Source organism: Callospermophilus lateralis, chromosome 19 (genome assembly GCF_048772815.1).
Source record: "Callospermophilus lateralis isolate mCalLat2 chromosome 19, mCalLat2.hap1, whole genome shotgun sequence".
Lineage (NCBI taxonomy): Eukaryota > Metazoa > Chordata > Mammalia > Rodentia > Sciuridae > Callospermophilus > Callospermophilus lateralis.
In genome coordinates, this window is record NC_135323.1 from 29984145 (window position 1) to 30056233 (window position 72089).

General features: G+C 39.8%; 1 protein-coding gene across 1 annotated transcript; it reads left to right on the top strand.

Annotated features, from left to right (window-relative positions):
• The first annotated feature begins 13657 nt into the window (after positions 1 to 13657).
• LOC143384931 (NXPE family member 3-like) lies at positions 13658 to 35604 on the top strand. The gene is made up of 5 exons (XM_076840096.1): positions 13658 to 13714; positions 20832 to 21583; positions 26733 to 26812; positions 29247 to 29459; positions 35072 to 35604. Exons 1-5 carry the CDS (start codon positions 13658 to 13660, stop codon positions 35602 to 35604), a joined length of 1635 nt encoding a protein of 544 aa, XP_076696211.1.
• Positions 35605 to 72089: the final 36485 nt, after the last annotated feature.

A 72089-nucleotide genomic window follows, 5' to 3' on the forward strand; every position in this document is an offset into this window, starting at 1 on the left:
TTTCCAAAGTAGACATACAGATGGACAACAGGCACATGAACGCAACATCACTAATTATCAAGAAAATGCGTATGGAAACCACAATGAGATATCACCTATAACCTGCTGTTACAGAAAAGACAAGAGCTAAGCGTTGATGAGGGTGTGAAGAAAGGGGAACCCTTATGTACTGTTGGTAGGAATGTAAATTAGCACTGCTTTTATGGAAAACAGGAGGAAGGTTCCTTGAAAAACTAAAAATAGAACCCCCCTGTGATCCAGCAATCCCACTACTGGGTATATAACAGAAGGAAACAAAATGAATATATTGAAGCAATATCTGCCTTACTGTTACTAAAAGCTCATTCCTAGTCCTGATGCCAATCTAATAATAAGGACACAGTTTTGAGAAAAGGGAAAAAGAAGCTGTATTGCTTTGCTAGAAAAGGAGAATCACAGGGGACTCCTGTCCCAGAGGCTGTGATTCTCCCTATTAGAGCGAACAGGGGGTTTTTAAAGAGGTGATTCAAAGGCCACATTCCACATGTTCTCTGTTGGAGCTGCAATTCACTTGTTAATTTGGGAGACAGTCATTTCTGAGATCTTCTGGTGCCATCCCCAAAGTATGAATTACTTCATTCCTGTGGTGGATGTGTGCTCAAGGACAGATAATTCTACCTAGGATGGAGAAGAAAGGCAATCCTGTTTCCCCTGGGATTAGGGAGGGGGAAATTAGGGAGAAAAGAAACATGTCCTTTTAAAAATAAGTCACAGTGGCAGAGCAGCAAGGTCTATAAATGAACCATTGTTACATTGCCATGTTCATGGCAATATTACTCATATTAGTCAAGGCATAGAATCAACATAAATATCCATTGACAGATGAGTGGATTAAAAATGTATTATATATGTAGATTATTATTTGTTTTTTAAAAGGGAGATCTTGCCATTTGCCACAACATGGATGAATCTGGAGGGCATTATGCTAGTGAAACAAGCCAGACACTGAAAGTAAAATGCTGTGTGATCTCATTAGTATGTAGAATCTAAAAAGTAAAAGTCAAATTTACATTGATGGAGAATGTAACAATGTTTATCAGTTGCCGCAGTCTCTGGCTGGGCACAAATCACGAGCCTCCACACAGCTTGTAGATTCAAATAGCAATTCTTTATTCCCGAACTCACACCGGCCGTCTACAAACACGTTCTGGGGAAATCCACGTTCTCTGCCCAAATCCACCACTCCACCGGGCTTCTGTTTCCCAAATATATTGTCTGACCCTAAGAACTCAAGAGGAACTCAGGCAGCAGGATATGCCCTATTCTAAAGGGGGAACACCCTAATCTCCTATTATGCTAAACCGCCCTATTCTAAAGGGGGAACACCGTAATCTCCTATTATGCTAAACCGGGGACACCCTAAACACGGATCCGCCCTGGTCCTTGAGCAAGGTCACCTTTCAGGAGTCCTTCCACTAGACAGCATGGGAGTAGCTGGCAAGGAAATTGTCATACCTACTTGGCTGATGGCTCCCAGCAATCAGTGAGGCAGGAAGAGGGAAGGAAATGGGAAGTTAGAAGTCAGAGAATACAAAGTAGCCTATATGTAAGATGTTCATGTCTAGAGATCAATGTTCAACCTGAGGATTGCAGTTAATTAAATGGCATTGGATTTGCAATATTCTGTGAAATGAGTATTTTCACTGCACCACACCAAAACAAAAGAATAGCAAAAAGGGTAACGAGGTGAGATGATGGTTATGTCAATGTAAAATTAACCATTTTACTACTTAAATGTATTTCATAAAGTCAGGGGATATCCAATAACATTTATTTGTTTATTTAATATTTTCAGTTGTAGATGCACACAATACCTTTATTTTATTTATTTATCTTTATGTGGTGCTGAGGATTGAACCCAGTGCCTCACACATGCAAGGCAAGTGCTCTAAAACTGAGCCACAACCCCAGCCCACATTTATTTACTTTTAAAGTAGGAAATGCTACCATTTCCAACCTGGGTGGACTGGGAAGGCTTTATGACTGTATGGTTTCCCTTATATATGGAATCTAAAATAGTCAAACTCATAGAAGCATTTTAACAAACATATTTTAAAATAAATCTCTAATTCAGACTTTTGGGATGGCACCAGAAGATCTCAGAAACGACCATCTCTCAAATTAACATCACTAATCATCAAGAAAATGCATATCAAACTCACAATGAGATATCACCTGAGACCTGCTTAGGAGGTTACAGAAAAGACAAGAGCTAAACATTAATGAGGGTGTAAAGAAAGGGGAACCCTGTGTACTATTGGTAGGAATGTAAATTAGCATTTCCATTATGGAAAACAGGAGGAAGGTTCCTTTTTCATTTTGCGCTGGGGATGTGGCTCAGTGGTAGCACGCTTGCCTAGCATGCATGAGTCACTGGATTCAGTTCTCAGCAGCACATACAAATAAATAAAAATAAAGGTCTATTAACAACTAAAAAACATTTTAAAAGTTTTCATTTCATTTTTAACAAGCGTATTTTAACAAGAATCAATAAAATAAAATAAAACATGTATTCTGCAAAAGAAAAAGTTAGACAAATTTATGGAAATATGAATAAAGTATGAGCTTTAATTTTTTAAAAAAGGTTTCATTTCACAAAATATTGCTTTTACATCTACTTGAATAACCCTTACTCCTATTTATCCAATAAGCTAGATTAATAGATTTCCTAATATTTCACTAATTATGGTCTCCTCTAAAAAATTCAAATTGACTACAGGATAACTGTGATCCTTTAAATTGAATTTCATTTGCTTATATATTTTTTTATTAAAATTTTTTTTTAGTTGTAGATGGACACAGTGCCCTTATTTTTAAATTTATTTTTATGTGGTGTTGAGAATTGAACCCAGTGCCTCACACATGCTAGGCATATTTGCTTATATTTTATTTATTATTATTATATTAAGATTTTTTAAAAATATATTTTTAGTTGTCAATGGACCTTTATTTTGTTTATTTATTTTTATGTGGTGCTGAGAATTGAACCCAGTGCCTCACACCTGTTAGGCAGGCACTCTGCCACTAAGACACAACCCAGCTCCTATATTAAGATTTTTAAATGAGATTGACATTTTATTTTTTTCTATGTTGTTTAACTTAGCTAGGAGTTGGTGGCCAGCTTTTTGCTAGTTTCATAAAATGAATTGGGAAATAATTCTCTTTTCTAGTGTTCTGTAGCAATGAATGTGACATAGGAATTGTTTGTTTTTAAAACATATGAGATAATGTACCCTCAAAACCCATTAAGGGGGCGGTCTTTGTTGTTTAGTGGTAGAGCCCTTGCTTAACCCAGGTAAGGTACTGAGTTCAATACTTAGCACCATGTAAAAATAAATAAATAATGTTACTCTGAATATTCATACATTTCTTTTGTGCATGATATGTTAAAAATCATTTTGTGTGTAAAAGGGCTGGGGATGTAACTCAGTGGTAGAGTGCTTGCCTAGCAGCAGAGAAGTAAATATGGAGTCTTTAAACTCAATTTTAGCTCTTTTAATTTTTATTCTTTTGCTTTTCTTTTTCATTAAAAGGCTTGAAAACTAAGACCTTCAAAAGAAAAAGTATTGCAAAAATTAAGTAACTAGATCTTTACCACCTAAACTATTATGTACAGAATACAATTGATATAGGCTGGGGTTTTGGTTCAGTGGCAGATCTGCCTGCCTAGCATGTGTGAGGGACAGGGTTCAATCCCCGGCACTATATTAAAAAACAAAACAAAACAACAACAACAACAACAAAAAAAAACAAACAAGTAAAATAAAGGTATTGTGTTCATCTACAATTAAAAATATTTTTAAAATTTTTTAAGAGAGAGAGAGAGAAGAGAGAGAGAGAAAATTTTAATATTTATTTTTCAGTTTTCGGTGCACACATCTTTAGTTTATTTTTATGCGGTGCCGAGGATTGAAACTAGCTCTCCGTGCATGCCAGGTGAGCGCGTTACCGCTTGAGCCACATCCCCAGCCCCTAAAATATTTTTTAAAAAGATGACAAATGATGTTGTTGTTACCTGTTTTCAGAATAACTTCTGGTAATTAACTCTGACATTTAAAAAAATATTTATTTTTTAGTTGTACATAATATCATCTTTATTTTATTTATTTTTATGTGGTGCTGAGGATCGAACCCAGGCCTTGCACATGCTAGGTGAGTGCTCCACCACTGAGCCACAACCCCAGCCCAACTCTGACATTTTTAAAGGAGAGTTTTCATTGTGAGATTCAGGTTAACAACACATGAGGTCATATGCACATAAATCTATTCCATTTTTTTCTTTTCTTCTTTTTTTAAAAAAATAAATGACAGTGAAATGCATTATAATTCTTATTACACATATAGAGCACAGTTTTTTATATCTTTGGTTGTATATAAAGTATGTTGACACTAACTCGTGTCTTCATACATGTACTTTGGATAATGATGTCTATCACATTCCACCATCCTTACTAATCCCCTGCCCCCTCTCCTTCCCTCCCATCTCTCTGCCCTATCTAGAATTCATCTATTCCTCACATGCTCCCCCTCCTTACCCTACTATGTGTCAGCCTCCTTATATCAGAGAAAACATTCAGCATTTGCTTTTTTGGGATTGACTAACTTCACTTAGCATTATCTTCTCCAAAGCCATCCATTTACCTGTAAATGCCATGATTTTGTTCTCTTTTATTGCTGAGTTAAATACCATTGTATATTTATGCCACATTTCCTTAATAAAACTCCTGTAGTGCAAGAATTAAAACCAAGAATCAATAAATGGGATGGAATCAAACTAAAAAGTTTCTTCTCAGCAAAAGAAACAATCTGGGAGATGAACAGAAGAGCCTACATTCTTGGAGCAAATTTTTACCCCTCACACATCAGATAGAGCACTAATCTCTAGGGTATATAAAGAACTCAAAAAGTTAAGCACTGAAAAAACAAATAACCCAATCAACAAATGGGCCAAGGACCTGAACAAACACTTCTCAGAAGAGGATATACAATCAATCAATAAATATATGAAAAAATGTTCATCATCTCTAGCAATTAGAGAAATGCAAAGCAAAACTACTCTAAGATATCATCTCACTCCAGTCAGAATGGCAGCTATTATGAAGACAAACAAAAATAAGTGTTGGTGAGGATGTGGGGGAAAAGGTACACTCATATATCGCTGGTGGGACTCTACAAATTGGTGCAACCAATATGGAAAGCAGTATGGAGATTCCTTGGAAATTTGGGAATGGAACCACCATTTGACCCAGTTATCCCTCTCCTCGGTCTATACCCAAAAGACTTAAAAACAGCATACTGGCACACAGCCACCTCAGTGTTTATAGCAGCACAATTCACAATAGCTAAACTGTGGAGCCAACCTAGATGCCCTTCAGTGGATGAATGGATAAAAAAAATGTGGCATATATACACAATAGAATCTATTCCATTTAAAGCAATACCCACTCCAGTTTCCAATTAGAGGTAGACAGGAGGACATTTGCCAGGGGAAGTCATAGAAAAGAATTAAAAAGGGATTACAAAAATTAACTGGACATTTTCTTTTAACTAGTTAGGCTACTTGTCAAAACCAATTACAAGTATAGATAAATTTCCTTTCAAATTCTTCAACAGGAAGCTTAAATCTAAGCCAGGCACAGTGGCACACAGCTGCAGTTGCAGCAACTCAGGGGGCTGAGGTAGGAGAATCATGAGTTCAAGTCCCATTTGGGCAACTTAGTGACACCCTGTCTCAAAATAAATTAGTAAAAACAGGCAGGGATATAACTCAGTGGTAGAGTGCTTTGGGGTTCAATCCTCAATACTGCACAAAAAGAATCTCAAATCTTTGTTCTAACAAGTATTTAAGGATTCTGGTTTTCCGTTGAAGAAGCTGTAATTTTTTAAAAAAATATTTTAGTTGTAGATGAACACAATATTTTATTTATTTATTTTTATGTGGTGCTGAGGATTGAACCCAGTGCCTCACATGTGCAGGGCAAGTGCTCTGCCACTGAGCCTCAGCCCCAGCTCCAAGAAGCTGTAATTTTGGAAAGTGTATCTTCAGTTTAGGAAATTTGGAGTATTGGTGCATGCCTATAATTCCAGCAGCATGGGAGGCTGAGACGGGAGGATCGCAAGTTCAAAGCCAGCTTCAGCCTCCATGAGGCACTAAGCAACTCAGTGAGACCCTGTCTCTAAATAAAATACAAAATAGGGCTGGGGATGGAATCAGTGGTTGAGTATCCCTGAGTTCAAACCCCAGTTTTCCCCACCAAAAAAATGATTTTGAACATCTCTATTGAAGAATGCTTCCAATTCTTGTCTAACACATTCTTTTAGATATATCACAAACTTAACATGTGGGCCAGTATTTAGTGGGCTTCTTCCCCAGATTTTTGAACATATTGATCCATGATTATAATGTTAGTTTTTTTTTTTTTGAGCTGAGACAAAAACTTAGACATTTTCATCTTTTTCTTGTTTGATATATTTTGATTGTCTACTCTTCAAAAACTTCAAATATAAATTGTATCTTCAAATTACTGAATGTTTCAGCCATCCCAGTGTGTGAAGCATTCTCTTGTAAATACACATCTATTGGTATAGACTGAGCTGTGCAGCTTGAAATGCTTTCAGAGAAAAACTATTTGAAAACTAAAGTAGAAAGAGTTCTACTTTAGTTTCCTCTCTTTCTTTTCTTTCTCCCTTTTTATTTCTTTTCCTTGTCTCAAATATTTATTTGCAGGTGGTTGCTCAGATGAAAGAATGTTGGCTTTTTTTTTTTTGGCACTGGGGATTGAACCCAGGGGTGCTTAACCATTGAGCCACATGCCCAGCCCTTTTTTGTATTTTTTTTTTTAAACACAGGGTCTCACTGAGTTGCTTAGTCCCTTGCTAAAGTTGCTGAGGTTGGCTTTGACTCTGTCCTCCTGCCTCAGCCTTCAGAGCTGCTGGGACTAAGACCTGTGCCATAGAACCCAGCCAAAATGTTGGCATTTTATGTTGAAAATTTTACCTTATATAGTTTGTTTGGTTTTGGTACCAGGAATTGAACCCAGGAGAGCTTAACTACTGCTACATCCCTAGCCCTCTACATTTTTGTTTTTAAGACAGAGATTTGCTAAATTGCTCAGAGGCTTGCTAAATTGACAAGGCTTTTTTTTTTTTTTTTTTTTTCCCACTGAGATTATGCACCACCATGCCCAACCTCTGATGAACATTTTACTTTATATAGTTTTTTGGGAGTTTTTGCCAACAACTGATTTTCTTAAGAGACAGATGCAACCACCACTACCCCAAATGTGCTTCCACTCCACCACCCTTTTAATGAGGGGAGACAGCCCCCAACCCTAAAACCTGATCTCTTGATTCTTTAATAGGATCTGGGGTAAAGGCACTTTGTGGAAACTTAAGTTCATATAGAAAAGCATAATGATTATTATATAAGAAAGCTCTCTCTCTCTCTGTTATTATCTTATTTTTTATATCAAGATACTAACTCTCATGAAATGTTTAAACTAGTGAGAAAGAGTTCATGTGACTAACTTTATCTCCTTGCATCTCTTAAGTTTTTAAACAGTATGTTGACTTTTGATTCCCATGCCCTTTCTGACGGCTCTGGTTTGTACTGAGGTTTGGTACACTGCAGTGCAGGCCAACTATTTCCTGAAATGTGAAGCTCTGGCGTTGTCAGGGAGAGTGGGCAGCTAAAGCTCCAAACCTGGGTTCTTTTTTTTTTTTTTTAAAGAGAGAGAAATTTTTTAATATTTATTTTTTAGTTTTCGGCAGACACAACATCTTTGTACGTGGTGCTGAGGATCGAACCCTGGCCGTACGCATGCCAGGTGAGCACGCTACCTCTTGAGCCACATCCCCAGCCCAAACCTGGGTTCTTGTGTTCCCACAAAAGAAGATGGAACTTCAGACACCCAAAGCTATGCAAGAGAACTTTATTACAAGTGCAAGAAAAGTGAGGCTCAAGCAGCGAGCACTCTAGAGATAGTGGGTTATCTCTGTGTACCCACCACTGAATTTGCACTCTTTTTAAGCAAAGGACACAATGCCACTTCTAAATTTATTACTGTTTGATGTTTATCTTGAGAACTGCACTTTTTTTTTTTTTTTTTGCCAAGCAGGTGTTCAACTCCTCCTTCATCTCTGGTGGTGGAGTTTTTGTCCCTAATTGTTCCTTCCAAAACTGTCATGATGGCCATCTTATTGGGGAGGGGGCTCGTGTACAAGTCAAACCCATGTTAATGTGGGTATTGGGGTCAGTGGTCAGTCAGAATTGACCTTGGTGCACCTGTACTGAAAAACCTTTCTTTCAAAATATATGGAGGCCCCAATAGCCATAATTCTTCACTTGACCCTGATCTTGGTGAACTCTGAGGTCCTTTTAATGAGAGTTAGTGCCAAGAATCCTTCTTTCTCAATGCATTTCCCCAATTAACTGCCACCCACTCTCCATTAGCTCCTTTCCTTTCCATTTGCTTATTTGCAAGATCTGTGTACCGATGTTTCTCTACAGGTTATATGCTGCAAGATACTTACTCATTTGCCATTTAAAGAAAACTTTAGGTGGGCGCAGTGGGCATACCTGTAATCATAGTGGCTTGGGAGTCTGAGGCAGGAGATCTCAGGTTCAAAGCCAGCTTCAGCAACTTAGCAAGGCTCTAAGCAACTCAGGAAGACCCTGTCTCTAAACAAAAATATAAAAAAGGGCTGGGGATGTTGTTCAGTGGTTAAGCTCTTGGGTTCAATCTCTAGTACCAAAAGAAAAAAGAAAAAAACTTTAAGAGTATCAAAAAGTAAACCTGTGACCTTGCCATGTATTCACTAGTCATTACCAACTACTCCTTAAAATGCTTTCAGGGACTCACATGCAGAAAGTTTTGTGAACTTGCAATCTTTTTGAGCAGATATACACTGGTTGTGACCAAAACCAGCTTCATGTTTTGTAGTAACTGCTACAGTCAAAGTTATCAAATCTTTTACAATAGAAAAGTATTTAAAATTTACTTTTCTACTGATATTTGTAATTCTAGTGTAAATGTTTATCAATCAAGAATTACTTTTTTAAAGGCTGTATATCAAAGTATTTAAAGATAAAACTATATGAAGACTGGAGTTGTGGCTCAGCGGTAGAGCATTTGCCTAGCACATGTGAGGCACTGGGTTTGATCCTCAGCACCACATAAAAATAAATAAACAAAATAAAGGTATTATGTACATCTACAACCAAAAACAGTTTTTAAAAAACCTATATGATGTCTGGGATTTACTACAGAATAACTGGGGGTCACATTGTAGAAGGGGGTAGAAATGAAAGAAGATTGGCCACGTATTGGTGATTGTTGAAGTTCAGTGGTGGGTACAACAGGTTTGTTATACTAGTGCCTCTATGCTTTCATGTTTGAAGATTTCCATAATCAAAACTTAAAAGGAATAAAAAACAGATTTTTTTCTGAAACACTCAATTAATGATAAAAGAACGATGATGGAGTTGTTCTGAAGAAATAAGAACCAAAGTTCATATCAAAATTTAAATCACAATTCCTCATCTATTGAAAGTCATTTTATGACACCAATGGACATGAAGAGCTTATAGTGTATATTCGTGGAGATGTGCAGGCTCACCGAGGAAGGAAGTTATCAAAAGGTCAGTGGGATTTATTTATACAAACATCTTCAATGTAGCCTTCCTCTAATGTCTTATCATTGCCCGTGGGGTGTTTATTTGTTTATTTATTGGTTTTTAAAAAAGTCTTCAAATCATCTGGGATTTAAAATTTAAATATTAGGTTTTAAATTATTTGGATTTAAATAAGTAATTTTAATGCATGAACTAACTAAATTATTAATTTTAACTTATTTTAATTTGAAACAGAAAATAATTATTTGAAATAAAATATTTAAATAAATAAACTGAAAATGTAAATTACTTTAATTTAAAATCTAAAGTGATTATTTGTAATGAAAAGAGTATGGAAACAAAATGCCAGCAACAGAAGTAGTCTTCAATATTACACAGAAAAATTTGTGATCCTCTCGATTTGGACTATGAAGACTGAAAGAAAAAAAAAAAAACCCAAGCAAAACAAACATGAGTAATTGCTGAGACATTAGGGAAAGGCTATATTAAAGTTGTTTGCTTGGAAACATTATAAATTTGTAATAAATAAGGTTGTCACTTTTTAATGACACTGTGGAGAGCAGGCTGTGCCCTGCCCATGATATGCAGTTTTCAGGCTGTGCTTGAACCTGAGTTTGCCTTGACCTTCTCCATTTTGAGTGAAGTGCAGATTCAGAATAACCCTACACCCTGTTTGTACAGTAAACAGCCCCATCTGTTTGGCACAACCATAAGGCACAAACGGATAAGTCAATCACGATAATAAACATGAGCTCCTATGGACTTATCAAACTAATCAGAAGTATGAGGATGCATGGGCCTATCAAACTCGTTTTGGGAAAACCCACTAGATCACTCAGATCACTGAATGAAGCAACCTCCTCACTCAAGGCCCATAAAAGAAAGAACACTAAGATTAAGCTCTCACGGTGGCACCCTGACCCCATCACCTAGTTACTCCCCATGAGCTTTGCCCAGAAAAATCTCCATAGTGACCAACCTCTAGATCTCTGCCCTCAGACTTTAGCAGAGTTTCTCTTGCTCAACTCTTACAGCCCACTCCAAGTTGACATCTCAAGCTGACACTCTGACAATGCCCTCTGTCTGGACTGTGGCCTAGAATGAACAAGTTCCTGCACATTGACAGCTCTGCACCCTGAATAAGTTCTTAGATTGGTTTGTAATTTTTTTTTTTTTTTGGTGGTGGGTGGGGGGCGGGAGGGAGCACAGGAGATTGAACTCTGGGATGCTCAACCACTGAGCCACATCCCCAGCCCTACTTTGTATTTTATTTAGAAACATGGTCTCACTGAGTTGCTTAACACCTTACTTTTGCTGATGCTGGCTTTGAATTTGAAATCCTCCTGCCTCAGGTCCCCGAGCCCCTGGGATTACAGGCGTGTGCCACTGTGTCTGGCTCCTAAACTTACCTGATGGTCAAGAGAGATTCTTTGCATTCATTTCTTTTCATTCATATCTGCTCTCTGCTGTTCAGCCTCCTGAACCTCCTATCTAAGTAAGTATGTATAGTTGATAAATAGACATTCTGAAACACTTTTTTTTTTCTGTAAAGTATGATGTGTTATCATTATTAAAAACTAAGATTGGAATAAAAGAATTTGTTTTTGCCCAGATTATGACTACAGGAGACCCACAGTATTCAGTAAATTCCACAGATGAAAGAGGTATAACTTGTGAATTTATCATTATCCAATAAATTCTGACATTATGGAAAGATACAAACATATTTGGTCTATGTTAATGACATAGCTTGCACAGGACAGATGCCATAAGTTTAACATATTCAAAGTTAGTAGCATACACCTGACTCGTAGAATACATAAACTTTTCAAAGTTTGATGCTGTACCACTGAGCTACATCCCCACCCCTCAAAGTATTTTTCTTAGTAATTGTGTAAACACAGATATTGCTCAGAGGGCAGTTCTTCTGGTAGATGTGTCATAGAAGGATGCTCTCCTCCTAGTAAAACAACTAACTCTCACATGTAAAATGCATAAGTCTAGGTAGGATTATTTTGTCAAAAAGCACAATTTGGAGTTGTCACTTTGTGTAAGATATGTTCTGAAGTTGTAGGATATGTTCAGACAGGCCAGCCCCAAGAACAGGAAAATACTCTTAAGTTTTATGTTGCTTGATTCTAATAATAAATAAAATTAGGGCACCCATTTTTATGTCCTTTTTTTCATTTCTTTTTGTTTCATAAATTTTATTTGATTACATTTTACAAAATGTTTGTGACATCAGTTTGTGACAGTTTGATTGGGAAACCAACCTGTCCTTCAGCTGCAGGGAGCGCATTTCCCATAGAAGTCCTCACATGCTCACACAAACAGAGGGTTAAAAGGACCCGAGTCGCTTAGCTTCTAAAGTTGAAAAATTGGAAACAATCAAAATACTGATGGACAAAAGACAGGAGAAATAAATTTTGGAATATGCATATACTGGGAAATGGTTCTGTATGTTAAATGAATTAAACCAGAGCTGCATATGTCAACAAGAATGAATCTCAAAAACATGTTGGGAAGAAAAGGAAGCTGCCAAAGAAGAACTACAACATGATACCACTCATTTACAGGTTGGATCAGACAATGACAGTCTTACATATATACATTTTTATAGGTGTATTTTAGGGATGGTATAAATCCTTGGAGATTAAAACATCATAATAGCCACTTGGGAAAGGCTGGAGGGAAAGTAACTGAGGAGCTATTTTATTTCTTTGCACAAATTTGAGGTGTGGGTGACAAACTGCTATGATTTGGTGGAGTTGGGTGGAGGTGACAGTAAGATTTAATTGTTTTTTCTTATGCTTCTCTGTATGTTCAAAATTTCCACAACTATAATTCTGGAACCTTCACATGAAAAAATTTTTTGTAGTTGTAAATGGACAGAAGAATCCCTTTATTTTATTTGTTTATTTTTATGTGGTGTTATGGATCAAACCCAGTGCCTTACACATGCTAGGCAGATGCTCTGCCACTGAGCTACAGCCCCAGCCCAAATCAGCCCAAACCTTTATATATATATATATATTTCTCTTCAAAATTATGAACATCTTTGCATTTTCAGGATGAGTAAGTTTAAAGAAAGATATAAAGGGAAAAGTAAAGCAGGCAGCATATGGGCATGACCAAATCATGTGACATTCATATTGCAGGAATGCAGGATGGGAATTCTGGTAGGGTTTGCACTGTCCCTTTTTATCCCAGCTGATCCAGGATCTCAAATCAAATTCAAAGCTCAATCAACAGCAACGTTGATAATTCTTATTCTCTTTCTTTAGATCTGATTTTTCCTACTCTCTTTTCTACCTTATCAATAGCTTGTGTGTATTTCAGGGTAGTGACACGTGCTGAGTTCCATCCTAACTTTGTCATCTCTCCATCGTCCACTACAATAATCCAAATGGACTCTCAGATAAATGCCCTCTCCCAACGTTGGGCAGCTGTCTTGCTAAAGTTCTCCCACTATAGGAACAATATATCAATAAGCAACTACAACAAACAGAAAATATATTCTAAGAAAACTTTCAAGCAAACAACGAACTGTAAATTCTCTCCCTGATGGCTTTTGTACATAGTGAATTATCACCTATATCTGAGTCTAAAGTACTTGTGAAAGCAGCGATTTTTCAGATGTACAAATGGGGCTTAGCCCAGGGTCATGGTGAGTGGTCTTTGATACCCTGGAATGGAACATTTTCTTGGAAACTGTGTTCGTTCCTAAAGTCCGAAGTGAGACTCTAGGATTCTGGCAGAAAACCAGTGTGGATTGTGAGAACCTCGGAGAGACACAAGTGCTAGAATAGATACCTGGTATTTGACAGAACACGTAGGTAATGCCAGGTGACAGTGTTTAAGGAAATTGGAAAGTCGCCACAGTACACTCACTCCCTTATGATGGGAGTGTCTAAGGCTGTGCTTCTTTAATCTCCAACTGAAGCCTCATTCGCACTCAAGAGCGTAGGCTGAGCGAATCCCTTCATGGAGCAATTCAAGGGCTACAAGATTCTGATTGCCGGGTTGCTCTTTCTGGTTTGCGTGAGTACTTCCCTCATCTCTGATTCCTCTCATTGCTGGCTCATTTCTTCCTTCCCTATGCAACCTCCAGTTTGGATTGTAGGAGACTGGATGGAGGGAAGAGCTCAAAGTTTTGACTTCGATCTCGTGGAATTCTAGAAAGAGTAAATGCAGGGTGGAAAATCAGTTTAAGAAAGAAGGTGAGCAGATTGGATCCTGAGCTCCACTAGGGAATCTAAAACAAATTCAGAGTGTAATGTCAAAAAACTGGTTCCAGGGCTGGGGTTGTAGCTCAGTGGTAGAGCACTTGCCTTGCATTCATAAGGAACTAGGTTTGATTTTCAGCACCACATAAAAATGAATAAATAAAGCTATCGAGTTCATCTACAACTAAAAAAAAAATATTTAAAAAAGAAGGCTGGTTCCACTGCTCTCCAAAGAAGCCAATAACTCAAGAAACAGAGTGACGGGGAAGGGCCTTACTGGCAACAAGTCAGCAAGTTGGAAAATGGGGACTCTGGTCCTTAAGAGCCATCTTGCTCAGGGGACTCAAGCACAATGCTTACATAGGGATTTGGAGGAGGTATACTTGTAGTCTCAGAGAGATGGGTGGGACGCCAGAGGTGGTCATAAATTTCTAGGTCGTCTGCTTTTCTGACATACATGGCAAACTGCTATCTGAAGGTCACCGAATACTCTGGGTCTTTTAGAGACCCAGGAAAAATACTATCAGCAAGTTCCTTTTTCCAGGAATAGCTAGCTACCTTGCAATTAATCCTTAAGATACAGGGGAGAAGAGCAAGAGGCTCTTATATTTCTGCCAGAGAACAGTTTTAACTTATTAGATGGATTCAATCTGAGGTAGCATCAACAGCAAATAGGAAAAGAATCATCGTACATCATTCGACTGTGTGATCTCCAAAATTAGTCATTTTAAAAGTCAACTAAACTGAGGCAGGAGGATCACAATTTGAAGGCCAGCCTCAGCAACTTAGTGAGGCCCTAAGCAACCTGGAAAAACCCTGTGTCAAAATTAAAATAATAAATAAATTAAAAGGGCTGGGGGTGTTGCTTAATGGGTAAGCGCCTCTAGGTTCAATCCCTGGTACCAAAAAAGAAAAGGAAAAGGAAAAAAAAAACAACAATCAACTAAATCCGAGTGAAGCCAGAAGGTTTATTTGGGTTTCCTTTCAGGTATAAGAAGTTGTTATGGGGAAATCCCAATGGAGAAAAAAACCAAGCTATTCATGGTGTTTTCTATTCATGGTTTTCTATTCATGGTATTCATAGTTTTCTCACCTTCCAAAAGCTTTTTTTTTTTTTCTTTCTGCCCCAGTGTAAAAGAAAGAAATGGAAGTCTATGGTGTTCAGTTCTAGCTTTTTAGCAGAGAGAAAGAGGCAGGGGTTGAAAAAAAATTCCTGACTAGAGAAAGAGCAAGTGAGCAACTGAGTGGAGTGACATTTATTGCTTCACTGAGGAACCTGGGAAAGGCCAGAAGCCATGAAACCTTCTAGAGAACGCATTTCCCTGACTGTCCAACAGTTAACACTGAGCTTTCGATGACAGATAATTTTGAGCTCTAAATTTATGCTGTGGCACTCAAAAAATAGTAGGATATTTTGCATGGAAATAGAGATTTCTGACTTTTCTTAGAAAGTGATGATCTTCAGAAAGGCTTGACAAGTCAGTCTTCATCCTAAGACCAGTGAAAGAGTTAAATAGAAAAATCCTAGTCCCTTAATAATAGGTCCGAAGAAGGTGTCCATTTCATTTCCAGAGTAACCTTGTCCATGTGAAAGGGTGAGCGAGACTTCTTTGGGTCTCAGCCAGAACTTTCTACCTTGTAAAAGTAGTTAAGCTACAACACAGATAAAAATATGCATAAAATCTTAAATTCTCAATAAAAGTCAAAGATATCACACCTGTGTGATCTCGATCCAAGTTGAGAAATGGAAATTTCCATCACCTTCAGAAGCCTCCTCTCATGCCCCCTCCCTGTCACTCCTACCCTCACTTCTTTCCAAGGTAGCCTATACCTTGACTTAAGACAATATTTTAAAATTTTGCCCGACTTTGAATTTCTTAGAAAAGTAATCACACTATGTACTTGTTTATGTGTACCTTCTTTTGAGAAATGTCTATTGAGATCATTAGCTCTTTATTGGGGGATGGATTATTGGGATTGAATCAAGGGCACTTAACCACTGAGTCACATCCCCAGCCCTTTTTATTTTGAGAAAGGATCTCACTAAATTTCTTAGGACCTTACCAAGTTGTTGAGGCTGACTTTGAACTTGTAATCATCCTGCCTCAGCCTCCTGAGATGCTGGGATTACAGGTGTGTGCCACCATGCCCAGAAATTTGCTTTTTTTTTTTTGATACTGGGGATTGAACTCGGGGGTACTCAACCACTAAGACACATCCCCAGCCCTGTTTTGTATTTTATTTAGAGACAGAGTCTCACTGGGTTGCTTAGTGCCTCACAGTTGCTGAAGCTGGCTTTGAATTTGTGATTCTCCTATCTCAGTCTCCCAAATCGCTGGGATTACAGGCATGCACCACCGTGCCTGGCCAATTTGCTCAATTTTAAAAATATTTTTTCTTGTTGTTCCTTGTATATTCTGAATGTTAGTAATAGTTTGCTCATATCTTCTCTCATTCTCCAGTTTGTCTCTTCCCTCTGTTGATTGTTTCCTGTGCTGTGCAGAAGTTTCTTAGTTTAATATAATTCCATTTGTCTATTTTCTGCTTTGGTTGCCTTACTTGGGGATCTTCCCCCAACCACCACCACAAAAAAATCTCTGCCTATATCAATATCTTAAGGTATTTCTGTTATGTTTTCTTTTAGTAGTTTATAGTTTCTGGTCTTCCATGTAGGACTTTGATCCATTTTGCATTTTTTTTTGTTTGTTTGTTTTGGTATAAGGTGAGGGAGAGGGATCCAGTTTCATTCTTCTGCATATGGATATCCAGTTTTCCCAGTACTGTTTATAGAGACTGTTCTTTCTTCAATGTATGTTTCTGGCACCTTTGCCAAAGATCAGTTGGCTATAGATGAGTGGGTCGATTTCCGGGTTCTCCATGTATCAGCTTTTATGCCCATATCATGCTTCACTGGTTACTTCAACATTGTAATATGCTTTGAGGTCAGGTATTGTGAGGTTTCTGGCTTCATTCTCTTTGCTCAAGATTACTTTAGCTGCTTGGGGTCTTTTACAATTTCACATGAGTTTTCAGACTTTTTTTTTTCAATTTCTGTGCAGAATGCCATTGGTATTCTCATGGGAATTACATTGCATCTGTAAATCGCTTTGAGTAGTCTAAACAAGTGAATTCTTCCAATCCATGAACTTGGGATGTCTTTGCATTTTTATTTATTTATTGTGGTGTCTTCCTCAATTTCTTTTATCATTGTCTTATAATTTGAATTGTATGGTCATTCACTTTCTTAGTTATATTTATTTCTAGAAATTTTATTATTTTTTGTGACTATTATAAAAGTGATCACTTTTTTGATTTCTTTCTCGGCAAGTGTATTATTGGTGTTTAAAAATGGTACTGATTTTTCTATATTTAATTTTGTGTGTCTTATGACTTTATTGTGAGTTTCAATTCTAACAATTTTTTGGTGGAGTCCTTAGGTTTTTCAACATATATTATATCTTTCTTTGCCACGTCTGCTGTGAGAATGAAGATCATTCTCAGCAACCAGACTATTCACATTCCAGAAAATGTTGGTATGACTCTGAAGGGATGGGCCACAGAGGAAAGTACCTTTCATTACATTTAAGTGGTTTATTTCTTCTTCTGTTTTACTTGGAGTTTTAACTACGAATGGATGCTGACAAATGAGAGGCCATTTCAGCATCTATTAGTAAATTCACATGGGCTATATTTTTTTCATCTTTAGATTTTGAGATAGAACATTGCATTGATAGATTTCCTGATATTGAACCACCTTTGTGTTTCTGAAATAAATGCTATTGGAATAAACTATGTTATCCATTTGTTTTACTGCTGTATTTTATTTAGAATTTTCATATCTGTAAATAAACACAAGATACTGTTGCTATTGATATCAAGAGCAGGTGGTAACATAAAATGAATCAGGGAATTCCTATCTTTTTATGGTCTGCAGTTCAAGTTGGTTGCACCGATTTGTTTTCTATAAGCAATCTCTGAGCGTTCCTAGGGACCTCCATCTATTAATACCATGTACGGTCACATTTAGGCTACCTTTGTGGGTATGTGATAGCGTCTCATTGTGGTTTTCATTTACAATTACCTAATTATTTAGAATTTCTGGATGTTGTCTTTTGCAAAGGATCAGTTCAAGCTTTTGCTTGTTTTTCTGTCAAGTTGTCTGTTTTGTTTCTAAGTCATAGAATTTCTTTATATATCCTGGTTCTTAGTGCTTTGTTTATTGTATGTTGCAAATATCTTTTTCCTCACAGTGATTTATTTCTTTCATTTGTAATAGTATCTTTAATAAACCATTTAATAACATTTAACAAAAGGTATCTTTTCTTAACTTTAAAGGAAGTTGTATTTGTCAGTTATCAAAATGTTCTTTGGTGGTTAGTGCTCTTTTGTATTATGTTTAGTTTTCTTCATCTAAAACATGTGAACATAGTCTCTGTAAGTGCATGTGACCAAATGACAGAGGCTGGAGATGGGAAGCAAACCTCGTATCAGCAAGCTTTCTTTTATTCTGCAACAAAATCAATCCATCAGGCATAGGATGACTCATTTTCTGGGTACAGGAAATGGCCCCAAGGTTACAGAAGGAGTCTGGGTCTTATAGTTTACAATGAGGGTGAATTAATCATTGGAGATGCGGATGTGCGGTTTGGACAGTGAGAGACCTAGTTGTGCCGGTTGAAATTTTAACTGAGGAAGGCAGTTGTAAATCGTTTGAAACTCCTTGTCATTTGGGAAAGCTTACAAGATGGTGTTCACTGCTTATCTTCCTTCCTCTGGAATCCACTGTCACCTAGAGCTTCACTATTTGGTTTTCTCCCTCCAGGACTCATCTGCAATGGGGAAGGGTAAAGTCCAGGGCCCAGAATTTCAGTATTTGCCTCCTTCCTTGAGGACCCATTGGGGTTGGGAAGAGGCAAATATTTGCTTTTGGTGGAGATGCTGGGGTGAATCTGGGAAGGGATGAAAGTTTGCTTTTTTTCCTTTATGTTGGCCCATTGCTAACAGAAAGGATGTTCTGGGAGAGGTTTAAGGTTTGGCTAATTTCCCCTCCCTCCTCCCGAGTCACACTGTCCCTTCATTTTTCCTGGGGAGCTGTCTTGTAGGCATATTATTTTCCATAATCCTTCAGTCTCCTATTTGTCACCTAAAAATATTCATAGGTTTGTGTCTTTCATGTTTGTTCTTTTATTAACTTAGAGTGAATATTTGTAAATACTCTATTTTCTTATTCTGTTTGTTTATTCATGTACCACTTACTAGTTACTAATGCTTTATGGTAAGACTTTTTTAGAAACCTTTAATTTCACTGATAAATAGCAAGTCTTAATATTTGGTAGAATAAGTTTTTTGAGTTTACTATCCATTAAATATGTCTTTCTTGGACTTCTCTCTCTGTCTCTGTCTATCTCTTTGTGTCTGGTTCTCTTCCTTTCCCTCCATTTTTCACTTATAAGGGCCCTTATATTTATGCTAGACCCACTCAGGTAAACCCAGATAAATTTGCATTCTCAAATCACCTGATGAGCAACTTTAAATCTCCTTTGACATGAAATCTAATAAATTCATGGTGCATGGATTTTCCAAGGAACAGGAATAGCCAAGACTTTTTTTTTTTTTTTTTTTTTTTTTTTTTTAATGGTACTGAGGATTGAACCCAAGGGTGATCTGGCCTTTTTTATTTTATATTTTGAGACAGGGTCTCACTAACTTTCCAGACTGGCCTTGAATTTGTGATCCCTCTGCTTCAGTCTGCTGAGTCACTGGGATTACCAGTCTGTGCCACCGTGCCTGCAACTCATCCTGTTGGATCTTGAGACAATGCAGTACAATTTAACACGAGGCACATCTATAAATAAATACCCAGGTTAGGAGACAATGGGAAGGAGAACAGCAAGTTCCTTACCCTGTGCCTCATGACACATAGCTGCACGATTAGGCTCCCAAGATGATTGCTCTGAGCTCGTACTCCTAATTCAAGGATAACTTCACATTAACAGTCTTTCCCACAGATTGGAATTGAGATGTGTTGGTAAATTGCCTTTTTACTGGGATCCCCTTGCTGAAACGGAAGGGATATTGATGGATATTGGTGGGTGAATATCTGATACACAGGTACCTCAATTCCTTTCACCCACCACCAGCCCTATGGTGTAAAACATGGCCTCTCTCCATGGCTCTTCCCATTTGGAACTTGCACTTCTCTGGAATGTATTTGTGACTTTGTAATGCCAGTGAGAACTGGGGCCCTGGAGGAGACTCCTTTTCATAGCAAACACTGTGCCTCACTTGGAAATAATCTGCAGTATCTCTCTTATTTTGCCAGCCCATACCTGACCTGTGCCTTTCTAGAACTGACTTTCCAGTGGTTTCTGAGGGTCAGTCTCTTCAGCTGAGCCCAATTGGAGAGGGAGTTCACTGAGGGGATGGTCTCACCTTGTTCTTCCGTAATCCTCAAGAAAATTGAGTAAAGGGTTTGCCCACCTTGACTTTCAACTAGAAATGTAGGTTGGAGGTGGGAATTGTGGAAAGAGGGGAAAGGAGAGGAAGGTCACTGAGAATACCAGGCTCTGGGGAGGAAGCAGGATTTGTGAAGAGTGAGGAAATCAGAGATCTGAGGGTTGGGTCCAGGCTGGCTCATAACTCAGGGAGCAGGTGGATATGGGGAGAGAGTTGGCAGTGGATGGAATAAGAAGGCTAAGGGAAGGAGACAGTTGAACTAACTTCACCATTGCAAATGAGATGCTTCTTTTGAATAAAGATGGGGGTGACTTGGATGCCAGGCTTATGAGAGACAGACTGCATTATGCAGGCAGGGAGAAGCCCTGGGTCCTACCTGGCAAAGGTGACTGAGCTTTGGTGAATACAAATCTCCTTCCAGTGAGAAAATGAAAAAAGTAGAAACCTCCAACAGATTCTTCTTTCTCTCCCCACAGGTGTTCTATTTCAAGATGTCCTGGACTGACATCATCTATCGGGCTCCAGGACCCCAGCCTGTCTCTAAATATGTCTCCAACTCTGTGGAATCAACCTCCCTCTTGGACTCTCTCCCCCAGGAGCTCTCCAACCTGACTCACCTTCTATATTGGCCTTTGACCCCAGGAGATAGGGGGGACTTTTTGGCCTCCACCAGCCCCAAGACCTCCACCTACCACCTGAGGGGTCCTGCTCAGGACACCTATGCCCTGGGAGGCTACCTGGAGGTTGTCCTTGTGGCCAGGGACCACCAAGGCAGGCGCAAGACCCATGGTGGGGATCTGTTTCAGGCAAGATTGCTGGGTCCAGAATTGAGAGCAGGGGTCCCTGGGGATGTCCAGGATCTGGAGAATGGCACATACCTATTGTCCTTCCCTCTGCTCTGGGCTGGGAAGGCCCAGGTGCAAGTACGGCTGATTCACTCCAGTGAGGCCGTTGGGGTTCTGCGCAGAATCTGGGAAGAGAAGAGGGCCACGGTTGATTTTAGGGGGTATTTCCAGGGCAGTTCTGGTGCTAAAGAGACTGTGATTTGCAATGTTGACCCTCACTCAACTGGAGCCAAAGGGCATACCTGCCAGTACAGGGATGTGGTTTCTGGTGAGCTCTGGTTCTGTGCTCAACCCCCTACTCTGCCCTGCAACTCTTTGGTTGCTCACTCAAGCGGGAGTTACCTGAAGGTGACCACACCACGTGATGACGCCCTGCTGACAGGGTAAGAAATCCAGAATCTGGGATATGGATTCCAACCCTAAGCCTCATCTTTCCTTCCAAAGCTCACTCCTGTGATCCAGTGGCCCTCCACCACTTCCACCGCATGCACCATTCAGCAATTATTTCTACTCGATTCCAACATGAGCTTGTTGGGCAACTACCAAGAGACAGACATTGCTAGACAGACTTATAGTACATGGTCAGGCTGTATCTTCAGAGAGGATTTTGATTGATCTTAGATTTGAAGTTCAATGAGGACTTCTCTAGATAAGAGGCAAAGTATTAAATACAACACAACCTATCTCAGGGCAAAAGTAGCTGAAGTGCTTCATTTATTTATCTAGGCTCTTGTTTTCATTTCTGTTTCAACTCAAGAGTTCATTACTGCAGATATTTAGTAGATTTTTAAATTATTTTCAGCAAAATATGTTGTGAATACCTAGGTCTGCCATTCTTTTTCATGAGTTTGGGTGGCATCTTTGACATTGGTTTCTTCAATTTCTTATAGAGTTTATTTCCTTTTTTGTAGTTTCATGATTCAGAACACTTAACACCATCTATTTCAGTCTTCCTTTTATTGTGTAAAAATGATCAGGGATATGAATTTCCCTCTGCGTAGAGCTTTAGCTGTATTCTCCAAAGTTTTACATATAGAGGCTTCATTTTTATTGTGTTTTACATATTTTATAATTTCTACAGTTGTTACCTCTTTAATTCATGAGTTATTTACAAATTACTTTAAAAGTTTTTGTGTAATTTGTAAATGATTTGTGAACTATTAACTTTTAAAGTTTTTGAATTTTGAGAGTTTAGGGTTGAAATACCCTCTAAAATTAAAAATACCCCCTAAAATTAAAAATCTACTAAATATCTGCACATGTCTTCAATCACGGTGACTCCTGCTTTTTCTTTGGATGCCACATTTCACTGAAAGTAATTTACATTCTGTATTTTTCCAGAAAGAATTCTGACCCTATTTAATCTAACTTGTTAAGTTTTAAATTCTCAACTTTTATATCTTCACTAATATTTTGTGTCTGCTTAATCTAATAGCTTCAGACATAAATGTATTATATTGTGTTTGTAGATTTATAGGTTATGATCAGCTTCCTCTCTCTCTTTGTGGTGTTAGAGATTGAACCCAGGGCCTCTTACATGCTAGGCATGTGCTCTATCACTGAGCTATACCTCAGCCCCAATGATATCTCTTTATAACACAGCAGTTTTCACTTCATAAATTTCCAGGCAATGCTATTCTGGATATTTGTCTCTGGGTTTGTTTTATGTTATTGGTAAATTGATTTGGGATCAGGAAAATACTATTATGGTGTCACAAAGAAAAATATAGTTAAATTGGGCTACATAGAAATCAAATACTTCTCCCTTACAAAACGTAACTTAATTAAGTCAAACTAAAATCTGAGAGATGATATCTATAACACATTTAATTGGTATAATAATATTAGTACTAGGAGTAAGTAAAGAAATATTACAAAGTAATAAGTAATATTATATAGCCCAATAGAGCAATAAGGAAAAAATATAAATAAGAAATCAAGGAAGAAAGATTTGAATAGTGAATAAAAAATATATACTCATCCTGATAATCAATGAGGGAAATTTACAATGAAACCAAGATATAATATGCTTTTTGGGGGAGGTTCCTTTTAATTTTTTAAAAATTTGAGTCAGGTTCTTGCTAAGTTGCTTAGGGCCACACTAAGTTGCTGATGCTGGTGTTGAACTTGCAATCTTCCTGCCCCAGCCTCTCAATTTGCTGGGATTACAGTCATGCACCACCACACCTGACTCCCAAATATACTGTCTTTAATTTTTATATGGAAAAAACCTTTTAATCTGGAAAAACAAAGAGTGATGAGGATGGGTAGTGGTAGAAAATCTCATATCCACTGGTAGGGGTGTTAATACCGTTACTTACACCATTATTAAATCTTGAAAACATAATGAGTAATGATAGATACATATTATAGCTAAAGTTTTAAAACTTGCAAACAATTCTAATTAGTATTTTGAATTCATAAACATGTATCAACTGTATCAAATATGGATGAGAATATAAATACTGAATTCATAATAGTGACTTCATCTTTTTGAGGAACAGTATGAAAGAGGGCAGGAGCATGGGGGTGTGTGTGCCTGAGGAACCTGTAATGATCAATCTATTAATTTTCAATCATTGATTGTGAATAACTATAGACCCACAAAAAGTTGCAAAAAGAATACATTGAATCATTTGACCCTCTGGCCCAATTTCCCCCAATGGCAACATTTCATATATGAAGAACAAAATCAATACAGAAAATAAGCTTTGATACAATTCTGTTAACCAGACCACAAAACCATTCAGTTTCCGTCGACTGGTCCATGTAGTTGTGTGTGTGTGTGTGTGTGTGTGTGTGTGTGTGTGTGTGTTTCTCTGCAAATTCACAATACGTATAGATTGGTGTAACCACCATTACAATCAAGATCCAGAAATGTTCTCCACCAAAAGGAAACCCTTCTGCTCTCCCTTCTAGGCTCTCCCACTCCCCAGTGCCTGTTCTTATCACCTGGTAACTCTTTTCTGTTCTCTATCTCTACAGTTTTGTCATTTCTAGATGATTCTATAAGTGGAATTAGACAGTAATGCAGTCATTTGATATTTTTTTTCACAAAACACAAAGTTCTCTAGACCCATCCATGCTGTTGCATCTATTGATAATTCATTTCTTTTTCTTGCCACTGTGTACGTTTGTTCAGACATTTGCCCATTGAAGGACATTGGAGTGTTTCCAGATTTTAACTATCATAAATAAAGCTTCTATGAATATTTATATACAGGTTCTTTTGTTAAAAAAAGATTCTTTTGTCATAACAGTGGAATAAAATGCCTGAGTGCAGTTTCTTGGTTGTGCGATTGGTAGATGTTTAGTTTTACAAGAAACTGCCAAACTATTTGCCAGAGTGGCTGTACCATTTTATATTCCCACCAGCCATGTGTAAGAGACCCAGTCTCTCTGTGTCCTCTCCTGCATTTAGCATTAGTATTTTAACATTTTAGTTATTGATCAATTTCTTTTTAAAGAAAGATTTAATTCATGTCTGGCAAAATATTAATATCTAATAGATCTATATGTTACGTACACAATAAAGACATTTTTAAAGTTGCATAGAAGTGGGGAAGGGAGCCTGACGGAGTTATAGCTACAGAAGGAGGTAATAATGGGATGGGTGTGGTGGTGCACAACTGTGATATTATTATCTTGAGAGGCTGAGGCTGGAAGATCCAAAGTTTAAAGCCATCCTCAGCAACTTAGTGAGGCATTGAGCAACTCAGCAAGACTCTTGTCTTAAAACAAACAAAAAAAAAATTAAAATTAAAAAAAAGGGCTGGGGATGTGGCTCAGTGGTTAAGCACCCTTGGGTTCAGTTCTTGGTACTAAAAAGAAAAGAAAACAACAACAAAAACAAATAATGGAAGACTGGAAAGGTTTTAACTTTTTGTTTAAACAATAAAAAAATCAAATTTAGTGAAGTTTCATTTACATGCAATGAAATAACCATGTTTCTAATGTGCAAGTCAATGTGTTTTTTGATTGCCAAGACAGTCAAGCTAGAGAACATTTTCCCCTGAAGTTCTCTTGCACCCCTTCACTGTCAATTTCTTTCCTCTTCTAACCTCCAGTCCCAGGAAGCCAAACAGCCTTCTGACAGTAAATATAGGTTTTGTCTTTTGTAGAATTGCATAAAACCAGAATCACACAGTATACAGTCTTGTATCTGCCTTGTATCTGCCTTTGGGTCAGTGAAATGTTTCTGAGACTCATCTCTGCTGCTGTATATCAATAGCTTTTCCTTCCTATTGCTGAAAGTCTTATCTCTTATGGAGGTAGCACCATTTGTTCACCCATTCACCTCTCCGTGAACATCTGAGTCATTTCCAGTTTGAGCCAATGTGAACATTGAGGTATGAAGTGGGTTTTTTTTTGTTTTGTTTTGTTTTATGGTGCTGGGGATTGAACCCAGTGACTTGTGCATGCGAGGCAGGCACTCTACCCATTGAGCTACCTCCCCAGCCCCGAGGTATGAGAGTTTTGTAGACAAATATTTTTATATTAGGTAAACAACTATAGATCCAGCTTTTAATTTCAAAAACATTATTTTTTAGAACAGTTTTAGATTAACAGAGAAACTGAGAAGATATCGTGAAGTTCCGGTGTTCCATTTCCTGCACAGTATCTCTTCTGATTCACATCTTACACGAATGTGGAACATCTGTTTCAATTCATGAACCTGTGGTGAGGCATTATTAACATTACAGTCCATTAGATTTTTAACTAATGTCTTTTCTATTCGGAGATGCCATTCAAGTTCCCACATTACATTCAGGCTTATCTTGGTTGTAACAGTCTTTCTGACTTTGTCTTTGATGACCTTGAGTTTTGGTCAATTATACTGATCAATTATCTTGTGGGATTCCCCTCTATAGAAATATATCTGATGTCTCTTGCTTATGATCAGACTGGGATTGTGTATTTTAGGAAGGAAGATTGTGGAAGTAAATTATATTTCCATCAGGTGACATCACAGGTACACAGTATGAATGTGGTTTGTGCCCATTGGTGTTAACCTTGTTTGCCTGGCCAAGGGGATTTTTGTTAGGTTTCTGCACTGTAATGCAACCCCCCCACCCCACCTCCTTCTTTCTTACTGTAACTTTGGAAATCAGTAGGCACAACCCAACTCAAAGAGTGGAGAGGTGTGTCCCCAGTGTCTGAGTGTTCATATAACAATAACAAAAAATTCTCTGCTCCCTGTCCTTCCAGAATCTAGTGCCAGGAAGTGATTTTCCTCCCTGGCATTCTGTGTATTTCCATTTATGGAAAAAGAAAACTCTGTGATCTGGCTTAGTTGTCTTTCTTTGCCTCGACTATTAGTAAGCCAAAAGTCCAGTGAGTAGAGGAAATGCAGAAAGTCCCTCCCCGAGACTCCTGACAATGGCCCCAAATTATAAATGTGCTAATTATTGGAATGTTCTAATTCCTCTTTGGAATTAGAGTGGAAACGACAAGTCAATCATCAAATCCCTTTAGCAACTCCAGATTTCACCAGGTGGCACTCCACAAAGCTCTCTCTCCCTGTTTCTCCAGGAAGGTGACTGACAAGCTGCTGCCTCAGGGTGTTGCTCCAATTCTGATCAAACCAGCAACCACAGAAAACATCAGTCGAGGTGAGTGGAGCTGAGTCATGCTGGGAGTGGAGGGTGATGATGGACTTATATGGGTTTTGTTCCTTGACCGAGAGGCTAGCCTCTCCCTTCCAGGGTGGTAGAGTACAGGGGTTAGCAGCACGGACTGTGACACCAGGCTTCTTGGAGTCACATGCTATCCCTGCCAGTCACCGTTTTTCTGATTTCAAACCACTTCATTGAAGTATGGATTGACATACTAAATGCTGTGTACAACTAGATGTGTTTAGCTATAAACACACCCCTTAAAACCATCACCACAATCTGTGCCATAAACATACTCAACTTCTAGTGTTAAATTTTAAGATTGTGATGGGACTGATGAAGAGAAGATTGAGAGTAAATTAGACTTTAAAGTCTTACTTTTTGACCGAGGAGCTCACTTTTTACTTTGCAATTTTAGGAATATACAGAACACTGAGAATATGTTTTCCATCTATTGTTCTATGTAGATAAAATGGAGATCCTATTTCATGCCCTGTATATCTAGAGATGTTCTATAGTAAAGGAAAATATATGCTTTAATACCCTTCTGAAATTATAATATATTTTTTTAAATTTTATTTATTTATATATTTATTTGGACTTGGGGGTTGAACTCAGGGGCACTTAACCACTGAGCCACTTCCCCAGTCCTATTTTGTATTTTATTTAGAGACAGGGTCTCACTGAGTTACATAGCGCCTTGCTGTTGCTGAGTCTGGCTTTGCACTTGAGATCCTCCTCTCTCGGGATCTTCCTCCAGAGCTGCTGGGATTACAGGCATGTGCCACCAAGCCAGGCATATTTTAATTAAATACTCTATACACGTTAAAAAATATATTCATTACCTTCCAAAATTTCCTCCTGCCACTTGTGTTTATTATTACTGTTATAGTGTATGTAACACTTGGCATAAGATTTTTCCCTCCCAGCAAATTTTCACTCTGCAATACAGTATTGTTCACTACAGACTTGGGGCTGTAGAGTAGATCTCTTGGATTCATTCTTCCTGTAAAACTGAAACTTTGTCTCTTTTCCCCATCATCTTCCTGCTTTCTCTTCACCTACGCCCATGGCAACCATCATTCTGCAGTCTGCCTCTTGAGTCTCACTAGTTAGATCCCTTGTGTCACTGAAGCCAGTGGTCTTTGACCTCCTTTGGCGTATTTCACTTAGCATGACGTCTCTGGAGATCAACCACGTTTTCACAAATGGCAGGGTTTCCTTCCTTTTCTTTCTTTTTTTTTTTTTTTTCATTTTCCTAGCTATACCAAGGAATAATTGACAAATGAAATGCATGTTTTTAAAGCATACAATGTGATGATGTGGTGTAGGTACACGTTATGAAGCAATCACCCACAATTGAGTTAGTTGGCCCCTCCATTGTCTCACATAGTTTACCTGGTTGTTTTATTTTTATTATTTTTTTAGTGTGATAAGGACAACATAACACTTAATCTCTTAGCAAATTTCAAGTATATAATACAGATAATTAAGAATTACTGTCACCATGCTATACATTAGGCCCCCAGAATGTATTGATCTTATAAATGTAAGTTTGTATGTTTTGGCCCAAATCTTCCTTTTTTCCCTCTCCCCACGTCCCTGGAAATCTTCATTCTACTCTATTTTTAAAATTCATTTTTAGGTTCCATATAGGTGAGATCATATGGTATTGTCTTTCTCCGTCTGGCTTCTTTCTTTTTTGTGTGTGTCAGGGGGCACAGGGAATTCAGCCAAGGGACATTTTCACTGAACGACTTCCCCCACCTTTTTATTATTATTATTTTTTAATTTTGAAAAAGGGTCCTACTAAATTACTTAGGGCCTTGCTAAATTGTAGAGGCTGGCCTCAAACTTGCAAGCCACCTATCTCATCCTCCCAAGTTGCTGGGTTTACAGGTGTGCACCACCAGGCCCAGCTGTCTGGCTTATCTCCCTTAGTATAATGCCCTTCAAGTTGATCCATGTTGTCCTAAAAAGCAGAATGTCCTTTCTTAAGAATGGATAATATTACTCTGTATGTATGTCCTGTTTTCTTTACCCATTGATCCATTGCTAGACACTCAGTTATTTCCGTGTCTTGGATATTGTGAATAATGCTCCAATGAATGTGAAACTGTGGATAATCTTTTTGAGATCCTGATTTCACTTCCTTTTAGTATATACCCAGGAGTGGTAATGTTGCATCACATAGGAGTTCTGTTCATTATTTTTTGAACTGCCAATCATTGATCTTGATCACAATTCCTTAACATTTCATGTCCTAGTGTCCCTACTCTCAGCAAATATAAGAATGGTATGTCATAGGTTTTGTCAAAGAGTAAATGACAAAAATACATGTAAAGCACACAGAAGACTACCTGACATCTTCTAGATGTTAATGTTGGTTCTTTTTGTTTTTTATTCTGTTCTGCTTTTCTCCTTCCTATAGTGCAATCCCCACAGACCAAGTGCCGCCCTGGCCTTCTGGCCCCAAAGCCCTCTGGCTTCTACCACCAAGATGTATGGCATTCCTTGTCCTGCTCTGGCCAGTCCTTCCCCACTGTTGACAGCATCCTGGGCTGCCTGGCTGGTCACATCGTGCACATGATGGGGGACTCCACGCTGCGGCAGTGGTGGGAATATCTACGTGACACAGTCCCCTGTGAGTGACACATGGGGACTCATGAAGAAACAGGTGACCAGAGAAGGATTTGAAGGAAACTGCAGTGCTTGGTGGAGAGGTGGGCAGGATGCTGGGTGCTCTTGAAAGGCGAGTGAATGAGGAGGGCAGAGTTATCACTGGACTGCCTTCCTGGTTTAGTTACCATGGAGCTCAAATGAGAGCACCAACCTTTCAAATAACAGCGTGTGGTGATTCCAAGAGTCCTCATTTAATTTCTAAGTAAAATCCTCAGTGAGTCTCTCAAAGATTATTAAGTGAGAAAAACACAAAGTTCACACATTTGCTGGGAGGAGTACTGGGGTTTGAACTCAGGGGCACTCAACCACTGAGCCACATTGCCAGTCCTATTTTGTATTTTATTTAGAGACAGGGTCTCACCGAGTTCCTTAGCACCTCACTTTTGCTGAGGCTGGCTTTGAATTTGAGAACCTCTTTCCTTAGCCTCACAAACAACTGGTATTATAGGCATGGGCCACCCAGCCCAGCCATAAACTTCAAAATTTTATCTCACCCCCCACCCTACACCTCAATTTTTTTTTCTTACTGTTGATGGATTCTTTTCTGGTCTTGCACAGTCACTTGGTAGAGATAGTGGTTCTCTTAGCACCTAAGGAGGCAGTCACTTCTGCTGAATGTGTGTAGCTTTCTTGTCCCCTCCAAAATTAGAGCAACCCAATCCCAAACCTTCCATTTTTCTAAATAGTCAAGATTAATGGAAAACAATATCACAAGATTTCTGAGTACCTTTCTGCCATTTATGAAAACAAAAGCAAATACTCAGCATCTTTAGCAGTGATTTTCAGTGAAATTCTGTTCCAAGCAAGCAGTACCTATTTCAGATATATTATAAATCACAGGGCCTGAGATTCTGAGTGGCAGAGCACTTTCCTAGTATGTGCAGGGCTCGAGGTTCTATCCCAGCATCACACACACAAACACACACACACACACACACACACACACACACACACACACAGTTTGATTTACAGTCCTTCAGATGTCTGAGAAATAGGAAGATATAATAGAAAAGCTAGCCAGAATGTCTGTCGTACCGTACCACTGTTCAATAGCCGAAACCCTTATAAATTTGATCACAAAATTGTCATGAGGCTAATTGTAGCACTTGTTTACCATGCTTTTGAGGAAAGTCCATCTAATATTATAGCCAGTCTCAGAAAGGAAGCTCAGGCACTTTCTTGGTATCCTGCAAAATTTAGAAATTAGCCACGTTGTCATTGTAGTCACCATGTCGAATTTGAGGTTCTCTTTTATTTTAAACAGTCCATTGGTCTGGGCACAGTGACACACACCTGTGATTCCAGGTGTGGAACTAGGGAGGCTGAAGCAAGAGGATAATAAGTTCAAGGCCAGGCTGGGCAATCTAGTGAGATCCTATCTCAAAATAATTTAAAATTGAGAAGGGGCAGGGAATATAGCTCAGTGGTAGAGTACTTGCCCAGCTTCTGCGAAACTCTGGGTTCAGTCCCCAGCACTGCAGAAAACACAACAAAACAGCTAGTTGAGGTCTAACTGACAAACTAGGAGTGGCAGATATTTAAATTTTGACATACATTTACACTCATGGAACAGCCTTCATAAATGAGATAATTAGCATATTCATCATGCAGAAAAGTGTCCTCAACGGATAAAACATTGGAAATCTGTCCTAGGGGTACACCTGTAATTCCAGAGATTAGGGGATTGAGGCAGGAGGATCAGGAGATCCTAGGCAAATACGTGAGACCCTGTCTCCAAATATAACATAAAAAGGGCTGGAATTGGGCTGCGGTTGTGGCTCAGTGGCAGAGCACTTGCCTCGCACATGTGAGGCACTGGGTTTGATCCTCAGCACCACATAAAAACAGATAAATAAAATAAAGATATTGTGTCCATGTATACTAAGATTTGTGCGGAGATGCTAGATTCCCTTTATCCATATTGCATTCAAGGCAACAATGCAAATTTTGAAAATGTTGATTGGGCACCTGAAATAGAAGCTTACTAAGGATAAGATCTTAGACAAAATCTGAAGAGGTGGCAACGAATCCCCAGGGAAGGTTAATGGTAAAGAGAGTGCGGCTGTTTTGTGTTGGGGGACAGGCTGTGGCCTCTGCCCTGCAGACACCCTGAGACTGCCCTGGAGGGGGGGCCCAGGCTGGGAAGGAAAGCGAGCCTCTCCCTGCTGCTGGATGACCCTCTGGTGGTCTTGCGAGGCAGGCGAGGCCAGCAGGGTCTTGGAGGGCCAGTAGGGTCTTGGACGGCTGGGAATGAGAGCACAGGAGAGCGTGGCCCCGCAATGGACAGGGGAGCTGGAGGTCAGGGCCCTTCGAGCTGATTCATGCGAGGGTCCAAGAGCCCTCACCCCATCTGGACAAGGCCCACGGCAGCATTACCTGCCCTGGAAGGTGAGCGAAGCCCAGAGGATGCGGGTGGACCGGCCCTTGGCCCTCGGGTGGTGGTCTTCATGCAGAGGAGCACACGCACGTGACCAATAGGAGGTGGCCGCCGCCCTTTGCAAAGGCTGTTTGTAGAAGGCCTGGGTTTGCCTTGCATGTGTGAGGCACTGGGTTCGAGCCTTGGACCACATGAAAACAAATAAAATAAAGGCATTGTGTTCACTTATAATTAAAAAACAAAATTTAAAAATCAAGTTTTTCTCCCAACCTTTGAAAACCTTTGCTACATCTGGACATTCTAGTTGTAGAGATTGCTGAGCTGTGAGGCGGAAAATAACGTCTTGAAATGCCCATTTGTTTTAAAAATATCAAACAAGAAGTGTCTTCTGGAAGTGACTGTCACACCCCTAGGAGCGACACTTGACCATATTTGTTCAGTAGGTTAGCGGACATGGAGAAACTCTGACCTTGAGAAGAAGGTCCTGTGCCAGACTGGTTATGTGTAAAAGACATTTTTCCTATTATAACCATTGTTTTGTATATGCCTTTTATTCCTCATTCTGTATATACAGTTGAGAAAGCTAAGTACTTTTTTGAAATATCTAGCCCTAGATGTTCTAAAGTGCTTGATAGATGTTAAAAGTAGAAGTGGCAAAATAGAATGCATTTTATAAATTTCTTTGTTAAAGTTCTTATGAAATGTTTTTGGGGGCAATAGCCAAACCCCTGTTGGGTAATACACGTGGCATGCTGGTTCTCCAGAGCATCATGCCAGTGTGCTTAATGAGGCAAGAGTATCCTTATATCTGTGCAGTTTTGTTTTACTTTGCCATGTACATACTGTATTTAAAGAGCAAACAAGGGCTGGGGATGTGGCTCAAGTGGTAGCGCGCTCGCCTGGCATGCGTGTGGCCCTGGTTTGATCCTCAGCACCACGTACAAACAAAGATGTTGTGTCTGCTGAAAACTAAAGAATAAATATTAAAAAAATTCTCTCTCTTTAAAATAAATAAATAAATAACTAAAATAAAAGCTATAAAAAAAATAAAATAAAGGGCAAACAAGTCCTAATCGACATCTAGTCTTTCTAGATGTTAAAGAGCTTTGCAGTGTGTGACAAAAGTAGAAATAGTGAACAAATGTTGTATGTTTCTATGTTAAAATTTCTAGGAAAGAATGTCTTTGGATAAGGATTAATGAAGGGTACTCATATTTTGAAGACATCTTCAAGGTAGAACTATTGTTTCGTATGTGTAGTTTATGCAACACTGTCCTGTACATAGTGGACATGTTGAGTCCTTACCTGAAATATCTAGTCAGTCTAGGTATTTTAGAAGTGCCCAATGTATGTGAAATGTAGAGTTAGTAAAATATCATTTTGTAAATATCTTTTTGCCAAAATTCATATGGAATATAGTCTTTTGGGAATGGAGCTGTTAAGCCACCTCTGTGAGCAGTATAGTACCATCTGTCCTTGTTCAGTGAGTTGGAGGAGGTGGGAGGGAAGCGAGTGCAAACGGTAATATGTTAGTGTGTTTTTACCTGGACATTTTCAGGCATCAGTTTCCTGTATGTATGGTGCATTTTGTTTTGCTGTGTATGTAGTGTATATAATGGGCAAATGAGTCCCAATTTTGCAACATTTAGTTTTAGATATTAAAGAGGTCTCCAGTGCATGAAGAAATAGTAAAATTAACATGTTTGCTACATTTTGTGTTTAAATTCATGGGAAAGCTTGACTTCAGTAAGGACTTCTGGGTATGATTTGTTCAACCATCTCTAAGCATTACATATGCATATACTTGTCCACTGAACTGGGAGTAGACAGAAAAAAGGGAGGAGGGAAAGGGTAGGAACGATATGGTCATACGAGAAGATATATCAAATTATAACCATAACTACGTGTGCAATTTATTTACACTGATGTGTGCATAGTGGACACATTCTTATGTGGAATATCTAATCCTTCTATATCTTTAATAGTGCTTGATATGTTTTAAAGTAGCAGTTAAAATAAAACTTTTTGTAAATAGCTTTTTTAAAAATATATATTATTCAAGTTTTAGATGGACATGTTACCTTTATTTTGATTATTTATCTTTATGTGGTGCTGAGGATCAAACCCAGGGCCTCACGCTTGCTAGACAAGCACTCTTCCACTGAGCTATAATCCAAGCCTGGTAAATAGCTTTTAAAAACTGGTAGGAAATACTGTGTTTGGAATTCTTAAACCACATCTGAATGGTATCTTGTCAGTACTCGTTCACTGGGTTGAGGGAGGTGGGAGGGAAGAAGTTACAAAAGGTGTTTTGTTAGCTTGTGCTTGAAAATCCCAGTTTACCACTGCCCTATAACGTGCATTTCATTTAACTTTGCTGTACTGAACATATTATATATGTACTGGACAAAGGAGTCCTAGTTTTATAATATCTAGTCTCTGGATATGCAGAGATTGCCAATGTGTGACAAAAGTAGAGTTAGTAAGCTAACACATTTTGTATACTTTGTGTTAAAAGTCATAGAAAGGGAGTCCTCTGAAAAGAACTTTAGGAAGTAAAATTGTAACATTACATCTGAGTGACACTTGTGCCTCTGTCACTTGTGACACAGGAGAGAAGAAATGAAAGAAAGAAAGATTCTAGGCCAGCATGATCTTATTTAGATGCTTTCAGATATAAATATTGCTACCTGTCTATCGTTTATTCAGCAACACTACTGTGTACATTGTGAATAAATATAAGTCCTCATTTGAAACATCTGGTTTTTCTAGATGTTTGGACGTGCACAAAGTATGTTAAAAGTAGAGATAGTAAATAAAACATATTATAGATTAAAAGAAAAATAAAATTTGATTCTAGGGATAGAATTTGGGGAATTCTTTTATTTATAAAGTGCAGGGAAAATAAGAAGCCAATAATTAGGGACAAGGATTGACCAGAAAGGTAGAAACAAGGGGACAGTATATTATTACAGAAAGAAAAAGGGAAGAACATTTCTGGAAGAGGTTGGCCAGCAGAGGAAAGTCAAGTGCCACAGCGAGTGTTGGTACTGTTAGGGAGAGCTTTTGGAGTTGAGGAAAAGAATGCTTGTGTCTGATAAAGCAAGTAGGCGGGAGCTAGAAGTTTTATTTGTAAAATAATATGGCGCACGGTTATATGTTAACTTATGGAAACTTCTCTCTCATCCTCCCAACAGCCCTGAAACCAGTGGATCTACATTCCACATATCAGGTGGGGCCCCTGATGGCCGTGGAGACCACTCGGGGCATAGTGCTGCACTGGCGAGCCCACAGCTGGCCCCTGCGCTCCCAACGCACTCCAGTGGCCTCCCTACACTCTGTGGCCAAGGAGCTGGAGGGCCTGGCCGGGGGCCCACACACCGTGGTGGTGCTGGGCCTGGGAGCCCACTTCACCACCTTCCCTCCATCCATCTTTGCAAGACGACTGGCAGGGATTCGGGCAGCTGTGATGGCCCTGCTGGAGCGGGAACCCAGTACCCTTGTGGTCATCAAACTGGCCAACACTGGCTATAAGTCTGTGTATGGCAGTGACTGGTTCACTCTGCAAGTGAACCGGCTCCTGAAAGCTGCCTTTGCTGGGCTCCGTGTGGCCTTTGTGGATGCTTGGGAAATGACCTCTAGCCTGGCCCTGCCCGACAACATCCACCCAAGGAAGCTCATTGTGAGCAATGAAGTGAACTTGCTCCTCTCCTTCATCTGTCCCACCTGAGAGCTACTGAGGGCTACTGGCAGTGTGCTGATGGAGAGCCTGCATCTCAGCCACAGGAAGTGTGAGAAGCAGTGAAGGGACACAGAATGAGGAATGATTCAGAGGAGATTACTTACCCCAAGAATGGCCACATGCATTAAAAACTGGTGACATTTTGGTGACTGTCCTCTCGTATAGTTCTCTGTGCAACGCACAAATAAATACGCATTACATGAATGAGATGATATTTCACATGCTCTCTTTTCAGTTCCCTTTTTTGGAAATTTTTATTTTTTTAATTGTACATTATGCAATTTTGTAAGGGGTGATACAGAGATCCCTTATATCCTGTACTTAGTTTCTACCAATGTAACCATCTTGTCAAAAAGGGGTACATTATTGGGATATTAACATTAATATCAACATTCTTATTTAGATTTTCTCAGTATTATTGTCCTCAATTGTGTGTGTGTGTCTTGTTTTTTTTCAGTGCTGGGGATTGACCTCAGGGCCTCGTGCATGCTGGGCAAGTGCTCCACCACTGAGGCTATATCTCTAGCTCCTATTGCATTCATTTGTATGTATTTACTTTATGCAATGTTATCACAAATACTGGTTTCTGGTTAATTCTTTAACATTTGTTTTGTAGCCTTACAAAGGAAAGATGACAGAGCCCAAGGTTTGTCCAAAATAGCAATCAGGAGAGTCTCCAAAGAACTGGGGTCTCAAAGGACTTTATCCTCAGACTGATGTGATTCAACAATAAATCCCCAGGACCAAAGAGCACAAAGAAAAGGACCATTACAAAATTTGGTAAGTAGAAGGGTAGGGGAAGCATCCTCTAAGAACTGATAGCCATACACTGTCTTCACTCTGGTTTCTAGCCTGACTTGACACTATCTGGGTGGCTCAAAAATTCTCTAGGGATATAGCTCAGTTGGTAGAGTGCTTGCCTTGCATACACAAGGCCCTAGGTTCAATCCCCAGCTACACACACACACACACACACACACACACACACACTTCTCTAGGACCAGGTTGTGTGCCTAGCCTTATATACTTCCAGATCACCTGAACACATCAACTGTGATTTCTGGAGAAACTGACATTTTTCTCAGATCGCAGAAAACTTACTGCAGAGAACATAAGAAGGAAAAAGAGCTACAGACATTCAGAAATCATGTAACACACCAGTAACAACATAGCAAGAGTGAGAAACAGCAGAAAAAAGTCAGAAGAACCCAAACACAAAAACCCCAGATAGTAGATCAACTGGAAAAGCATATGAAATTAGTATCTTTAAACATACTGACTTAATCAAAAAGAGGTTTTTACCAATATGAGTAAAAAAGATAAATTTTTTATAGAACTCTTAAAATAAAAACTAGAATCATTATAATAAAAATGAAGAGCATATTTAAAGCCAGGCTGGAAAGAGACAGAGAAAGAGTCAGTGAATTGGGAGCAAGAATGTAAGAAAATTTTCAGTTTCATCCAAGAAAGGAAAAACATGGATGGAAAATGTGAAATAGATGTTAGATGTGATAGAAATCCAAAGGGATCAATTGGGGTTGAGGGCAGACAGAGAGGGAGAGAGAGAGAGAGAGACACAGAGAGACAGAGAGAAAGGGGGTTGGGGAGGGAGAGAGAGAGATTGATTTATTCTTCTTATTATAACATCAACATCAGTCCTACTGGATTAGGGCCCCATCCATACAACCTCATGGAGTGAATTCTTAGAATTGTATGCTTCCTTGGCATCCATGTTGAATATAAGTAAAGCTTTCTCATACCAGAAGCGGTGCTTAGTTACCCTTGACACACTTTCCAGTTTTCCACCTCCTCCCAGTTCTACACTGTGGTTCATCCAGATATCTGCCTTTAAAAATCACCTGGTGGGGACACCTCCCTATGCAAACTACTTGATGCAAACTACTTGTTTGACCCCATACCTCTCATTTCCTGCAGTGATTACCTCCCAGTCACAGTGTCACCCCCCACTCTCGTAACTTGTGTCTTCTTGCTCCTAAGCCACTAGTTAGAATTCTCCATGGGAAATTTCCCTGGGTAATGCCCTGGACCACAAAGAAGGCTTCAGTCCACAGGTCCCTTGCTTTCTGTCTCTTACCTGCTGGGTGCGCCTGCTCATCCCTGATGGCTCCCTCTTTTTCCCAGTGGCCTGTGAGGTGTGCTTGCTTCTTGTCTCCAGGATCTGGGACTTGTTATAGCACCTCTTTTGTTGAGTTGCCTCCTGTGTCTCACCTGACTGACACACCCTCTTCACCAGTCTGGGTTCTCTTGGAGAGTGGCTATCTTGATAGGAATAGATTGGACTTGGGTCAGACAAGAGCCTCAACTCATGGGCATCTGTCAGGATAAAGAAGTTTTCTGTGGGAGAGGCCCCTGCTCACATGTTGGACACTTGGGTATTAGGCTATTGGCTAGGATGAAGTATCCATTGACAGGAACACCATAAAGGCTCACTACTACCAAATGCCCCAGAGCTCCATCAGGGCCAGGTTAGAGTCTATAGCATCTGTCCAGGGAGAGACCTCAAGACCAACATGAAGGACTGAGCTTAGCACCTCACTTAACCTTCATTACCATAAAGATGCTATCTCCAGACCGTCACGTTGGGGGTGACATAGGAATATGGGGGACACCAGTCAGTTCATAAGAAAAGATAAAGTGAAAACATTTTAGACAAACAGGAGCTGATAGAGGCTTTACCAGTGGGTCTTCATTACAGAAGAATTCTGAAGAAGGGACTTCTGTGGGAAGGAGAGTGGTTCTTCTAGGGAGAACTCAGGGTCAGGAATCTTAAATTTGGTGGTTGAAATTCATAATACTACTTTTAAAGAACCATATAAAATAATCATAAAATTTCTAAGGCTAGGGAAAATAAGTTAAATTCTACTAAGTTAAATAAGTTAAATTCATTCTACAGTCTACTCTGAAACCCACCCCAAAGCTTGTTCTCACACCCTCAACATTCAGGATTCTTTTCAGCATTTCATTTTTTGAACCATTTGAGAGAAAGTTACATATATCATTTCTCTTCTCCCCTAAGTACTTCAGAGTGACTCTCCCGAAACCAAGCATGTTTTCTTCAATAGCCAGAGTATAATGATCAAATTCAGGAAACTTAATATGGATAATCTCATATCTAATCTATATCAAATTTAGTAAGTTATCCCAATAATGTTCCCCATAGATATTATTTTTCCTGAATCAGGATCCAATCCCAGACAGCATTTAGTTTTCCTTCTTCTTTTTCTTTTCTTTTCTTTCTTTCTTTTTTTTTTTTGTCATATGGTAAAAAGATGTTCTTTCTCTTTTATTTTATTTTTAATTTTTTAAAATATTTTTATTTGTTCTTTTTAGTTATACATGACAGTAGAATGTATTTTGACATATACATACGTCAAGTATAACTTCCCATTCTTGTGGTTATACATGATGTGGAGTTTACTGGTCATGTATTAATATATGAACGTAGGAAAGTTATGTCCAATTCATTCTACGGTCTTTCCCATTCCTATCCCCCACCCTTCCCCCCATTCCTCTCCTACTCCCCCATCCAATCTGGTGAATTTACACACCCCCACCCCACCCCACTTTGGGAGTCAGCATCCGCATATTAGAGAGAACATTCAGCCTTTGGTTTGGGGGGATTGGCTTATTACACTTAGCATGATAGCCTCCAGTTCCATTAATTTACCTGAAAATGCCATAATTTCATTCTTCCTTATGACTAAGTAATATTCCATCAGGCATTAATTTTTCATTTCCCTGTCATCTCCTTTAATCTGCTGCTTTTCTTTTCTTGGTCTTTCTTTTGGAGCATACATGGCATTATTTCATAGAAAGTCCCTACTGGGAGTATTTCTGAAGTCTCTAGTAATTAATTTCAAGTTATGTGCTCTTGGAACACCACAAGAGTGATGTAGCATTTCAATTCAGCTCAGGAACTCTATGGTGCCAATTTTGCTCTAATATTGATGATGTTACTTTGATTAATGGCTAAAGTGGTTCCACTAGATCTCTCTTTGCAATTACCAAGTAATTAATGGGAATACATTTGAGAGTATGTAGACATCATGTTCCTTCTTGAGCTTTTATCTACCAGTTTAAGCAACCTTTTTTCCCTCTAAAACCATTATTACTTTGATAGTTGCAAATGGTGATTCTTCTCATTCCATTACTCCTTCTACATGTCAGTGTTAGTTGTCATTCTACTGTAATAAAGCAATCCTAATTTATTTATTTGTTCATTCATCTGTGTCAATATGGACTCATTATTCAATGGTCTACAATAAATTACTATCATCGTTTGGACTGTTAAGTTCCTTCAGATATGATCAACAAGAATCTCTTCAAGTTAAGATTATGAAAAGAATTTTCTGCCTTTTCACTTCTCAATTGACGACCACTCCCTTCAATCAAACCCATTCTCACCAAGGAAATTAAAAGCCTCTTTTAGGTAAATCAATGGACAATTTCCAATCCTTACCTTTTGATCATTCTTTCTGCAACCTTTAACATCACAGATCATTTTTCCCTTCTTGAATTGCTCTCTTCTCTTGGCTTCCATACTCTCATATTCATCAATTCACAAGAGACTAACTGGAAAAAGGAAGTCCATGTAGAATCCATTCCGCTGGGGAGGGTGTCATCAGAACTACCTAGTCTCTCAGTGGCTGTGGTCATAGAGTTTGACCCTTGGAATAGAAACACATTTTTGATGCAGTATCAAAATGCCTCATCGGACACGCTCTGAGTGTGGTTTAAGGGTTTAGTTCCTGACAACTTAGCATTTTTCTAATCTTCCAACACTTACATGGACTGTCAAGGATCCTTTTATTAATAGTCCATTTCCACCATCAGCCAGGAATGGCTCTGTTTCTTGAGAACAAGAAGTCTGGTTAATCAGGCTATGGGATTATGCTGCCAGGGTTAGTGGTGATTACAGTTTCCTATGGAAAGGGTGATAGTAGAGGTGAAATATGCAAGTACACAGGAAAGTCATCCTTCTGGGTCTGGGGAAGAATTCCACAAAGAGGAGACACCTGAGCTGAGATCTGAAAGAGAATTTTGGATCAGTCAGGCACAGAGCATCAGGAGAACATTCTAGGTTGGGGAACAGAGAGGCCCAGGGATGACATAAATCACATGGAAATTTGTTTGTTTAGTTTTTAGTTGAAGATTAAGTGAAACAAAAGGAGACAGCAGAAATAAGCAAGAGTTCCTAGAATTTTATCTATCATGTTCAGGGTTGTGACTCGCATTTGCTAAACATGACCCTGGGTACAGCTGAAGATTCATTTCTTCCAAAGAGTCTCACCCTGGAGCTCAGGCTTTATTTTCTCAAACTATTTGTACATTTGGAAAGTACATTTTCTGAAAGATGACTTAAGGAAGGTGTAGATTTTTCCTGTATGTCCAGACTGGTTTCCTGGTCTAGGAGCAGGGCTAGAGCAATATATGCCCCAGGGAAAGGCAGGTGCCTGTCACCACTTGGGGGTGGCTTCTAATAAGGGCTTACTTTGTGTTCAGAACCCAGACTTGCTTGACTACTCAGAGGAACAGTTCACTGACCATAGACCATCATGGAATCTACTGACCAGGAAAGATATGAGCATGCTGAACTTCTACGTTGTAGACCACTGAGCATGACTCCCTCCCTCACCCCTTGTACCCATAACCTTATTCAACCAAACTCCATTCCCCTCAGAGACCCTGTTATCTTTTTTATTTTAAATCTATTTATTCTAATTTGTTATACATGATAGCAGAATGCATTTCAATACATAGTACACCTATAGAGCATGATTTTTCATGTCTCTGGTTGTACACAAAGTAGAGACACACCATTCATGTGGATATATATGTACTTAGGGTAATGATGTCCATCTCTTTCCACCATCTTTCCTATAATGCTCCCTCCCTTTTCCTCTCTCCCCTTTATCCTATCTAAAGTTCCTCCATTCTTCCCTTGCTCCCCCTACCCCCATTGTGGATCAGCATCCACATATTAGAGAAAACATTTGGCCCTTGGTTTTTTGGGAATGGCTTACTTCACGTACATCATATTCTACAACTCCATCCATTTACCTGCAAATGCCATGACTTTATTCTCTTTTAACGCTCAGTAATAATTCATTGTGTATATGTACCACAATTTCTTTATCCATTCATCTATTGAAGGGCATTTAGGTTGGTTCCACAATTTAGCTATTGTGAATTGTGCTGCTATAAACATTGATGTGGCTGGGTCCCTGTAGTATGCTCTTTGAAGATCTTTGTGTATAAACGGAGGAGTGGGATAACTGGGTCAAATTATGGTTCCATTCCAAGTTTTCCAAGGAATCTCCATATTGCTTTCCATATTGTTTGCACCAATTTGCAGTCCTACCATCAATGTATGAGTGTGCCTTTTTCCCCACATCCTCGCCAACACTTACTGTTGTTTGTGCTCTTCATAGCTCTCATTCTGACTGGAGTGAGATGAAATCTTATTTGCATTTCTTGAATTGCTAGAGATGTTGAATATTTTTTTCACATATTTGTCGATTGATTGTATATCATCTTCAGAGAACTGAAAAGCTGCTTCTCGGCAAAAGGAACAACCAGTGAGGTGAAGAGAGAGAACACAGAATGGGAAAAAATTTTTATCATATGCACATCAGATAGCGCACTAATCTCTAGGATATATAAAGGACTCAAAAAACTTAACACCAAAATAACAAATAACCCAATCAATAAATGGGCCAAGGAACCAAACAGATGCTTCTCAGAGACCCTGTTATTTTGAATGTCCTTAAAACAACTGCACTAACCAGTCATGGTGGTGCACACCTGTAATCCCAGTGGCTTTGGAGGCTAAGGCAGGAGGATTGTGGGTTCAAAGCCAGCCCCAGCAACTTAGTGAAGCCCTAAGATCCTGACTCTAAATGAAATTCAAAAATAGGGCTGGGAGGGCTGGGGTTATGGCTCAGCAGTAGAGCACTCACCTAGCACGTGAGAGGTCCTAAGTTCGATCCTCAGCACCACATAAAAGTAAAGGTATTCTATCCAAAAATGAATATTAAAAAAAATAAGTCAGGGAATGTAGCTCAGTGGTTAAGTGCCCCTGGGTTCAATCCCTATTACTCCCACCCCAAAAAAATCCGACAGGACTCCCTTCCTTGTGTCTTCTATAGCTCAGTGAACAGGGAGTTTTTCTTTAGACAAACTTATGTCTTATTTTACAGGGAAACATTTTAAAGCATTTTTAAAATTTATTTTTAGTTGTACTTGGACACAATACCTTTATTTTATTTTCTCTCTCTCTCTCTCTCTCTCTCTCTCTCTCTCTCTCTCTCGTGCTTTGCTCTCCCCACCCACTCTCCCTCTCTCTCTCTCTCTTCTCTCTCTCTCTCTCTCTCTCTCTCTCTCTCTCTCTCTCTCTCTCTCCCTTTCTCCTCCTTCCCTGTTAATCAGACACCACTGCAATAAAGATCTCTTGGTTACTCCGAGTGTCCTGATCACTTTCCTTTCATTTGGTGCTGAAACCCAGGAAGAGGGTGAAACCACTTCTGGGTCCCTCTTCCTTCAGAAGTGCCACTCACTAGATGACCTGAACCCATTTTCTCGACCGCCAGAACAAATCCACCACCGCCTTGGATTGGTGAGTTTCCCCTTCCTGGAGTCCTAAACCCAATGGTGGTTTTGGGAGGATTTGACCATTGATTGTCCAGCAAATCTCTTTACTCACCTTCGGGGAGGAAAGCACCCCACCACAGCCTTCAAGGCCACGGTGGTCCTCAGGGACTCTCTCCTCCCTCAGATTCAACTCTCGGGTCCAAAATTATTTCCCTTCCCCTTCCCCAATGTAGACTTTATATGAAACTCTCAAAGGACTGTGAAACCTCCGGGAACACAACAGAGAACTGAATATCACACCCCACCCAGACCTTCAGGGTCGCGGTGGCCCTCCTAAAGTCCTCTCACCTTAAGACTCGGCTGTTAGAGATACACTTACCCTCCCCTTCCCCTCTCCTTCTCTGGCTCTGGGAGTCACCAGCCTTTTCAGGAGGGGTCCCAAAAAGCCTTGGCCAAGATCTCTCATGGCTCTGGCGCCGTCTAGGACAGGAGCCTCGATTGTCAGAATTTGGTGATGAACAGTCTCTGCAGCTCAACCCTGCCACCGGGCACTGTCTAATTTTTGGCTCTAGTGGGGACGCCTCTTTTGCCAATAAATTAGCTCCTCCCCCCATACTACATTTGCGACATGGGTAATGCATCCTCTCTGCCTGTCGACTCTCTCTTTTAGACAATCTCAAAACCCTCTGCTTGACACCAGCAGATATTAAACCCCCCAAATTGATCAAATATAGCACCCAGGATTAGCCCCTAGACAGTCAAAATAAATGGCCCCCTTTTGGGTCTTTAGATGCCTCTATTCTAAGGGATCTCTACAATTACTATGAGCATTCGAAAAAATGGGTAAAGATCTCCTATATTCAAACATTTTCCTTGCTCTGATCCAATCCTGCTCTCTGCACCTCTTGCAAACCTCTACAAATTCTTCTAGCTTGCAAACCGTCACCCCCAACCACTGACCCCCAACTTTCTCCACCTCCGGACTCATCCACTACTTTCCCTGCTGATGAATCTCCACCCTAACACCTGGCTCAAATAGGTCCTCACCCTCAACCTTCTACCCCAGCCCTTCCACCATCACCCCCACCTCAACAACCTGCTTTCTCCCCTCCAATTACTAGATCAAAAACCTACTCCACCACAATTTCTCACACCATTGCCCCCTTGCGTGAGGTAGCAGGTACTGAAGGTATCCCTCCCCCATTCACTCCTCTCTTCTCCCATCAGTGCCCATACCCAGTCCCACTAGGCCCTCTTACCAGCTAACCCAAAGCTCCATGAGCTGAGGAGGGTCCTCAGACCTGTATCCGAGATCTGGTGAAAATGACCTTTAAAGTTGCTTTGTCATCATTGAAAACAAGGTTACTAAGAATTTAAAGTCCCTTACAGGCTTTTTGGGATATTCACTCCCATCCTCCCCTCTGGTCTACCTGTTCTACTGCTCAAGTTTTCCTTGATAGGGAAAACCCCAAACCCCTTTCCCATTATTCTTTTACATCTCCTTCCTCATTCTCAGATACACCCAAGCTGCTCTCAATCCCATCTTCCCATCCCCCTGCCACGCTACCTAGGCCCACAGAAAATTCTGACCTTCTTCAGAAATCTTCACCATAGCTGATTTTAGGACTGTCACCAAAAATTCTCTACAAAAGAGTTCAATGTAGATAAACTTCCTCTTTTTGTGTTGCCCTATTTTACTTGGCCACTGGTTGGGAGAAAATCAGCACTCCAGATGCTAGACACCACCTTACTAGTTTTCCACAAACATTCATCCAGAATAGTAGTTTGTAGAAATATGAAGCTGGAGCTTCACAGTGTTGTGTACATTTCTAAGATAAGAGAAGTTACTAATTGGGCTCCATGGTAACAGCTGGCAGGGGGAGGAAAGACAGAGGAGAAAAAGATCTCCCCTTCTCAGGTGTTGTCCTTGAAGGGTTAACATGTCCAGAACAGTGAAAGAAAAAGCTGCTTTTATGTGAACTTCTGCAGACTGTGAACTTCTGAATCCCTCTCCTTATATGCTGGGTATAAAATTCTGAAACCTCCTAAACTCAGGGTTCAGGGGATTAATTGATTACAGTAGAAGCGTGCCCTCTGAATCTGGCTACAGCCAAATAAAACTGTTTCCTGCTATCTTAGGTGCCTTGCCTTGTCCATCCCTATAACAGTTTAATTCTAGGTACTTAAACATTGTTTATGTCTTCATGAAATGACAAACAGATGTGATTAACTGTATAGTATAAATAAGAAAATATTTCTTATTAAAATGGAATAATTTGCCTAAATTCAGAAATTTATAAGGATTGTTTGAAAATGTGAATAAAGAAGGAGTTAGCAGATGGGGAAGAGAAATTAGAAGATCTAGGTATGGATTTAATTGAAGGGAAAAAAAGGTGTTTCTGGATAAGAGAGTCTATGTGATTAAGTAAATAAGAAGGTTTAAGTAAGTGATAAAGAAGGTCTGTGTAATTTGGCAATATATGTAAGTGTTTTGAACAAGTACTCTTGAAGAAATTAAGGATTATACAACTATAGTTAAATAACAACTGTTATTTTTCAATATTGTAATATGTTATTTCTTTAAGAGCTAAACTTGATTAATATAAAGACATCAGTGTAATTACGGAGCTATTACTCTTCTTTGTATATTAAATGTGTTCATATTTTCCAGGTATACAAGTCTTAAGGTAGAAGCTTTAAAAGGAAATTATATCAAGCTGATGTTCTCCAAAAGGTTGCATGGTAATTTTAGGCTTATAAGAATAACATTGGAGATTTATTTATATCATTTAATGTTCTGTAACTGGGCCTGTTATCAATAAGATTAAAGTACTAAGTACTGGGATACAATTTAAATGTAATATCATATTATGTTAGCTAATATTCATGTGACCTCGAACAACAATATATGTAAACCTTATAAAACGATATTTAAGAAGCAAAGATCAGCTTAAATACTAGAACGCTTTATCTAAGATTTATAAAGAATCCTGCCTTACCTGAGATAAGGTTCTGCCTCCCATCTTACTACATATCAGAATGACTCCAAAATAGGCCAGACTTCAGTTGAAGCCCAGTACTCTTAATTTAAGACTGGTGAGACTGACTTGCTAGATGTTCAAGATCAAGACTTAAAATTAAAAATAAATTAAAAGGGACAAGAAAACCCCAATACTTGGCTCTTACCCTCTGAGTCAGTCTGAATCCAGGGAACAGGGAACTTCTCTAAAGAGCTTTGAACTCTGGGCCACATAACCTCCCAATCAGGGAGATTAATGAGACTACTGGAGAATGAAAAGCCAATCAGTGCACTTGCTGTAAATAGGAGGATCATTGGAAAAAGGAGACACCCCCGATGCTTCCAAGGGAAGCCACATAGTCAAGCAAGACCTGGACCCATCCTAGTGCAAATGGCACTAGCAGAACTAAGAAGCTACTCTCAAGTTCCCCCATGAGTGACTCCTATGAGAACTCAGCTGACTCTTAACAATAGATAGAAACAAAGTCAATTTTGACCAGCTTGATCTTAAATACCTACCAAAAACAGTTAAACCAAAAACACAGTTATCCCTGGGGGTGATGAAGGAAAATAACAGCTAGAAAAGAGGAGACAGCAACTAGGCCAACAGGCTCCATAGGGAATGTTCAGTCAAGTATGGCCTTGGCTCCTCCACCTCACAGGACTCCCTATTAGTCCTCTTTATGTTTCTCCTAATAGGACCATGTCTGTTAAATTGCCTACAAAAGTTCCTCTAAGATCAGATACACAAATTCACCAACCAGTCGGTCAATCAACTGTTAACTTTACGACTACCAGCCCCTGATGCCCAAGATGGAGACCTATGACTCATGACCAACTCCTGCTCCAGAGACTCTGCCCCTATCTAAAACCCTCTCTAACCCCCTTTCCAGTTTTTACAACTCTTCTTTTACTTCCCAGGAATGAGAACTACTCTCCAGCAGGTCCACTCTGCTTTTTCTGACTGCTCTACAGTATCCCCACAAGAAGGCATCAAACCTAAACTCCCCAGGCATCAGATGAGGAGCCACCAGCCAGGCGAAGACTGGCAGATTGCCTTCACTCACTTGCCTAGGCACAAAAAGCTTCAGTACCTACTTACTTTGGCTGATACTTTTTTAGGATGGATAGAAGTCTTCCCTACTTCTAGGGAAATTGCTAATACCATTCCCTCCATCCTCATTGAACAGATCATTCCCAGGTCCAGACTTCCTGCCTCCATCCAGTCAGACAATGGTCAGGCCTTCACTTCTCAGGTTGTTCAACTAGTATCCAAAGGCCTCAACATCACTTGGAGGCTCCACATCCCCTACTGACCCCTGGCCTTGGGTAAGGTTGACAGGGCTAACAGCATTCTCAAGGATCATCTCACTAAACTTGCTATTGAACTCAGACTCTCTTGGCCCAATCTCCTGCTGTTAACCCTCACCCGAATATGGGCATCCCCTAGAGCCTTAGCCCCTTTGAGCTACTCTATAGATCTCTTTCTTAATCAACCAAAGCTTTCCAGTCACTCCTCCTCTCCTTGTGTTCTACCTGCCCTATCTCACACTTCTATGCAAATTCCTAAGGGAACACACAGACTGGTGCCTTCTGCACCATCCATTGCCTCAATCCCAATGCAACCACAAACTGAATCGGACCCTCTTCAACTGGGTGGCACAGTGGGAACTGCATCCTCAATTGTTGGAACCTCGCTAGACAGGACCCCATACAGTCATACTTACTACATCAAAGGTGGCTAAGCTTTTGGGCTACACCCCCTGGTTCCATGTTTCCCACCTTAAAAAAGTGCTTGTTCCAAATGTCCAATTCTGGGCTTCCACCACGTTGGGGCCCACCAAACTCAAGATTTCTCACCAACCCTCTTCTTCTTTTAATAATCATTAATCTCTCTCAAGCTTCTATCCCAACCCAACAGATGGCACTTCTACATCCAAGCGACATGGCATCAGGATGGCAAAACCCACTATCAGTTTATAGTAAAGGCGATTGCCCTTTCAGTCATCCTTAACATTATTGGATTCAACAAAGCCACCTCCAATATTTCCTAGAGTCCCTACTGTAGGACCAATGGCTGATACCAAGGATCTCCAACCGCTCAGGAATGGTTTGATGCCATTGACGACCTATGGCTTCAAGGAACCTTTATGGACTTTGTCCCTTCCAAGATAACTATCTATAGTCACTGGATGTTATCTCTAGCTGCCCTGATTCCCAAGCCTGTCCTCTGAACATTCCCTGTTAATTCTCTATTGTGTTATGATTGTAAGATGGCGAGTCTGCAGAACAAGAATGCAGAAACTCCAGAGAGTGAACCGCCGCCTCATTTTTACGAAAAGAAAGGGGGAATATGTCGGGAGCCATTCTCACACGTGACTAGGTGACTCCCGGTTAGGGTCTGAGGCGCTCTGGCTGTGTCGGACCTTTCCCGGCCCTCTCCTGTTGAGAGAACCTGTCCGTGTGGGGGTGTAACTGACCACTGACCCCGGAGGCCCAATCACTGACCCTGACCTTGGAGTGCGGCCCCCCTTCAACCTTCATTGGATGGAATTCTCCCCTGAATTTCTTGCTCCCCAATAAAAGGCTACTCCCTGGCATGCTCACTCTCTCTCTCTCCTGCTAGCCCTGAGTAATCCTTGCTGCCCTGCCGGGCGGTTAGAGGAGGGAACCAGAGAGGGGAGCCGTCTGGGACCTGGTCATAGAAAAAGGTAACTGAGTCTGTGTGTTTATTTCGATCTCACTAGCTAACTTTTATGCCAAGAACCTCATTAATGAAACCATTGCGCTGGCCGCATGGTAGAATTGGCGCCCACAAGGGGGGCATTCTAGATTAGCTAGATTGAGTGGGAGCACGCGCTATAAAGATAAAGAAAAAAGTAAAAGATAAAGGAAGTGGTGACAATTTGGGTCACAAAAGGAAGTGGTGACATTTTGGGTCACAAAAGTACCTTAAGATATTGAAGGAAAGAGACGTTAAATTAATTAAAATGGGAAATTCAACTTCTACGGATAAGGAAATGTATCTGACTATTTTAGACAGTATAATTAATCAGAAAGGAAAACAGATAAAGAAAGCTCAGTTATTACAATTCTTAGAGATTGTAAGTAAATATTGTCCTTGGTTTTGTGAACAAGAATCTCCAAATTTACTTACTTGGGAGAAATTAAGAAGAAAGTTACAAAAGGTCTATCTTTCTGATGAATTACCTGGAGGCATAGATAATATTCAGAGAACCTGGACGGCTTTGGAAGTTTGTCTTTTTAAATATATGGGCCAGAATTTGTGGCCCCCTGAGGACCTGCTAAAAGGCATTCAAGGGGCTATCAAGTCTATTCAAATGGAAAATCCGCCTGAGGCTAAGTTAATTCCTTTTCCCTTAAGCCACTTAAAAACAAAGGCACTAGGGACCAAGCCCAAAATTAAAAATGTAAACTTAAACTTGCAAAATCAGGGCTGAGCAACAATTCTGGGAATTCCAGGAGAGGTCGCACAGTGTGACGCCACTGGCGCTGACCAGGACAGCCCGCGATTTTTACCAGAACAGTTTTCCTAGGGCCTTCAAGGACAATTAAATTGAGTCCTGAATCAGGACCAGAACAAATCCCTACTAGGTTTAATTTTGGGACATAATAATTTAAAGGGAGCCATTGAGGTGATACCTGGTGTGATAGATTCAGATTTTAAAGGACAATTAAAGGTTACTGTAAGATCCAATTATGCCCTAAGGCTCACTCCAAGAGATACATTTGCCCAATTAATTTTATTGCCCTGTGATGCAGGGAGACATCTGCCGGTAGGTTCAGCTTCTAAGCCGCCGGACAGAGTATACTGGTCACAGTTAGTACGACAAGAGCGTCCTTTATTAGAACTTAAAATTAATAATAAAAAATTCCTCGGAATAATTGACACAGGGCCTGATATCTCTGTTATTTCTAGTAGATTCTGGCCAAGGAACTGGCCTTTACACGTAGCGCCAGCTAGCCTAGAGGGCATAGGGCAGATTTCACAGCCCGCTCAAAGTGCCAACTATCTCCATTGGAAAGATTCCGATGGGAACAGTGGAGTATTCAAGCCTTATGTGTTAGAGACTTTACCAGCTAATCTATGGGGAAGAGATATTTTAACCAAAATGGGATTATTATTAGTTACTCCTAACTCTATGAGATCAGTTGAGGAAGTTAGTCAGAGGTATTTTCCTGGAGATGATAAGGAAACCCTTCAGGAAGAGTATCTGTTTACAAACCAGTTTCCACGACAAAGATTAGTAAATGCTCCAAGCCAAAATTTTTATTAGGGGCCCTGAGTACTTCCCCGATCCCTAAGACAGCTGAAAAAATCACTTGGCTCACAGAGGAACCTATATGGATTTCTCAGTGGCCCATCTCAGGGGAAAAGCTTAAAATAATTCATAGGTTAGTTGAGCAACAACTTCAGGCTGGTCATATAGAACCAATGCTTAGTCCTTGGAACACACCTATTTTTATTATTAAGAAAAAGTCAGGGGGCTGGGGATGTGGCTCAAGTGGTAGTGCGCTTGCCTGGCATGCGTGCGGCCCGGGTTCGATCCTCAGCACCACGTACAAACAAAGATGTGTCCGCCAAGTACTAAAAAATAAATATTAAAAAATTCTCTCTCTCTCTCTCCCTCTCTCTCACTCTTTCTTTAAAAAAAAAAAAAGAAAAAGAAAAAGTCAGGAAATTGGAGATTGCTGCAGGATTTAAGGGCAATAAATCATGCAATTCAGCCTATGGGATTCTTACAGCCAGGACTTCCCTCTCCCACAGCCATCCCTTTAGATTATAGCTTGATGGTAATAGATTTAAAAGACTGTTTTTTCTCTATAAGGTTACATCCTGGAGATTGTGAGAGATTTGCTTTCACTGTTCCAACAATTAATTTTAAGGAACCTGTTAAAAGATATTGCTGGAAAGTACTCCCACAGGGAATGCGTAATAGTCCTACTCTGTGCCAAAAATATGTAGACCAGGCAATAGATCCCATAAGAAATAGCTTTCTTGATGCATATATTATTCATTTTATGGATGATATATTATTGGCTCATGCTAATCCCGAGGTACTTTCAGAAATTTTTACTCAGAGACTTCGCTTACAGCAATGGGTTTATGCATAGCTCCTCAAAAAATTCAAAAAGTGTCTCCTTTTCAATATCTAGGTCAGATAATTCAAGGACGTACAATCCGTCCTCAAAATCTTCAGATAAGAATTAAGGAGTTACATACCCTTAATAATTTTCAAAAGCTATTAGGAGATATTAATTGGCTGAGGCCATCCTTAAAACTAACTACTTCTAAGTTAAGTCCTTTATTTCAGATATTACAAGGAAATCCTTCTCCAACCTCTCCACGTCAGCTAACTTTAGAGGCTAAGACAGCTTTAAGGAAAGTTGAAAATGCAATTAAAAATACACAGCTTACTAGAGTTGATCCTAAGGAAATGGTATATTTATTAATATTTCCAACTGAGCATACCCCAAGAGGAGCCATATGACAAAAATTAGGAGTTATTGAGTGGATTTATTTATCCCACTCCCCTCAAAAAACATTAATTCTTTTTCATGATTCTATAGCTCAATTAGTAATTAAGGGTAAAACTAGGATTTTACAATTAATTGGATCTAAACCTGATATCATAATTATTCCATTTTCTGTTCAACAGATTAATTGGCTTTTTCAAACGTCTAGCTCATGGCAAATAGCTTTTGCTGATTTTCCTGGCCAGATAGATAGTCACTATCCTCGTGATAAGATTATACAATTTGCATCATTAACGTCACTTATTTTTCCAAAGATTGTACGTGCCCATCCTATAGATGAAGCCTTATCAGTGTTCACTGATGGATCTAGTTCAGGTAAAGCAGGATTTTATAGTCGTGTTCACACAGAGGTAATACAAACTTCTTATACTTCTGCCCAAAGAGCAGAGCTTCAAGCTCTGATTTGTGCCTTAACTTACTTTGCAAATGAGCCTATTAATATTTATTCTGACAGCTTATATGCAGTCAAAGTTACTAAAAATATTGAAACTTCAGTTATTGGGTATACTTCATCACAAGAGTTATTTAAATTATTTCATAATTTACAAAAGGCAGTGCTAATGCGAAAATATCCATGTTTCATAGGACATATACGAACTCATACTAATCTTCCAGGACCTTTAGCTTCAGGTAATAACAAAATTGACAGACTCATAACTTTTTGTCAACAGATGTCTTCATATGACTGTGCACTAGCTTCCCATTCCTTACATCATCAAAATGCTTCTAGCTTACGTAAAAAATTTAATATTACTAGAGAACAAGCTCGTCAGATTGTAAGCCAATGCCCTAAGTGTGTTATTCACACTCCATCTCTGCCATCAGGGGTAAATCCCCGTGGATTAAAACCAAATCAAATCTGGCAAATGGATGTAACTCATATTCCTCAATTTGGTAAGCAGTGTTATGTGCATGTCATAGTGGACACTTATTCTAGATTTATTTTTGCCACAACACATACTAAGAAAAATTCTCAAAATGTAATTTCTCATTGCCCTAGCAGCTTTTTCTGTTTTAGGATACCCTATGCAGATTAAAACAGATAATGCTCCAGCTTATGTGAGCTCTTCTTTTCAACAATTTTGTCAAGAGTTTAAAATTAATCATAAAACAGAAATTCCTTATAACCCCCAAGGTCAAGCCATTGTAGAACGAGCTCATTTATCTATTAAACTTCAATTACAAAAATTAAAAAGGGGGCATAGGCTTATGACTCCCCAAAATAGCCTTAATCATGCCTTGTTTGTTTTAAATTTTTTAAACTGTGACACAGAAGGTCACACTGCTGCTGAGAGACAAATGTCTCCCTCAGTAACAGGCCCTTTAGGCAGAGTTTTGTGGAAAGATTTACAGACCGGTCAGTGGAAGGGCCCAGACCCGGTGCTTATATGGGGCAGAGGGCATGCTTGTATTTTCCCAGAAAATTCTTCTCGTCCTATTTGGGTGCCTGGACGTGCTATCAGACATGGAAGAGATAGAACCCAGATTCAAGCGACTGAGGATCGACCCAGAGGAGCCCCCATCCAGAAGGAGGAGATATCGGAAAAGGATGAAGAAAGACCAGATTGACCCAGCCGAAAAGCTGATTTCATGGAAAGACGTAAAGAAGCTAACAACCCAGGCTTCCCGAATACTTTGAGACCTAGGAGAAAAGAGGACCCCAATGATGATGGTAGCAACAATAATTGCCCTACTGGGCTGTCAGGTAAAGGGGGATCAAGTAGACCCTTACTGGACATATTTCCCAGATCCACCCCTGGTACACCCAGCTGTGTGGACTGGAGAATCTATTCCAGTATTTACTAATGACTCATTCATGATGGGAGGATTTACAGATACTCATATTACTCCCAATCATGTGACTAGATTTAATTATTCTGGCTATAGTGCCCAATTACCCTTGTGTTGGTCCCACCATAAACATGCTGGCTGTCTGAAAGTATCATTCGAAAAAAAGACAGCGGTTGGTAGACCTAGACTGACAAATAATTCTATTTATGGAGATTTAAAACCTAATACTAGATCAATAATTAAGATGGGACTTTCCCATAATAAGCCAGTCATTTCTGCAAAACCTCCACAGATACACCACTGTCCAAATACTTCTACAATTGAGATTGACACCTTTCCTAAATGGATGGATTGTATAAATCCTTTTCCTGTACAACATAAGGTGTCTAAAGATAGTGGGTATATTTTAGACTGGTCTCCAAAAATTGATAAGAGACAATTACAAAGAAATTCTGCTATGACACCTGCAGGATTTGTAGTAATATTTTGACTTATAGTAAAGGTGGTGTTCAAAAAGATATTTGGCATTTAATTGCTGCCTCAGAATTCTTACATTTTACAGACAAACCCTTACCAAGATTTATTGGCAAGAACTGTAAAGAGGGATCTTGCTATGGCTTACGAGCTTGTGTCCAATCTCCTTATGTTTTAATTATTGGAAATGTGAAAGTTAAATGGATAGATGACAGATATGTTGTTACTTGTAATAAATGTAACCTAACCAATTGTATTACTAGGTATAATGGAGGAAAAGGAGTGCTGATACTTCATCAGCTCTCTTTTGTTTTATTACCTGCTAATATTTCAGAGCCTGGTATGCTGATGCTGGTTTACAAGTCTTACAGCAAATTCATGCCCAGCTGGCAAGACCTAAACGTGCTATTGGAGTTATAATTGTTGGTGTTTTGGCGCTAGTCTCTTTTATTGCATCAACTGTCTCTGCGTCTCTGACATTGTCTCAGAATATTCAGCATGCAAAATTTCTTAATAATTTAGCTCAAAATACTTCCAAGGCTCTGCGTAATCAAGTAAATATTGATGAAAAGATTAAAACTAAATTAAACGCCTTAGAGGCAACTGTTATTGACATAGGTAATGAACTTTCAGCCTTAAAATTTAAAGAAAGGCTTAAATGTCATGCTAATTATAAATATGTGTGTGTTACAGCTACCAAGTACAATGCTTCTCTCTGGGATTGGGAAAAGGTTAAAAACCATTTGTTAGGTATTTGACAAAATAGTAATAATAGCTTGGATATTCTGGAACTTCATCACCATATCCAAGACATTCAAAATAATAGAGCTAATTTTTCAGATCCTTCTTCTTTGGCTAACCAAATATTGAAGGAGTTAAATAGATTCAACCCTGGAAATATTCTTAAACACTCGACCTGGTACATTATTGGATTATTCTCTTTGCTGTTAATTCTCTATTGTGTTATGATTGTAAGATGGCGAGTCTGCAGAACAAGAATGCAGAAACTCCAGAGAGTGAACCGCCGCCTCATTTTTACGAAAAGAAAGGGGGAATATGTCGGGAGCCATTCTCACACGTGACTGGGTGACTCCCGGTTAGGGTCTGAGGCGCTCTGGCTGTGTCGGACCTTTCCCGGCCCTCTCCTGTTGAGAGAACCTGTCCGTGTGGGGGTGTAACTGACCACTGACCCCGGAGGCCCAATCACTGACCCTGACCTTGGAGTGCGGCCCCCCTTCAACCTTCATTGGATGGAATTCTCCCCTGAATTTCTTGCTCCCCAATAAAAGGCTACTCCCTGGCATGCTCACTCTCTCTCTCTCCTGCTAGCCCTGAGTAATCCTTGCTGCCCTGCCGGGCGGTTAGAGGAGGGAACCAGAGAGGGGAGCCGTCTCGGACCTGGTCATAAAAAAAGGTAACTGAGTCTGTGTGTGTATTTCGATCTCACTAGCTAACTTTTATGCCAAAAACCTCATTAATGAAACCATTGCGCTGGACGCATGGTAGATTCCCTCTCTCTCCCAGGTAGGCCCCATGCCTCCCCCTCTCAGCAGGAAGTAGCCAGATTGAATTATGCCATCCCCCCACCACTTAGAAAAACAAAAAGGGAGGAATGATAGTTGCAGAGTAGGCTAAACAAATGTTAGCTACAGGATGGGCTGAACACTCTACCCTCACCCTCACCCGTCTGGTTCCTTATCGCTTGTTTGCTTCAAGTCTAAACACTTGACCCCCACCATTCTGGTGCAATGGAAACCCACATCTAGCCCCTGCCCAGTCTGCCTGAAGGCAGAAGATGACACCCTTAACAACTACTGTATGATCCAATCACAAGGCAGCTTGCAGACCCAAAGGGCCCTTTAGATTTTGGCTATAAAAACTCTCCCCTCTCTTCAATCTCTCTTTCTTCTCTCTCTCTCTCTCTCTCTCTCTCTCTCTCTCTCTCTCTCTGCTCTCCCCCCACTCTCTCTCTTTCTTTCTTCTCTCTTCAATGCTCTCTCTCTCTCTCTTTCTCCCCCACTCTCTTTTTTTCTTCTTTCACTGTTAATCAGACACTACCACAGTAAAGATCTCCTGTTCACTCCTAGTGTCATGGTCACTTTCCTTTCTCTAGGGATTAAAAGGGCCTTGCACAGGCTAGGCAAGTGCTCTACCACTGAACCACATCCTCCACACTCTTTACTTTTTATTTTGAGACAGGGTCTCATTAAATTGCTTAGGCTGACCTTGAACTTGGAACCTTACTTCTCACCTGCTGTAGTAGCTGGGATTATATGTACTCACCATTACTATGCCTAGCTAACCTATCTTTCTGTTCTAGGCTTCCTGAGTCTGTGGCTGGGATTCTGCAAACATTTCTGCCCCACCTACTAGTGGCTGTTGGGATATTTGCTCCCATCCTCCCCACAGTAGCTTGGAGGGTTAGAGGGAAGGGAGGTCTTGCTCTTGCCTGCTTCCTAGGGGATTCCTCTCTGGGTCCTGTCCCTGTTAGTGTCAGCAACCTTCTTTCTTGTATTCAAGGAACCAACCAACCAATAAAGTCTTCTTCCTTCATAGCTGGCTTTAAATAAAACCTATTTTCTGGCCAATTTCATTGCACCTCCATGGAGCAGGATGAAATCTACCTCTTCCCTGACCCAGTAACTAAGTGTTTGGCTGCCTCTGGCTCTAGCAACTTCTGTGCCAGGTAAGTTGTTGATATTAAAAGTTCTGTTTTTGGGCTGGGGTGGCTTAGTGGTGGAGCACTTGACTAGCATGAGTGAAGCACTGGTCCAAATCTCAGCACCACAGAAAAATTAAAAAATAAAGATATTGGAGGGAGGGAGATCTGTTCTTGTCACAAAGCCAATCCAATAATGAGGACAAGATTTTGAGGAAAAAGGATAAAGAAGTTCTATTGCTCTGCTAGCAAAGGAGAAACTCAGGGTACTCCTGTCCCAGAGGCTGTGATTCTGTAAGGGGAACAGAAGGCTTTTAAAGAGGCGATTCAAGAGCTACACTCCAGCTGGACCCTGTCTGGAGTCCTAATTCACTTGTTGCTTTGAGAGACTGCCATGTCTCAGATGCTCGAGTGCCAGTCCTGAAGCCTGGACTCCTTCATTCCTGTGGTGTGTTGGCTGAAGGATAACTTGGCCTAGGGCAGGAAAAAGGTTAATATTGTTTCTACCATGATTGGGGAGGGAGAGAAGGAGAAGAGAAAGGGAGTAAACCAATCAAACAAACAAAACCAGTTTAAAAATAAGCTGCAGTGGCTGAGCAATGAGAGTTATCTTTAAAGCATGGAATGAACACCTGTTATATTTCCTCACTGTCAATGTCTATGGACAATGTCATCTCCAAGCTGCTTCCTTCTGAAACTGGGCAATGAAGGGGGTCCTGGAATGGAACATTATTACCTCCTATTGTCATTATATATATATATATATATACACACACACACACACACACACACACACACATACACATATATACACATATACACACACATACATACACACACTGAGGATTGAACCCAGGGGTGCTTAACCACTGAGCCACATCCCAGACCTTTTAAAATATTTTATTAGACCCAGAGTTTTGCTGAATTGCTAAGTGCCTCACTAAGTTGCTGAGACTGGCTTTGAACTTGCAATCCTTTGCTTCAACCTCCTTAGTCACTGGGATTACACCATGCACAACTTCTTTAGGACTTTTATTAGAAAAGATGGAGATGTGATTTCAGTCTTGGTGGGGATCTGGAAGAAGCACACTCACATATAGCAATTAATATTTGACTGATTGTCCTACATACTATATCAATCTAGTTTCTTTGGCTATAGCCACATTTTGTCCCTCTCCTTCCCTAGGTTACCAGGAAGGGTCTCTACTATTCAGTTTCTTCCTGGGCTCAATTTAAGCATGCTTCTGGGAATTTCCTTATTGAAGTGAGCAATTTGCAACACCCTAAGCTATTGCAAGTGAGTTTCTTAGCATAGTTTAACCACTGTCTTTTTTTTTTTTTTTGACTACTGGAGATTGAACTCGGGGGCACTCAACCACTTAGCCACATCCCAAGTCCTATTTTGTGTTTTATTTAGAGACAGGGTCTCATTGAGTTGCTTAGCACCTCACACTTGCTGAGGCTGGCTTTGAACTCACAACCCTCCTGTGCTAGCCTTCTGAGCTTCTGGTATTATAGGCATGCACCACCATGCCTGGCAACCACTGTGTTTTCTTAAGGTGTGATTTATCTTTTCTGTTTTCCCTCTAGATTGGGATCCCAGGCTGTGCATACCTTCTGTTGCCCATCCAATCCACCAGCTCACTTGCTGGGTCACTTCTTTCCTTTGGACAGTCTGAGAGTCCTTGTGAGGACAATTAGCTCAGCTTTCTGTGCTGCTGTTCCAGGTGGCAAAGCCTCAGCTCCTAATATCTGCTGTTCTGTGACCACAGCACGTCCAGCTATCTGCAGCTCCATTTCCCATGAAGCTACTCCCATCTATGAAGAGGTCCCAGTTCAGCTCTGTGATGGGCTGATCAGACAAGTCTAACCCGATAGAGTAGACACTCTCTAAGATTTCAGGCAGTTAGGTTGTAGGGTCTCATTATCATCTAATGGAAACAGTGCTGCTGGATTTGAGGTGGACACCATTTTAAGGTTGATCTTGGGGTTGCATGGTATCTCCCCTCCTCCCAGCAGTCAACCAGTAGCCACTTCCCTGTTCAAGTAGGACCAAGACTTGGTGAGAACAAACACATTAATGGGTTGTCCTCAAGGGAATTTCTCAACCTCTTGTAGTAAATCACAAGTGACAGTTACTGCCCAAAGGTGGGGTGGGCTGGGGACATCTTGTTGCTGTAGAGTCAAGCTGTTTTGACAAATAGTCCATTGGTTGTGGCCCATCTCCCAGTGATGGGTGTCCCCTGGCCACCATTTGACAGATGTCCTGTCAGATCTTAAAAGGGGAGACCATTCCTGTCCCCAGGTCATGGTCTAGCAGTCTCAACACCCACTGCCGTGTCCTTTTTTGGCCGGCCAATCCCCTTGTCCCATGACCCAAGGGGCTGGGAGGCAGGACGGAGGCCAAGTCCTCTTTTCCCATTTCTCTACACCCCAGGCAGCTTTCTTGGGGTTTTCCCCATAGCTCAGGGGTGAAGTGAGCTTGGGCTGCCTGGGGCAGACCCAGGCCTGCCTGCATGGGGCTGAAAAGATTTAAGTCTTTCTAAACTTCTGGTGTCCTGCTCTCCTTGCAAATCAGAGGCAGTGCCTTTTTGGACCATCAACTTAGTTTCTGACTGTTCAGACTCTTTTTTTTTTTAGAGAGAGAGAGAATTTTTTTTTTTAGTTTTCGGCGGATACAACATCTTTGTTCGTATGTGCTGCTGAGGATCCAACCTGGGCCGCACGCTTGCCAGGTGAGCACGCTACCTCTTGAGCCACATCCCCAGCCCTGACTGTTCAGACTTGTTCTCATACAACTGCACAGCACCCTGCACAGATAGCGTTTCTCCCATTTACCTAACTTGGACAGACCAGCTCCAATGGCAAGATTGGATATGGATTCAGAACACCACTCAATGACCAGATTTTGTCACAGTCAAACATCATCTTTTACTTAAATAGGTTCATACCTGTGTGTGGCCCTTTTAGCTAAGACCTTTTTCAAGAGACTCTCAATCAGTAGGATCAACACAGAATTTCCCTCATCTTAAAGGGCCAATAAGAGATGCAAACAAAAACACAGAAAGGGATGAGCAGAGGGCAGCCCCAAAACCATGTGTCAGAGTCCAGCTCCAACAGGGGTTCTCAGGAGACGAACGGATGGTGAGGAGTCGGTGAAAGTGGGGGTGGAGAAACAACACAGACACCAAAGTGAAGGTCTGAATCCCAATCTTTACTTGTGAAGTTAATCTTATATACTTTTCATTTTGGCAGGCTCACAGTACTTTGAGGTTACAAAACAGGAATAATTATTCAACGAAACAAAATATTATGTAGCTACAATTAGAATAGAAGAATGTATCTTGGCTTATGCATAAGCAAGCATTTTTACTTTCTGTTCGAGTTTTGCTTTGAGCTGTTTCTGCTTAGTTAACTTTTAATAATAGTTAGAAATGTCCCAAACTCTTGGCCTTGACTATTCTTTCTTGACTTACTGTCTGGAACCGGTGCCATGATTACAGCAAGTGGTTAACTTGTTATTAAGTTTAATCAAACAAGAGTAGGAGCACAAACCATTGTGCACAGGAACAAGAACAAGTTGCCCAGTACCAAGCGCTAATCTGTCTTCTTAACATTAATTCTTCTTCTCTAGATTTTAATTTAATTTCTCAAAAACTTCCCTGACAGGAATACAGGGAGTTTTTCATTAGACATTAACAATTTACGCTCCACAGCTGAATCATTGCATTTAGAGCAAACAGATCTATTCTTTAGAAGTAGTTGCATTAATTGGGAAAGTCATGTTTTTTCCTTCATACTTAATGGTCATTTGAGAAATTGCAACTATACTTATTAAAGGAATACAAAAACAAACCAGCCCATTCCCAGAAACATACTGCGCTCCTCCAGAGGACGGACACCTTGCGCCATCCACCTCAGTAGGGCCTTGCCATTGCCTGAGTCAGGGGAGGGGCTCAGCGACCATGGCTGACAGACAGAAGCCTTTAAAACAGACAGCAGATAGGGGGAAAAGGCCATAGTTTCCCTACTCCTACCTAACCATGACCCCTACACAAATGGTGACACTGATGTCCCCACAAAAAGGGACCAGATGTGTGGCATCAAGGGTCTCTACAGGCCCACTGGAGAAGCTAACCAGACGGCCAAGGTGTTGCAAATTTACTGCATTCTGTAATTCTACTTTTTCTCAAAATAGACCAATTGGTGGAGCAACCCATACTGTTCCAGGAGAGAAGGAGGGGGTTCCACAAAGCAAAAGGAGCCTCAGCAGCTACTGGGACAGTCCCTCAGTCCCTCTTACTTACAGGAAGAGCTCCTTGAGTCAACTCAAGGCAAACTCATCATTTCTCCTAAGTCTCCAGTGGTTGGCTCTCAACAAGCTCACCAGACACCCTGCATCTTCAGCATGGGTGCAGAAGACCAGAGTGGTGGGGGTGGGGTGAGGGGGTGTTCTTGGGTCCCAAATGAGTCACCAAATGTGATGCCAAAAGCTCAATCCTTGTCCCTGATGCTAACCTAATAATGAAGACAATATTTTGAGAAAAAGGAAAAAGAAGTTCTAATGCTCTGCTATCAAAGGAGAAACAGGTTACTCCTGTCCCAGAAGCTGTGAGTCTGTCAGGAGGAACAGAGGGCTTTGAAAGAGGTGGTTCAATACAAAAGGATCCTCCTGCCTCAGCCTCTAGCGCTGCTGGGACTACAGGACTGCACCACAGCACCCAGCCAAAATGTTGGCATTTTATGTTGAAAATTTTACCTCATATGGTTTGTTTGGTTTTGGTACCAGGGATTAAACCCAGGGGAGCTTAACTACTGAGCTACATCAATAGCCCCCCACCTTTTTTTTTTAAAGACAGGAATTTGCTAAATTGCTTAGAGGTTTGCTAAGTTGCTGAGGCTTGCTTTGAATTTGCGATCCTCCTGCTTTAACCTCCTGAGCCACTTGTATTACAGGCATGCACAACCATACCCCAACTCTGCTGAACATTTTACTTCATATAGTTTTTTGGGAGTTTTTGCTAACAATTGATTTTCTTAGAGACAGATGCAACCACCACTACCCCAGATGTGCTTCCACTCTACCACCCTTTTAATGAGGGGAGGCAGCCCCCAAACCCTAAAATCTGATCTCTTGATTCTTTAATAGGATTCTGGAGTAAAGGCACTTTGTGGAAACTTAAGTTCATATAGAAAAGCATAATGATTATTATATGAGAAAGCTCTCTTCTGTGTTATTAACTTATTTTTTATATCACGATACTAATCTCATGAAATGTTTAAACTAGTGAGAAACAGTTCATGTGACTAACTTTATCTCCTTGCATCTCTTAGGTTTTTTAACGGTATGTTGACTTTTGATTCCCATGCCCTTTCTGACGGCTCTGGTTTGTACTAAGGTCTTGGTACACTGCAGTGTAGGCCAACCATTTCCTGAAATGTGAAGCCCTGGTGTTGTCAGGGAGAGTGGGCAGCTGAAGCTCCAAACCTGGTTCTTGTGTTCCCACAAAAGAAGATGGAACTTCAGACACCCAAAGCTATGCAAGAGAACTTCATTACAAGTGCAAAAAAAGTGAGGCTCAAGCAGCGAGCACTCTAGAGACAGTGAGTTGTCTCTGTGCACAGAATGACAAAGGACACAATGCCACTTCTAAATTTATTACTGTTAGATGTTTATCTTGAGAACCGCAGTTTCTTTGCCAAGCAGGTGTTCAACTCCTCCTTCATTTCTGGTGGTGGAGTTTTTGTCCCTAATTGTTCCTCTCGGAAACTGTCACGATGGCCATCTTATTGTTCCTCTTGGAAACTGTCAGGATGGCCATCTTATTGGGGAGGGGGCTCATCTTCAAGTCAAACCCATGTTAATGTGGGCATTGGGGTCAGTGTCAGTCAGAATCGACCTTGGTGCACCTGAGTTACTAAAAAAACCTGCCTTCCAGAATATATGGAGGCCCCAATCACCATAATTCTTCACTTGACCTGGCCTTGGTGAACTCTGAGGTCCCTTTAATGAGAGTTACTGTCAAGAATCCTTCTTTCTCAATATATTTCCCCAATTAGCCACCACCCACTCTCCATTAGCTATTTCCTTTCTATTTGCTTATTTGCAAGATCTGTGTACCAACGTTTTTCCAAAGGTTATATGCTGCAAATTACTTACTCATTTGCCATTGAAAGAAAACTTTAGGTGGATGCGGTGGTGCACACCTGTAATCACAGTGGCTTGGGAATCTGAGGCAGGAGGATCTCAGGTTCAAAGCCAGCTCCTAATCTTATCTGATTGTCAAGAGTGACTCTTTGCATTTATTCTTTCATACATAACTGCTCTCTGCTTTCAGCTTGATGAACCCCCCATCTAAATAATTATATATAGTTGATAGATAAATAGATATTCTGAAACATATTTTTTTCTGTAAAGTATGATGTGTTATCATTATTAAAAATTAAGATTGGAATAAAAGAATTTGTTTTTGCCCAGTTTATGACTACAGGAGACCCACAGTATTCAGTAAACTCTACAGATGAAAGAGGTATAGCTTGTGAATTTATCATTATCCAATAAATTCTAACATTGTGGAAAGATACAAACATATTTGGTCTATGTTAATGACATAATTTGCCCAGGAAAGATGCCATAAGCTTAACATATTCAAAGTTAGTAGCAACCATCTGACTCGTAGAATATATAAACTTTTCAAAGTTTGATGCTGTACCATTGAGCTTCATCCCCACCCCTCAAAGTATTTTTCTTAGTAATTGTATGAACACAGATATTGCTCAGAGGGCAGTTCTTCTGGTAGATGTGTCATAGAAGGATGCTCTGTTCCTGGTTAAACAACTAACTCTCACTTGTAAAATGCATGAATCTAGGTAGAATTATATTGTCAAAAAGCACAATTTGTTAAAAATGGAAGTGCATAACTCACTTGAATCAAATGTATGAAAGATAAAAAAAAAGAAAAAAAAAGCACAATTTGGAGTTGTCACTTTGTATAAGATATGTTCTGAAGTTGTCACTTGTGTAGCATATGTTCAAACAGGCCAGCCACAAGAACAGGAAAATATTTTTATGTTGCTTGATTCTATTAACAAATAAAATCAGGGCACCTTGGGCTGGGGATGTGGCTCAAGCAGTAAGTAGCACGCTCACCTGGCATGCGCGGGGCACTGGGTTCGATCCTCAGCACCACATAAAAATAAAATAAAGATGTTGTGTCCACCAAAAACTAAAAAATAAATATTTAAAATTCTCTCTCTCTTTAAAAAAAATCAGGGCACCTATTTTTTATGTACTTTTTTCATTTCTCTTTTTTCCATAAATTTATTTTGAATACATTTTACAAAAGCATCAATTTGTTACAGTTTTTGGGGAAACCAACCTGTCCTTCAGCTGCAGGGAGTGCATTTCCCATAGAAATCCTCACATGCTCACATGGTTAAAAGGTCCTGAGTCGAAGCTTAGCTTCCGAAATCAAAAATTTGGAAACAACCAAAATACTGACGGACAAGAGAAAGGAGAAATAAATTTTGGAATATGCATATGCTGGGAAGTCGTTCAGTATGTTACATGAATTAAACCAGAACTGCATATATCAACATGAATGAATCTCAAAAACATGTTGGGAAGAAAAGGAAGTTGTCATGGGGCTAAGGCTGTGGCTCAGTGGTAGAGCACTTGCCTAGCAAGTGTAAGGCACTCGGTTCGATTCTCAGCACCACATATAGATAAATGAATAAAATAAAGGTCCATGCATCTAAAAAAATATTTTAAAAAGTAAAGGAAGCTGCCAAAGGAGAGCTATAAATGATACCACTCAGTAACAGGTTGGATCAGACAATGAAAATCTTACATATATTCATTTTTATAGGTGTAACTTAGGGATGGTATAAATCCCTATGGAGATTAGAAACCTCATAATAGCCACTTGGGAAAGACTGGAGGGAAAGCAACTGAGGAGTTATTTTATTTCTTTGCACAAATTTGAGGTGTGGGTGACAAACTGCTATGATTTGGTGGAGTTGGGTGGAGGTGACAGTAAGATTTAATTGTTATTTTCTTATTCTTCTCTGTATGTTCAAAATTTTCACAAATATGACTCTGGAACCTTCACTTAAATTTTTTTGTAGTTGTAGATGGACAGAATGCCTTAATTTTGCTTGTTTATCTTTATGTTTAAGGATCGAACCCAGTGCCTAACACATGCTAGGCAAATGCTCTGCCACTTTGCTACAGCCCCAGCCTTATCCAGCCCAAACCTTCACTTTTATACATATTATTCTCTTCAAAATTATGAACATCTTTGCATTTTCAAGATGAATACGTTTAAAGAAAGATATAAAGGGAAAAGTAAAGCAGGCAGCATATGGGCATAACCAAATCATGTGACATTCACACTGCAGGAATGCAGGATGGGAATTCTGGTAGGGTTTGCACTGTCCCTTTTTATCCCAGCTGATCCAGGGTCTCAAATCAAACGCAAAGGTCAATCAATGTCGACGTTGATAATTCTTATTCTCTTTCTTTAGATCTGATTTTTCCTACTCTCTTTTCTACCTTATCAATAGCTTGTGTGTATTTCAGGGCAGTGACACGTGCTGAGTTCCATCCTAACTTTGTCACCTCTTCATCGTCCACTGGAATGATCCAAATGGACTCTCAGATAGATGCCCTCTTCCATCGTTGGGCAGCTGTCTTGCTAAAGTCCTCCCATTGTAGGAACAATATATCAATAAAGCAACTACAATAAACAGAAAATAGATTCTAAGAAAACTTTGAAGCAAATAACGAACTGTAAATTCTCTCCCTGATGGCTTTTGTACATAGTGAATTAACACCTATACCTGAGTCTAAAGTACTTGTGAAAGCAGTGATTTTTCCATGTATAAGTTGAGTCTTAGCCTAGAGACTTGGTGAGTGATCTTTGATACCCTGAAATGGAACCTTTCCTCACAGGAAACTGTGTTCATTCCAAAAGTCCAAAGTGAGATTCTAGGATTCTGGTGTGGATTGTGAGAACCTCTGAGAGACACAAGTGCTAGAATAGATACCTGATATTCGATAGAACACGTAGGTAATGCCAGGTGACAGTGTTTAAGGAAATTGGAAAGTCACCACAGTACACTCATTCCCTTATGATAGGAGTGTCTAAGTCTGTGCTTCTTTATTCTCCAACTGAATGCCTCGTTTGCACTCAAAAGCATAGGCTGAGCGAATCCATTTATGGAGCAATTCAAGGGCTACAAGATTCTGATTGCCGGATTGCTCTTTCTGGTTTGGGTGAGTATTTCCTTCATCTCTGATTCCTCTCATTGTTGGCTCATTTCTTCTTTCCATATGCAACCTCCAGTTTAGATCCTAGGAGAGAGGATGAATGGAAGCTACTTTTTCTAGAATCCAAGGACCTCGACCTCATTGGATTCTAGAAAAAGTAACTGCACGGTGGAATGTCAGTTTAAGGAAGAGGGTGACCAGGTTGGATCTTGAGCTCCATCAGGGAATCTAACACAAATTCAGAATGTAATGTCAAAAAGCTGGTTCCTCTGCCTCCCGAAGAAACCAATAACTCAAGAAACAGAGTAATGGGGAAGAGGCTTACTGGCAACAAGTCAGCAAGTTGGAAAATGGGGACTCTGGTCCTTAAGAGCCATCTTACTCAAGGGACTCAAGCACAATGCTTACATAGGGATTTGGAGGAGGTATACTTTTATTCTCAAACAGATAGGTGGGACGCCAGAAGTGGTCATAAATTTCTAGGTCGTCTGCTTTTCTGACATACATGCCACTGCATCTGAAGGTCACCAAATACTCTGGGTCTTTCAGAGACCAGAAAAAATACTATTAGCAAGTCCCTTTTTCCAAAATAGCTACCTTGCAATTAATCATTAAGATACAGAACAAGGGAAAAGAGCAAGAGGCAATTATTATTATTATTTTTTTATTTTATTTTTTTTGCCAGAGAACAGTTTTAACTTATTAGGTGGATTCAATCTGAGGTAGCATCGACAGCAAATAGGAAAAGAATCATCATACATCATTCAACTGTGTGATCTCCAAAATTAGTCATTTTAAAAGTCAACTAAACTGAGGCAGGAGGATCACAATTTGAAGGCCAGCCTCAGCAACTTAGTAAGTCCCTAAGCAACTTGGGGAAACCCTGTGTCAAAATTAAAATAATAAATAAATTAAAAGGACTGGGGGTGTTGTTTAATGGGTAAGCACCTCTAGGTTCAATCTCTGGTATCAAAAAAGAAAAGGGAAAGGAAAAAAAAATCAACATTACAATCAACTAAAACTGATAGATGCCAGAAGGTTTATTTGGGTTTACTCTCAGGTGTAAGAAGTTACTATGGGGAAATCTCAATGGAGAAAAAAAAAGCAATTCATGCTGTTCATAGTTTTCTCACCTTCCAAAAGCTTTTATTTTTCTTTTTGCCCCAGTGTAAAAGAAAGAGATCGAAGTCTATGGTGTTCAGTTTTGTTTTATATCAGAAAAAAGAAATCCTGACTAGAAAAAGAGCAAGTGAGCAATTGAACGGAGTAACACTTTATTGCTTCACTGAGGAACCTGGGAAAGGCCAGAGAATGCATTTCCCTGTCCATCAGTTAAAATTCAGCTTTCAATAATAGATAATTTTGAGCTCTAAACTCATGTTGTGACACTCAAAAAACAGTAGGATGTTTTGCATGGAAACAGAGACTTCTGACTTTTCTTAGAAAGTGGATGATCTTCAGAAAGGCTTGACAAGTCAGTCTTCAGCCTAAGACCAATGAAAGAGTTAAACAGAAAAATCCCAGTACCTTAATTATAGGTCCAAAGAAGGTGTCCATTTCATTTCCAGAGTAACCTTGTCCATGTGAAAGGGTGAGCGAGACTTCTTTGGGTCTCAGCCAGAACTTTCTACCTTGTAAAAGTAGTTAAGCTACAACACAGATAAAAATCTTAAATTCTCAATAAAAGTCAAAGATACCACACCTGTGTGATCTCGATCCAAGTTGAGAGATGGAAATTTCCATCACCCTCAGAAGCCTCCTCTCATGCCCCTTCCCTGTCACTCCCACCCTCACTTCTTTCCAAGGTAGCCTATACCTCGACTTATGACAATATAGTTTAATTTTGCCTGACTTTGAATTTCTTAGAAAAGTAATCACACCATGTACTTGTTTATGTGTACATTCTTTGAGATCCTTTGCTCTTTGTTGTGGGGGTGAGACACTGGGGGTTGAATCAGGGGCACTTAACCACTGAGATACATCCCCAGCCCTTTTTATTTTGATTTTGAGAATAGATCTCACTAAATTTCTTAGGACCTCACCAAGTTGACTTTGAATTTGCAATCCTCCTGCCTCAGCCTCCTGAGCTGCTAGGATTACAGGTGTGTGCCATCGTGCCCAGCAATTTGCTTATTTTTTAATTGTATTTTTTTTCTTGCGGTTCCTTGTATATTCTGAACGTTAGTAATATTTTAACTTATTCTCCAGTTTGTTTCTTCCCTCTGTTGATTGTTTCCTCTGCTATGCAGAGTTTTCTTATTTCAACATAATAGTGTCTTAGTTCAATAAAATAGACAAATGGAATTGGTCTATTTTCTGCTTTAGTTGCCTTACTTGGGTATCTTTTCAAAAAAAAATACTGCCTATATAAATATCTTAAGATATTTCTGCTATGTTTTCTTTTGGTAGTTTTATATTTACTGGTCTTCCATGTAGGACTTTGATCTATTTTGAGTTTTTTTTTGGGGGGGGGTTTTATATGGTGAGAGAGGATCCAGTTCATTCTTCAGCATATGAATATCCATTTTTCCCAGTACTGTTCAAAGAAACTGTTCTTTCTTCAATGTATGTTTCTGGCACCTTTGCCAAAGATCAGTTGGCTGTGATGAGTGGGTCGATTTCTGGGTTCTCCATGTGTCAGCTTTAATGCCCATATCATGCTTCACTGGTTACTTCAACATTGTAATATGCTTTGAGGTCAGGTATTGTGAGGCCTCTGGCTTCATTCTCTTTGCTCAAGATTACTTTGATGTTTGGGGTCTTTTACAATTTCACATTCATTTTAGAACTTTTTTTCCCCAATTTCTGTGAAGAATGCCATTGGTGGATTACATTGCATGTGTAAATTGCTCTGAGTAGTCTAAACATGTTTACAACATTAAATTCTTCCAATCCATGAACTTGGGATAGCTTCCCATTTTTATTTATTTATTGCCGTGTCCTCTTCAATTTCTTCTATCATTGACTTATATAAAATTGTGGTGGTCTTTCACTTTCTTAGTTAAATTTATTCCTAGAAATTTTATTATTTTGTGACTATTATAAATGTGATCACTTTCTTGATCTCTTTCTCGGCAAGTGAATTACTGGTGTTTAAAAATGGTATTGATTTTTGTATATTAATTTTGTGTGTCTTGTGACTTTACTGAATGAGTTTCAATTCTCACAGTTTTTTGGTGGAGTCTTTAGGATTTTTTACATATATTATATCTTTCTTTGCCACATCTGTTGTGAGAATGAAGACCATTCTCAGCAACCAGATTATTCACATTCCAGAAAATTGGTATGACTCTGAAGGGATAGGCCGCAGAGGAAAGTACCTTTCATTATATTTAAGTAGTTTCTTTCTTATTCTGTTACTTGGATTTCTAACTAGGAATGGATGCTGACAAATCAGAGGTCATTTCAGCATCTATTAGTAAATTCGCATGGGCTATTTCTTTTTCATCTTTAGACTTTGAGATAGTACATTGCATTGGTAGATTTCTTTTTTAAAAAATATTTTTAATTATAGATGGACACAATACCTTTATTTTATTTGTTTATTTTTTGTGGTGCTGAGGCTCAAACTTGGTGCCTCACATGTGTTAGGCAAGTGCTCTGCCACTGTGCTACAGTTCCAGACCCAGCATTGACAGATTTCTTGATATTGAACCACCTTTGTGTTTCTGAAATAAAAGCTACTGGAATAAAGTCTATTATCTATTTGTTTTACTGTTGTATTTTATTTAGAATTTTCGTATCTGTAAATGAACATGAGATAGGGTTGCTGTTGATATCAAGAGCAGGTGGTAACATAAAATGAATCAGGGAGTTCCTATCTTTTTATGGTGTGCAGTTCAGGTTGTCTGAACTGATTTGTACTCTATAAGCAATCTCTGAGAGTTCCCAGGGTCCTCCATCTATTAATACCAGGTACGGTGGCATTTAGGCTAACTTTGTGGGTATGTGATAGCATCTCATTGTGGTTTTCATTTACAATTACCTAATCATTCAGAATTTCTGGATGTTGTCTTTTGCAAAGAATCAGTTCAAGTTTTTGCTTATTTTTCTGTCAAGTTGTCTGTATTCTTTCTAAATCATAGGATTTCTTTATATATCCTGGTTCTTAGTGCTTAGTTAATTGTATGTCGCAAATATCTTCTTCCTTGCAGTTTCTTTCATTTGCAATAGGATCTTTAATAAACCATTCAATGACATTTAACAAATGGTATCTTTTCTTAACTTTAAGCAAGTTGGATTTGTCAGTTATTAAAGTTATGTTTAGTTTTCTTCATCTAAAATATGTGAACATAGTCTCTGTAAGTGCATGTGACCAAAGGACAGAGGCGGGAGATGGGAAGCAAACCTCCAATCATTTGGAAAAGCTTACAAGTTGGTGTTCACTGCTTATCTTTCTTCCTCCGGACCCATTTTCACCTAGTCCTTCACTATTTGGTTTTCTCCTTCAAGGACTCATCTGCAATGGGGAAGGGTAAAGTCCAGGGCCCAAAATTTCAGTATTTGCTTCCTTCCTTGAGGACCCATTGGGGTTGGGAAGGGGCAAATATTTGCTTTTGGTGGAGATTCTGGGGTGAATCTGGGAAGGGATGAAAGTTTGCTTTTTTCCTTTCTGTTGGCCCATTGCTAACAGAAAGGATGTTCTAGGAGAGGTTTAAGGTTTGGCTAATTTCCCCTCCCTCCTCCCGAGTCACACTGTCCCTTCATTTTTTCTGAGGAGCTGTCTTGTAGGCATATTATTTTCCATAACCCTTCAGTCTCCTAATTTGTCACCTAAAAATCTTCATCGGTTTTTGTCTTTCATGTTTGTTCTTTCATCTACTTAGAGTGACTATTTGTAAATACTCTATTCTCTTTTTCTGTTTGTCTATTCATGTACCACTTATTAATTATTAATGCTTTCTGGTAAGATTTTTTATGAAACTTTTAATTTCACTGATAAATAGCAAGTCTTAGTATTTGGTAGAATAAGTTTTTTGAGTTTACTGTTCTTTAAAAGTGTCTTTCTCAGACTCCCCCTCCCCATTCCCCTATTCCTTTCTCCTCCTTCTCCTCCTCCTCCTCCTTCTTCTTCCTCTCCCTCTCTCTCTCTCTCTCTCTCTCTCTCTCTCTCTCTATATATATATATATATATATATATATATATACATTGGATGTGGCAGTGGGGGAGTTGCAGAAGAGGAGAAGTGTTGTGGGGCATGTCGCTCAGAAAACACACCATGTCCCAATTTTGTCCAAATTGAAGAGTCTTTATTTAGCTGGCCATCCAGGGACTGTACCCTGCAGGACCCATTACAGTCTCTGCAAGGAACAGCCTTGAGCCAGAGCACTTTAAGATATTTAAAGGCAAAATCTGCAAAAATCATATCTGGGTTGACATAGCTGCAAGTAAGCTGGTACAGAAGCTGAATTGGGCCGTTAGAGAGACAATGCAATGGGTACATTGATATTTCCCATGGGACTTTCCAGGTTGGCACACATCAAGCAAGCAGAAGGGAAGTGGGTCAAAATGACCCTAGTTCAGTACAAGTTAGAGAATGGTTACTAATGTCTAGACAATCTTGTCCAAGAAAAATGAAAACCAAAGAGAACAATTTTACATTGTATAAGAATTGCTATTTTGTGTTGCCAAATATGCTATGTAGGTAACTATTATTGGGTACAGAGGTGGGCTTTCCCATGGGAGAAGCATTTCTTACATAACATGGAGTCTCAGGGTAAAATGGAGTCTGTTTGGTCATTGCCTAAATAGCCTGGCCCATAATATTCCCCACTGGTTTTATGGAAAGAATCAAATCATTGATTAATCATCATTGGTATACAGTTGATTATGAAAATGTAGGGTCCAATTAAAACCCTAAGAGGACTAACAGCACTGGACTGGCTATAGCTGATATAAGACTAGTTAGCTCAGGGAACCAGGAGAACAAACTTTGATACCAATTTCCCTCATATTGTCTTGCTTTTTCCCTTTCCTTTAATCACTTTCTGATCAGAGATAGACTGTCTGTCACCACTCTTGAGTGATTAGTATAAAAGCAACATGTTTCCCCTAATGCCATACCTAGGCCTCCTTGTTTTAAGAGCAA

What these genes read in the sequence shown, in the direction of transcription:
- LOC143384931 (XM_076840096.1), top strand. Translation starts at nt 13,658, where the DNA reads ATGGAGCAATTCAAGGGCTACAAGATTCTGATTGCCGGGTTGCTCTTT. An exon ending in GATGACGCCCTGCTGACAGG is followed by an intron (nt 21,584 to 26,732) that starts GTAAGAAATCCA and finishes CTGTTTCTCCAG; the next exon opens with GAAGGTGACTGACAAGCTGC. An exon ending in CACAGAAAACATCAGTCGAG is followed by an intron (nt 26,813 to 29,246) that starts GTGAGTGGAGCT and finishes TCCTTCCTATAG; the next exon opens with TGCAATCCCCACAGACCAAG.